General features: G+C 45.6%; 1 protein-coding gene, 1 long non-coding RNA gene, 6 other non-coding genes and 1 pseudogene across 8 annotated transcripts; 3 read left to right on the forward strand and 6 right to left on the reverse strand.

Annotated features, from left to right (window-relative positions):
- Positions 1–2,211: 2,211 nt before the first annotated feature.
- LOC144484729 (uncharacterized) lies at positions 2,212–9,484 on the reverse strand. Its single transcript, XR_013496115.1, has 3 exons — positions 9,385–9,484; positions 8,366–8,554; positions 2,212–2,318 (listed from the first exon to the last, which is right to left on the reverse strand). It is a non-coding gene; the product is annotated as an uncharacterized LOC144484729 (long non-coding RNA).
- A 2,431-nt stretch (positions 9,485–11,915) lies between these two features.
- On the forward strand, positions 11,916–11,987 carry trnam-cau (transfer RNA methionine (anticodon CAU)). Its single transcript has one exon. It is a non-coding gene; the product is annotated as a tRNA-Met (tRNA).
- Positions 11,988–18,324: 6,337 nt separating this feature from the next.
- On the reverse strand, positions 18,325–18,407 carry trnal-uaa (transfer RNA leucine (anticodon UAA)). Its single transcript has one exon. It is a non-coding gene; the product is annotated as a tRNA-Leu (tRNA).
- Positions 18,408–19,989: 1,582 nt separating this feature from the next.
- LOC144484706 (histone H2A-like) lies at positions 19,990–20,400 on the reverse strand. Its single transcript, XM_078203148.1, has one exon. It carries the CDS (start codon positions 20,398–20,400, stop codon positions 19,990–19,992), a length of 411 nt encoding a protein of 136 aa, XP_078059274.1.
- Positions 20,401–25,868: 5,468 nt separating this feature from the next.
- LOC144484707 (uncharacterized) lies at positions 25,869–44,354 on the reverse strand (annotated as a pseudogene).
- Positions 37,029–37,100, reverse strand: trnam-cau (transfer RNA methionine (anticodon CAU)). The gene has a single exon. It is a non-coding gene; the product is annotated as a tRNA-Met (tRNA).
- On the reverse strand, positions 38,453–38,524 carry trnaw-cca (transfer RNA tryptophan (anticodon CCA)). Its single transcript has one exon. It is a non-coding gene; the product is annotated as a tRNA-Trp (tRNA).
- Positions 38,871–38,952, forward strand: trnas-gcu (transfer RNA serine (anticodon GCU)). Its single transcript has one exon. It is a non-coding gene; the product is annotated as a tRNA-Ser (tRNA).
- A 5,779-nt stretch (positions 44,355–50,133) lies between the features above and the next one.
- trnas-uga (transfer RNA serine (anticodon UGA)) lies at positions 50,134–50,215 on the forward strand. The gene has a single exon. It is a non-coding gene; the product is annotated as a tRNA-Ser (tRNA).
- Positions 50,216–60,948: the final 10,733 nt, after the last annotated feature.

The following is a 60,948-nucleotide window of genomic DNA, read 5'->3' on the forward strand; positions in this document are numbered from 1 at the left end:
ACTTGAAAATAGATTTGAAGCGGAATTTGGCCACACAGTCATAAGGGGAGAAGGAGCATCGTAAGGGGTTGAGGATACAGCCTTGTGGGGCACTGGTGTTGAGAATAATCGTGGAGAAGGTGTCGTTGCTTATCTTTACTAATTGCGGTCTGTGGGTTAGGAAGTCTAGGATCCAGTCACAGAGGGAGGAGCCAAACCCGAGCCATGGAGTTTGAAGATGGGTTTTGTGGGAATAATGGTGTTGAAGGCTGAGCTGTAATCAATAAATGGGAATCTGACATGAGTCTTTATTATCCAGGTGTTCCAGGGTTGAGTGTACGGTCAGGAAGATGGCATCGACAGTGGACCTGTTGTGGCAGTAGGTGAACTGTAGTGGATCCAGGCAATCTGGGAGGCTGGAGTTGATCCGTGCCATGACTAACCTTTCGAAGCACTTCATAATGATGGATGTCAGAGCTACCAGGCAATAGTCATGAAGGCACTATGCCTGGCTTTTCTTTGGTACACGGATGATGTCATCTTCTTGAAGCAGATAGGGACCTCAGATTGGTGGAAGGAGAGGTTAAAGATGTCTGCGAATACCCCTGCCAGCTGGTCCACGCAGGATCCGAGTGCCTGTCCCCGTACCCCATCCAGGCCAGTAGCCTTCCGTGGGTTGACTTTCAAGAAGGCTGATCTGAAGTCTGTGATGGTGACCTCGGATACAGGTTCGGCCAAGGCTTTCAGAGTGGAGGGCATCCTTTCTCTTCCTCAAAACAGACATAGAATGCATTGAGCTCATCAGGGAGAGGGGCATTGTCGCTGGCAATTCTACATTCCTTCATCTGGTAGCCTGTTATTTCTTTCAGACCTTACCATAAACGGTGGGAGTACATGTGGCGAGCCAAGGACTCTAGCTTGGTCCGGTACTGGCACTTGGCATCTTTGATGGTTCCCTGTAAATCATATCTGGATTTCTTTACAGTTCAGGGTCCCCTGACTGGAACCCCTCGGACCTGGACTTCAGGAAGCAGTGGATATCCCTGTTCATCCATGCTTTCCGGTTGGGAAAAACATGGATTTGCTTCTTTGGCTCAGTCTTCTATGCAATTACTAATGAAGTCAGTTACTGTAGTGACGTACTCATTCAGGGTGCTTGCAGAGTTTTTAAATATTGACCAGTGCATTGACTCGAAGCAGTCACGTAGGAGATCATCCGATTCCTCAGACCAACAATGCGTGACTTTCTTTAATCGGATTCTCCTGCTTCAGTTTTTTGCTTGTAAGCTGGGAGCAGGAGCACAGCCTTGTGATCTGATTTGCCAAAGTTTGGGCGGGTGATAGAACGATAGGCATGTTTGACTTTTGTGTAACAGTGGTCGAGGATGTTTGGGCCTCTGGTGGGACAGGTGACATGTTGGTAGTACCTTGGTAAGACACTCTTGAGATTGGCCTGGTTGAAGTCCCCGGCCTCGATGAACAAGGCCTCGGGATATTTTGTCTCAAGGCTGTTTGTGGTGGTAGATATTTCATCCAGCGCGACCTTCATGTCTGCCTGGGGTGGAATGTAAACTGCTGTCAGGATAACAGAGGTGAACTCCCGTGGAAGGTTGTCGGGGCAGCATTTCAGCGTCAGGTATTCTAGGTCCGAGGAGCAGAAACTCGCCAGTGTTGTGACACCGGAGCACCAAGAGGTGTTGATTAGAAGGCAGACGCCACCTGCGCAAGCCTTATCTGAGGCCGCTGTACGGTCCATTCGGTGGATGGAGAAGCCCTGAGGTTGTAGGGCACTGTCCGGTGAAGCAGGTGTGGTCTGTGTCTCCGTGAAACAGAGCACACAGCAGTCTCTCAGTTCCCTTTGAAAAGTGAGTCTGGTTTTAAGTTCATCGAGATTGTGTTCCAGAGATTGAACATTTGCCAGGAGTAAGCTGGGGAGGGGGGCCTTGGAACCACATTGTTTCAGTCTCACCTGCAAGCCTGCGCGTTTCCCACGCTTCCTGGGGTGGCTGCTTCCTGTCGTGCCTGTGAGACGGTGTTTAGTCTGTGGGATCAAGGGTGTAGCTGTATCCTGTTTCCGCTTTGGTTGGTGTGTGGGTGGAGGATTTGTTGCCATGGTCACGGTTCCTGCGTCGGCAGTCGGGTCTGAGCGGTCGGGAGTTCCGGGTCGCTGTCGGGCTGCGGTTTGAGTTTGGACGGTGTTCACACCACACTCCGGCATGGACGGGCTGAAGGCCGGTTAGTGGATGGGGTCTCTGGAGTCACAGCTGGGTCCACGTGTTCGGGTTCTCCGGGTCACCGCCAGGTCAGGGTCTTCCTTCCGAGGTCAGAGGATCTCTGGCCTTGCAAATAAATTTAAAAGAGCAGTTTTAGTAATTTATAAATCTCACTACATAATCATAATGAACAGCCACAAAGGAACCCCAGTGATACAAACATTGTCAATGTGTGACTGCAGTCCTTAGTGTCTGCGTACGAGATGCATGATCAGTGGCGGTAGGCGCTACAACAATTCAATGACATTCAGATAGAACTGAAACCCTGCACTGCTCCATGAATGGGATAACCGGATGGAGCAGGGACATTTGTAATGTTCATGTTTCCATTCATTGCTCCGGTGTGATTAACCAGATCGTAATCAAAACCAAACAGTCTCTGTTTAAAATGTGTCCATCCTCGTTCTCACCTGGTGCCTGCAAGAGCTGCTCTTTGTCTAACTCCCCACATCCTGACTGTCTGCCTCTGCTTCCAATCTTCACTGTCCAATAACAACAAACCAGGGGAGACTGGAATTAGAGTCATTACCGTATGGAAGGAGGCCATTCGCCACATCCAGTCCATGCTGGTTCTCCGTGGAGCAATCCAGTCAGTCCCATTCTCCTGCTCTATCCCCATCGCCCGACAAGTTTATTTCCCTCAAATGTCCCTCCAAATTCCTCTTTGAAATAATTCATCATCTCGGCTTCCAACCTCAGAGACAGCAACTTCCAGGTTGTCACTCGCTGCATGAGAAGTTCTTCCACACATCCCCCCAGTGTGTCTTCCAAAACCTTCAACTTGTGCCCCCTAGTCCTTATACTATCAGTGAATGGAATCAGCTTTTCTTTGTCTACCTGAACCACACCAGCCATAATCCTGTCCACCTCTATCAGATCTCTCTCTCAATCTGCCTTGCTCCAAAAAGATCAACCCCAGCTTCTATAACCTAACTTTGTGGCTAAAATCCCTCATTGCTGAAACCATTCTGGTCAATCTCCTCTGCACCCGCTGAACCACCGTCACATGTTTCCTCAAGTGTGCTGAGCAGAACTGGACTCAATGCTTCAGCTGTGATCCAATCAGAGTTTTCTAAAGGCTCAGCATAACTTGCATGATTCTGTACTCAATGCCTGTGTCCTCATGGAGAGGGTCACTCATGTGGACGAGGAGGGTTTGAACTAAACTGGCACGGGATGGGCACCATTATATAGAAGTGGAAAAGAGGAATATCTGGAGAAAGAAAAAGAAAATCACCGGCTCCAACGCACGCCTCCCTGATGAGCTCAATGCATTCTGTGCCCGCTCTGAGCAAGAGGTCAGCGAGAGCACGCCCTCCACCCTGGAAGCCTGAGATGAATCTGTATCCGAGGTCACCATTGCAAATGTCAGAGCAGCTTTCTCAAAGGTCAACCCAAGGAAAGTGACTGCCTTGGATGGGGTACCCAGACGAGCACTCAGATCCTGCATGGATCAGCTGGCGGGGGGATTCGCAGACATCTTCAACCTCTTTTTACAACAATCTCAGGTCCCTACCTGCTTCAAGACGACGACCATCATCCCAGTACCAAAGAAAAGCTAAGCAGCGTGCCTCAATGACCATTATCCAGTGGCTCAGACATCCATCATTAGGAAGTGCATCGAAAGATTAGACATGGCACAAATCAATTCCAGCCTCCCAGACTATCTGGATCCACTACAGTTCGCCTACCAGCGCAACAGTACACAGCAAACACCATCTCCCTGCCCCTGCACTCAGCCCTGGAACACCTAGATAACAAAGAGACTTACAGCAGACTTCTATTTATTGACTACAGCTCAGCCTTCAACACCAATATTCATCTCCAAACTCCGTGGCCTGGACCTCGGCTCCTCTCTCTGCGACTGGATACTGAACTTCATAACCCACAGACCACAATCAGAAACGATAAGAACAACACCTCCTTCACGATCATCCCCAACACTGGTGCCCCACAAGGCTGTGTTCTCAGCCCCCTACTATACTCCTGAGACACCTGTGACTGTGTGGCCAAATTCCCCTCCAATTCGATTTTCAAGTTTGCTGACGACACCACCGCAGTGGGCCAGATCGCAAACAATGATGAGAGAGTTCAGGAACGAGATAGAGAATCTGGTGAACTGATGCGGTGACAATAATCTGTCCCCCAATGTCAACAAAATGAAGTAGATTGTCATCTACTTCAGGAAGCATAAGAGAGAACATGCCCCTGTCTACATTAACGGGGACGAAGTAGAAATGGTGGAGAGCTTCATGTTTTTAGGTGTCCAGGTCACCAACAACCTGTCCTGGTTCCCCCCCCCCCATGCCGACACTATAGTTAAGAAAGCCCCACCAACACCTCTACTTTCTCAGAAGACTAAAGAAATTTAGCATATCAGCTACGACTCTCACCAACTGTTAGAGATGCACCATAGAAAGCATTATTTCTGGTTGTATCACAACTTGGTTTGGCTCCTGCTCTGCCCAAGACTGCAAGAAACTACAAAATGTTGTGAATGTAGCCCAATCCATCACGCAAACCAGCCTCCCATTCATTGACTCTGGATACACTTCCTGCTGCCAGCCAGCAGAATTCAGGACCCCACTCACCCCGAACATTATCTCTTCCACCTTCTTCCATTGAGAAAAAGATAGAAAAGTCTGAGGTTACGTACCCACTGACTCAAGAACAGTTTCTTCCCTGCTGCTGCCAGACTTTTGAATGGACCTACCTTGCATTAAGTTGATCTTTCTCTACACCCTAGCTATGACTACATTCTGCACTCTCTCCTTTCCTTCTCTATGAAAGGTATGCTTTGTCGATATAGCGCGCAAGAAACAGTAATTTTCACTGTATACTCATACACGTGAAAATAATAAATCAAATCATATAAGGTAGGAGTATATGAAGAAGGAATCTCAGTGGAATACAAGGATAGGTTTGGAAAGCATGTGTGTAATCACACAAAGTGTCATAGAGTCAGAGGTTTACAGCAGGGAAACAGGCCCTTTGGCCCAACTGGTCCATGCCACCCCGTTTTTTAACCCCTAATCTCGTCCCAATTGCCTGCATTTGGTCCATATCCCTCTATACCCATCTTACCCATCTAACTGTCTAAACACTTCTTAACAGACAAAATTGTACCCACCTCTACTACTACTTCTGGCAGCTTGTTCCAGACACATACCACCCTCTGGGTGAAAGAATTGCCCCTCTGGACACTTTTATATCTCTCCCCTCTCACCTTAAACCTATGCCCTCTCGTTTTAGACTCCCCTACATTTGGGAAAAGATATCGACTATCTAGCTGCTCTTTGCCCCGCATTATTTTATAACACTCTATAACATCACCCCTCAGCCTCGTACGCTTCAGAGAAAAAAGTCCCAGTCGATCCAGCCTCTCCTTATAACTCAAACCATCAAGTCCCGGTAGCATCCTATAAATTTTTTCTGCACTCTTTCTTATTTAATAATATCCTTTCTATAATGTGACCAGAACTATACACAGTATTCCAAGTGTGGCCTGATCAATGTCTTGTACAACTTCAACAAGACATCCCAACTCCTGTATTCAATATTCTGACCAATGAAACGAAGCATGCTGAATGTCTTCTTCACCATTCTGTCCACCTGTGTCTTCACTTTCAAGGAGCTATGAATCTGTACCCCGAGATCTCTTTGTTCTATAACTCTCCCCAACGACCTACTATTAACAGAGTAAATCCTGCCCTGGTTCGATCGACCAAAATGCATCACCTTGCATTTGTCCAAATTAAACTCCATCTGCCATTCGTCAGCCCACTGGCCCAATTGATCACAATACTGTTGCAATCCTAGATAACCTTCTTCACTGTCCACTATGCCAGCAATCTTGGTAGCATAGTGGACAGTGTAGTGAATACATAGGAACACAAGAGAGTGTCAATGTTGTAAATGCGGTCTGGAAATGGAGAACACCGGGCAATTATTATTCAATACAATGTGAACAGAATAGAGAGAAGGGTAAAAGGTAGGTGTGGTGAGAAGGAAATAGAGCAGCAAATCTATGGGCAGATCATTCATTGTAGATACAGAATTAATTCCATTCTCACACAGACTGACAGGGAGCTTGACCACATGATCCAAGTGTCTGGAGGTGGTCACTTGAGTAACAGTGATCATTGTATCACAAGCTTGATATTAGCAAGGAACAATCTAAAGTAGCACTTCTGAATGGGAAGAGGACTAACCTCAATGGGAGGAGCTGGGATTGAGCCAGAGTAAACTGGAGCCAAAATCTGACAGGAAAAACTGTAACAGAACAATGGGTGATCTTTCAGGAGATGTTTCAGGTACAGACTCGGTACATTCTAATCAGGGTGAAAGGGAGGGGAACCAAAGCCAGGGCTCCTTGGAGGATGAGGAAGATAGAAAGTATAATGAAACAATGAAGAGGCCATTTGATTTAGTTTTTTGAAGGGGTAACCAAGAAGGTAGATGAGGGCAGTGCAGTTGATGTTGTCTACATGGACTTTAGCAAGGCCTTTGACAAGGTACCACATGGTAGGTTGTTGCATAAGGTTAAATCTCACGGGATCTACGGTGGTTGCAGAGAGTTGTTTTTCAAACTGGAGGCCTGTGACCAGCGGTGTGCCTCAGGGATCTGTGCTGGGTCCACTGTTATTTGTCATTTCTCTTAATGATTTGATGAGAATATATGAGGAATGGTTAGTAAGTTTGCAGATGACACTATGATTGGTGGCAGAGTGGACAGTGAAGAAAGTTATCTCCAATTGCACGGGGATCTTGATCATTGGACCAGTGGGCTGACGAATGGCAGATGGAGTTTAATTTACACAAATGTGAGGTGATGCATTTTGGTAGATTGAACCAGGGCAGGACTGACTCAGTTAATAGTAGGGCGTTGGGGAAAGTTACAGAACAAAGAGATTTAGGGGTACATGTTCATAGCTCCTTGAAAGTGGAGTCACAGGTGGACAGAGTGGTGAAGAAGGCATTCGGCATGCTTGGTTTCATTGGTCAGAACACTGAATACAGGACTTGGAATGTCTTGTTGAAGTTGTACAAAACATTGGTAAAGCCACACTTGGAATACTGTGTACGATTCTGGTCACCCTGTTATAGAAAGGATATTATTAAACTCGAAAGAGAGCAGAAAATATTTACTGGGATGCTACAGGGACTTGATGGATTGAGTTATAAGGGGAGGCTGGATAGACTGGGACTTTTTCCTCTGGAGCGTAGGAGGTGATCTTATAGAGGTCTATAAAATAATGAGGGGCCCAGATCAGCTAGATAGTCTATATCTTTTCCCAAAGGTAGGGGAGTCGAAAACTAGAGGGCATAGGTTTAAGGTGAGAGGGGAGAGATACAAAAGTGTGCAGAGGGGCAATTTTTTCACACAGAGGATGGTGAGTGTCTGGAACAAGCTGCCACTGGTAGTAGTAGAGGCGGGTACAATTTTGTCTTTTAAAAAGCATTTAGACAGTTACATGGGTACAATGGGTATAGAGGGATATGGGCCAAATGCGGGCAATTGGGATTACCTTGAGTTTTTTTTTAAAAAGGGCGGCATGGACAAGTTTGGCTGAAGGGCCTGTTTCCATGTTGTAAACGTCTCCAATTTAAGATGGAGATTAGGAGGAATTACTTATTTTAAGGGAACCTTAATTTTTGTCATTGAATAGATTCAATCTTGAGTTAGACAGATTTTTGAGCTACAAGAGAATCAAGGGTTATGGGGACAGGCACTGAAGTGGAGTGGAGGCCACAATCAGATCAGCCATGATCTTACTGAATGGCAGAACAGGCCTGATGGGCTGAATGGCCTTCTCCTGCTCCTTTTTCTTATGTTCTGATAGTGTGTGTGTGGGACTAACTCCTTTTCTCAGTCTCTGTTACAGTTTTCAGTGTGGAATTAACTCAGTCTGATCCTGCATTTCAATGTGGAATTGATTCTCTGTCCAACACTTATTGTATGTGAGTGTGCAATGTTTCTTTAACTGTACAAGACACAGTTAATGATCTTTGATCAGAAGTGTTTTGACCCTACTGCTCTCAAATTTACTCAGAATTAAACCCATCACTTTCTCCTGCTACTACACACCAAAGTCACCCAAACAAAAACATACCTTCACAGAAACTGAGGGGCCGAATTCCAAAACCAACATCCAGCTTGATTCAAAATCGCTCTTAATTTGTCTATTTCAGGCCTCAGTTTTCTGAGCAACAGCTGCAATAATTCACAGGTGAAATCATGTGGACGCTGGACATCTGAAACAAGGTGTAAATTCTGGAATACACAACAGGTCAGGCAGCATCTGTGGAGAGAGAAACAGAGTTCATGTTTCAGCTCACTGACAATCAGCCTACAATAAACTACTTGCTGATATCTGCTCGTGGCAGCCACAGTTCCCACATGAGGAGGTAATGGTGTAGTGGTATTGTCACTGGATGAGTGACCCAGAGGTCCAGTGCAATTCAATGGGAACTGATTATCACCTCAGCACAGTGTGCAATTTGAGCTCAATTAAAATCTGGAATTAAAGGTCTAATGATGGCCATGTTGTAAAAACCCATTTGGTTCACTGATACCCCTTTAGGAAACGAAATCCACCCACATTACCTGTTCTGGCCTACCTGTGACTCCAGACCCACAGTATGTTTTTGACTCTTTAATGCCGCCTGAACTGGCCTAACAAGCCACTCAGTTCAAGGGAAATTAGTGCAATAAATGCTGGCCAAGCCAGTGATGAACACATCACATGAATGAAAACAATTCTCTGCGCCCCAGAAAGCGCTCTATCCAACACACTGACTTGCCCAGGCACTGAGAGTGGGCACGCTCCCCAGGGGCACCCGCGGGGCAATCGGTGCTGGAACTTTCCCCACTGCCATTTCTCTCCCATTCCACCAAGCTGCCTGTGTCCTTTTGAAGTTTCCCACTTTCCTCCTCACAGTTGCCAATGCCTCCAAGTTTGCTGGCGTGTGGAAATGTTGAGCTTGTGGCCTGTACACCAAGGTGTGTGTCATTAATATATATCAGGAAGAGCAGGGCTCCGAACACCGAGCCCTGGGGAACTCCACTGGAAACCTTCCTCCAGTCTGAGAAACAACCATTAAGCACTGCTCTCTGTTTCCTCTCACTCACACTGTTCCATATGGGGCGGTGAGGATGGCCTCGCTGCACCATCCGCTTCATGGTGCCGTGCTCTCGCCGCCGGGCGCCTCTGCTCCGGCCTCTGACTCGGAATTACTGCGTCCACGCGCGACGCCGCTGAACTTCCGGGAAGCGCACCGCGCATGCTCCGCGCAGACTTTCGGTATCCGAGGACGCGGCCGAACGGCAGCTGCGCCGTGCGGACCATTCTGAATGAGATAGACCGTATTCACCCGCGCGCTGTATCCTGGGTTAATTATGATGTTGAAATGCCGGCGTTGGACTGGGGTAAACACAGTAAGAGTTTTAACAACACCGGGTTAAAGTCCAACAGGTTTATTTGGTCACAAATGCCATTAGCTTTCGGAGCGCTGAAAGCTAATGGTATTTGCTGCCAAATAAACCTGTTGGACTCTAACCTGGTGTTATTAAAACTCTTCCTGGGTTAGTTACACAGGTTAGTTGCACTGATAGCCAAGTTCCGCACACATGAGGATGGCCTAAACCGGGATGTTGGATTTATGTCACATTATCAGTAACCCCCACAGCTTGCCCCTGGTCTTACATAATCTCACCAGCTGTTCTGTCTGGAGACAATACACATCTCATTAACCTGTGTTAAATGTTCCCTCCAACCACATTATCTGTACCTTTTAAGACCTGGCTGGCTGTAGAGATTTGCATTCTAATTAGTATTCTGGAACTTGATTTCTGTGTCTGTGCACTGTTGGAGAGCAGAGACCACACCATCTGACGAAGGAGCAGCAAGCTCCGAAAGCTTATGGTATTTGCTACCAAATAAACCTGTTGGACTTTAACCTGGTGTTGTGAGACTTCTTACTTAGTTACACAGGCCACCATTACATTGAATAAAACAGCACAAGGAATTAAATTTAAACCCATCAGCATTCCGAAAGAGATTTCCTCTCCCTTTCGTGCAATACTTCCTCTTATCTAAAATACAGCCTCAAAATGTATTCCTATCCTTATTTGTCCAATGACATTTTGAATTTACTTTTCATTCTAGGCATTACAGGCACCATATTCAAGATCACAGCAATTTGCTGCCCAATGTAACGACAACTGTGTTCCCTGACGGTTTTCTTTGTTCTTTTATATCATTCACAATGAACCCGTGCCAGTGGTTCACAGAAACATTTTCTTTCAATTTACTCCATTGAAACTGATCACGATTTTACTCACCTCTCTGAAAACTCATCTCAACCTTAGTACTGACTTCAAACGGTATGAATGCAGGAAGTATGAATTTAGTTTCGAAGTTCTGTAATTACATAACAAGTGAGCTGCTGCAGAGACAAACAGTTAATAGCAAATATTTCAGATCAACATCTGCCCATCAGAACTGTCTGAAGTTAGAAATGTAATACATTACAGGCAAATGGAGAGGAGAGGGGCTCATGTGAAAAAGAACGAAATGGAATATCTGTGACATGCACAGATGCATTAAATAATAAGAATTAGTTACACAGTGAAAGGGATAATCACCAGATACATAAAGTAAGAAAAATCTGAATGGAGGAGAGGTGCTCTGAACACCAGGAAAGACCCAGGACAGAATGATCCATGTGAGAGTGAGATGCAGAATGAAAATGGCAGGTGACTAGAAACTTTTAGCAGAAATTCAATCATCATTGTGAACTGATTGGAAATGTTCAAAGTGTGGGACATGGGAGCGACACACTTGAGAACCCTGCCAACCACACAGCGGTGAGAGGATTGGTTGAGGAAAGGGAAGAACTATCAGAAGTTCCTGAATGGAAGGCCGCATTATCTTTCCTCACAGTTCAGTGTCTACATGCAGGAGAATTAGCTTTTGCAACATTATATTTTTTCTAAAATTTCACTGCTAATGATGTGCTCTGCATTGGTAGATTGAATGACTGCTTTGTGGAACATCTCCCATCAGTCCAGAAGCATGATTCAGATCCAATCCTGAACGAGAATCCCAAACCTAAATAAAGTAAACTAGGAAGTTATGAGAGGTGAGTTTGCTAAAATAGATTACGGATCAATAGATTCATAAAATGGCATAACGGTCGATAGGAAATGGCTAATATTTAATGTTTAATATTTAAGGCATAGTTGTATGTAATGAAAGAGTTATACATTCCTTTCTGGCACGTAAACATAACTGGAAAGTGGCCCAATCATGGCTTACAAAATAATTAAATAGTATTGGATCCAAAGAAGAATATGAGATTATAAAAGCGTGGAGCATCAGTCGGCCATTTGTCACCTCGAGCCTGCACCGCCATTCAACAAGATCATGGCTGATCTCTTCATGAACACTTTGCACAAATGATCAGTCGGTCCATTCTCCTTTGTCTGTGCCTCCTGTCAGTCTCTTGCTGCTTTTATGTGTGTTCCATTCTTGGTGTGTTAAGCATGGAATTGTGCCGCCAGGCGGAGCTGCCTCATTTTCTGACATTAAACAGCAATGCAACAGTGACATTTTGTCCTACTACAGCTCAACAATAATAAGCAGGAAGCTGTTAGCTTATAGCAGAGTGGCGCAGCGGAAGCGTGCTGGGCCCATAACCCAGAGGTCGATGGATCGAAACCATTCTCTGCTATTCACTTTTTCAGGAGCAATTTGAAAAAAAACATATTTTGCAGTTCCCCACAAGTGTCTCTTCTATTTCTTTGCAGGAAACAGTTATTTTCATCAACTCTCGCTTGCAATAAACAATTTGATCTGCAACAAGCTCACTGCTGTAAATGCTACATGATGTGGAGGTGCCGGCGTTGGACTGGAGTAAACACAGTAAGAAGTTTAACAACACCAGGTTAAAGTCCAACAGGTTTATTTGGTAGCAAAAGCCACACAAGCTATGAGCAGAAACTGATAGCCAAGTTCCGCACACACGAGGACGGCCTCAACCGGGATATTGGGTTCATGGCACACTATTTGTAACCCCCACAGAGTTTCACTGGCTGTCTTGTCTGGAGACTATACACATCTTTTTAGCCTGTCTTGATGCTCTCTCCACTCATGCTGTTTTGTTTCTTAAAGACTTGATTCGTTGTAAGTATTCGCATTCCAACCATTATTCATGTAAATTGAGTTTGTGTCTTTATATGCTCTGTTTGTGAACAGAATTCCCACTCACCTGAAGAAGGGGCTTGCAGCTCCGAAAGCTTGTGTGGCATTTGCTACCAAATAAACCTGTTGGACTTTAACCTGATGTTGTTAAACTTCTTACTGTAAATGCTACAAACAGCTTTCCCACTTTCCTCAGGGCCGTTCTGACAGTCAAATGACCTTTAAATCAGAGAATCCCTACAGTGCTGAAGGAGACCATTTGGCCCATTGAAACTGCACTGACTCTCCGACAGAGCATCCCATCCATGTCCTATAGCCAGAGCCCCACGCACCCACCCCGCTAATCTACCTAACCTTCACTTTTTAACCACACAAAGGGCAATCTAGAATGACCAATCCACCCAACCTGCACATCTTTGGACTGTGGAAGGAAGCCGGAGTACCCGGTTTCCAGATGTAACTTGCCTGGGTGAATGTCGCTCCAACAACACTAGACGTTTGACACTATCCAGTACAAAGCATCTGACTTAATTCATTTCCCATCCACAAAGAGTCACTCCCTGCACCATAAGTTGAAGTTAAAGAGTATTTATTAGTCACAATAAGGCTTACGTTACCATTGACAGACAGGGTCAGCAGTGCACACCATCTACAAGATGCATTGCCAGAATTCACAAAGGTATATTTGACAGAACTTTCCAAACCCACCATGACTACAGCCGAGAAGGAAAAGGAAAAGCAGATGCATCAGAACAACATCACCTGGAAATCTTCCTCCAAGCCACTCATCATCAGGGCTTGGAAATATATCGCCATTCCTTCAGTGTCAGTAGGTCAGAGTCCAGGAACTTCCCACTCTCCAACATCCCCCCCCAAAAAAAGAAAACGCACTGTGGGTGTACCTATATGGCATTGGCAGCAGCAGTTGAAGATTGCAGTTCAGCACCGCCTCCCCCAGGCGAATTATGGGTGGCAATAAATCCTGGCCGAGCCACTGATGCCCTCATCCCATGAATGGATAAAGTAAAAAAAAACAACTGATCAAAAAGGTTCCTCCTCACCTCTGCCTTAAAGGAGAGGTCACATCTTTCAAAAAAAAACTCTGCTCTTCTGGTCACATTTTCAGTGTAATTCTGAGCACAATCAGGATTATTTCAAAGAACAAAGAACAAAGAACAGTACAGCACAGGAAACAGGCCCTTCGGCCCTCCAAGCCTGTGCCGCTCCTTGGTCCAACTGGACCAATCATTTGTATCCCTCCATTCCCAGGCTGCTCATGTGACTATCCAGGTAAGTCTTAAACGATGTCAGCGTGCCTGCCTCCACCACCCTACTTGGCAGCGCATTCCAGGCCCCCACCACTCTCTGTGTAAAAAACGTCCCTCTGATATCTGAGTTATACTTCGCCCCTCTCACCTTGAGCCCGTGATCTCTCGTGATCGTCACCTCCGACCTGGGAAAAAGCTTCCCACTGTTCACCCTATCTATACCCTTCATAATGTTGTACACCTCTATCAGATCTCCCCTCATTCTCCGTCTTTCCAAGGAGAACAACCCCAGTCTACTCAATCTCTCCTCATAGCTAAGACCCTCCATACCAGGCAACATCCTGGTAAACCTTCTCTGCACTCTCTCTAACGCCTCCACCTCCTTCTGGCAGTGCGGCGACCAGAACTGGACGCAGTACTCCAAATGTAGCCTAACCAGCGTTCTATACAGCTACATCATCAGACTCCAGCTTTTATACTCTATACCCCGTCCGATAAAGGCAAGCATACCATATGCCTTCTTCACCGCCTTCTCCACCTGTGTTGCCACCTTCAAGGACTTGTGGACTTGCACACCTAGGTCCCTCTGTGTTTCTATACTCCTGATGACTCTGCCATTTATTGTATAACTCCTCCCTACATTATTTCTTCCAAAATGCATCACTTCGCATTTATCCGGATTAAACTCCATCTGCCACCTCTCCGCCCAATTTTCCAGCCTATCTATATCCTGCTGTATTGCCCGACATGCTCTTCGCTATCCGCAAGTCCAGCCATCTTCGTGTCATCCGCAAACTTGCTGATTACACCAGTTACACCTTCTTCCAAATCATTTATATATATCACAAATAGCAGAGGTCCCAGTACAGAGCCCTGCGGAACACCACTGGTCACAGACCTCCAGCCGGAAAAAGACCCTTCGACCACTACCCTCTGTCTCCTATGGCCAAGCCAGTTCTCCACCCATCTCGCCACTTCTCCTTGTATCCCATGAGCCATAACCTTCTTAACCAACCTGCCATGTGGGACTTTGTCAAATGCCTTACTGAAATCCATATAGACGACATCCATGGCCCTTCCTTCATCAACCGTTTTTGTCACTTCCTCAAAAAACTCCACCAAATTTGTAAGGCACGACCTCCCTCTTACAAAACCATGCTGTCTGTCACTAATGAGATTGTTCCGTTCTAAATGCACATACATCCTGTCTCTAAGAATCCTCTCCAACAACGTCCCTCCCATGGACGTCAAGCTCACCGGCCTATAATTTCCTGGGTTATCCCTGCTACCCTTCTTAAACAACGGGACCACATTCGCTATCCTCCAATCCTCAGGGACCTCACCCGTGTCCAAAGAAGCGACAAAGATTTCCGTCAGAGGCCCAGCAATTTCATCTCTCATCTCCCTGAGAAGTCGAGGATAGATGCCATCAGGCCCTGGGGCTTTGTCAGTTTTAATGTTCCCTAAAAAACCTAACACTTCCTCTCTTTTAATGGAGATTTTCTCTAACGGGTCAACACCTCCCTCCGAGACACTCCCGGTTAACACGCCCCTCTCCTTCGTGAATACCGATGCAAAGTATTCATTTAGGATCTCCCCTATTCCCTTGGGTTCTAAGCATAATTCCCCTCCTTTGTTCCTGAGAGGTCCGATTTTCACCCTGACAACTCTTTTGTTCCTAACGTATGAATAGAATGCCTTAGGATTCTCCTTAATCCTGCCTGCCAAGAACATCTCGTGACCTCTTTTTGCCCTTCTAACTCCCCGTTTGAGTTCTTTCCTACTCTCTCTGTATTCCTCCAGAGCTCCATCTGTTTTCAATTGCCTGTACTTAACGTACGCCTCCCTTTTCATTTTAATCAGATCCTCAATTTCCCTGGTTATCCACGGCTCTCGAATCCTACCTTTCCTATCTTTCCTTTTTACAGGCACATGCCTATCCTGCAGCCTTATCAATAGTTCCTTAAAAGACTCCCACATGCCAGATGCGGACTTACCCTCGAACATCCTCTCCCAATCAACATCCACCAATTCCTGCCTAATCCGGCTATAGTCAGCCTTCCCCCAATTTAGCACCCTGCCCGTAGGACAGCACTCATCCTTGTCCATTACTATCCTAAAGTTAACAGAGTTGTGGTCACTATTTGCCACATGTTCCCCGACCGAAACTTTGACGACCTGACCGGGCTCATTTCCCAGAACTAGGTCCAGTATAGCCCCCTCTCTAGTCGGGCTATCTACATACTGTTCCAAAGAACCTTCCAGTACGCATTTTACAAATTCCTCGCCGTCCGGACCCCCTGCTCTAAGCACTTTCCAGTCTGTGCCAGGGAAATTAAAGTCCCCCACTACAACAACCCTATTTTTTCCGCACCTATCCAGAATCTCCTGACATATCCTTTCCTCCACTTCCCGTGGGCTGTTGGGTGGTCTGTAGTACAACCCCAGCATAGTGACTGCACCCTTCCTGTTTCTGAGTTCCACCCACAGCGACTCAGTACATGACCCCTCTAAGTTGTCTACCCTCTGCACCACGGTAATATGCTCCTTAACTAATATCGCTACTCCCCCACCTTTTTTAGCCCCTCCTCTGTCTCGCCTAAAAACACTTATACCCCGGAATATTCAGCTGCCAGTCCTGTCCTTCTTTTAACCAAGTTTCCGTCACCGCAACCACATCCAAATTCCGCATAAGCATTAAGGCCCTAAGTTCGTCTGTTTTACCCGTTATGCTCCTCGGATTGAAGCAGATGCACTCCACTTTCGTATGTGTTGCCCCATTGCAGAATCACATTGTGCAGCAGCGATCAAAAGAGAAAATGCTGGAGAATCTCAGCAGGTCTGGCAGCATCTGTATGGAGAGAAAAGAGCTGACGTTTCAATTCCAGACGACCCTTTGTCGAAGACCTTTGTCATCTTACAGATGCTGCCAGACCTGCTGAGATTTTCCAGAATTTTCTCTTTTGATTTCAGATTCCAGCATCCACAGTCATTTGCTTTTATTTGTGCAGTAGCAACCTGCCTGGTGATGTGTATGGTAGGATTTGTCGTCATGATCCACCATATCCCCGTAGGTATGGGCTGCCCAAGACACACAATCAGTGTTGGAATCAATTCACATGTTTCAGTCTCTGGTTCCATTCTGTATCTGAATTTGTCTGGTGTTATTTCTGAAGGTGCCAGTTATATATATCTGGCAGACACTTATAAAGTGTGTGAGTGTCGGATCATTCTAGACCTGTCAATGGCCTCTATATCTGTGAGCATTTTATATAAGTGTGGCAAATATCAGTAATTTTAAATCCCCTGCTGCTGTTTATGGAACATATGCTTTAATTCCCCTGGTACTGTTTGCAGAACATCAGCTTCATGCTGTTCCTGTCAGTGGAATTAATCATGTATGTAAATCTATGGTGCTGTTTAAAATTGTGTGTCTCATTTGGGATTTTTCCCTCACGTCTCTCTCTATCTAATCTTCCATTTGTTTCCGTTACTCTGTGTGAGCCTTTGGTTGTTTCCAAATCACTCAGTGATACAATTGGTGTGTGTGTGATTGATTTCATATCACTCAGACTCAGCTCCTGTGAGTGAGTGCAGTAAACAGCCTGTACTTTTCAGCTGTTGATGCTGAACATGTGATTCAGAACTATTCTCTTATTTATCAGTCTTTGGTATTCAGTGTGAACATGGGACTAATTAAATAACCTTCAATCTTTGGGACAAGTTATCTATTTGGATTAATTCCAAATAACTTTCCAACACAGAAATAGGCCACTGATGCAGTCGGTTTGAAGCAAATAATGTGAGTGAGTTTCGGCCCAGCAATAAATCTCTGATACTGTGAACACAATTGTGAAAGATAATGTATCCTTCAATCTGATACTGGATTGCTATGCAAGTTTCACTCAGATTGTTCACATTGATTTGATCTGTGACAGTCTGATTCTGAGTAAGAATTTTGACATGAGTGTAAAATGGAGCTCAGTCTGGAATTGGTACAGTGTCTTCCATCCGGCTCAGTGTGAGTGAGGATTAGTTTATAATTTATGGTTCAGTTCATAGTCATCAAACTGATATTGTAACTTTTAGTTTCATAATCTGGGTGAGTTTTCAACTGGAACCTGAGTTTGTATCTCAGGTCATACTCGCTTTCAGAATATCTCAATCTGAGATTGTCCTTCAGATTTGTATCTAATGTATTTGTGAGAACTCACCATGGCGATTAGTACTGCCAGTTCCAAACCCCTGATGTGGGTGATATGACTGGTATTTAACTGGAATCTCAAAGTACATTATTAAGGTTAATTGTGTAACATTTACCCAAAAAACCATTTTACGGTTTTATCAGATACTTAATTTGGAGCTCAGGCTGCTCTATTGTGGGATTGACACAGTGATGATCTGATAATGGTTTGGACTGGGATTTATGGATCACCCTTTCAGCGGTATTGAGATTTATTTGATTTCTTATTGTGACAAGAAATAATTACTATGCTGTGAAAACTCTGGTTTCTTGCGCACTCTACAGACCGAGCATACCGTTCGCAGAGTATATAGGGGAGAAGGAAAGGGTGCAGAACGTAGTGTTAAAAATCCTTCTACCAGGAGTGGGGTTCGAACCCACGCGGACATATGTCCATTGGATCTTAAGTCCAACGCCTTAACCACTCGGCCATCCTGGTACGAAAACTAGATGTGATTGGGACACATTCCTGCTGTTTGATTGCTGGATTGAAAATGTGCCTTTGGAATCATTTCTGTTCTCGGAGACTGTGGAATTGTGAGAAGGAGCTGGGACATTCTTCCCTGTAACTCCTGTGGAGGAAATATCTGGTTTCTTCAAATATTTATCTGTGGAAACAAAGTACATTTAATATCTCAAATACAGATTCCGTCAGTTTAATCTCTATTAATAACCAGTGTGAGCGGTTTGTGAGGCTGCAGCCAGACTCCAGCTCTGATTGGTCACTCTCATGTCAATCCAATTCTTCACCAATCGGAGAGCAAGGGAGAAGAAATGGGAGGTTTTGATTGGTTCACATTTTCAAACTGGAAAAACCCGCCAATTTCAGTGCAGGAAAAATACAAAATAACGGAACGCCTGAATGTTCAGGAAACTATTTCAATCTCACACTTTATAATCTGTTTATTGTATTTTCCCTCACAGAATCCTGGCGCTATTTTAGGAACAGTTTGAATTTCTCAATCTCTTATCTGTAACCCGCGGTAATCAGACCCCGTTCAGCAATTTAAAACGGAGCAAATCTCACCTCAGTGGAAAAGCAGAAACATAGAGATCACCAACCAGCCCCTTCACACAGACTTCACAGGGACAGAGGGAAACGGCTGATTTCTGATCCTATCCCCTGAAAGCGGCCGGGAATGTTACAATGGAAGGTGTGGAGAGAATTCCTGACTCAATCCCCCCGGTGGAACAGGCAGCTTTGTGTCCTGAGAGTAGCGAGGGCAGGGGGGAGGCAGATCTTAAAGCGCTGCAATGGACTCAGGCGCTGCTTGTGCGCAGATCTCGCTGATTCCGTCCTCTGGGAAAACTGCGGAATAAACAGATCAGCCCGCGAATAACCTCTTCATTCCCGCCTTTACTCTGCTCCGGGAGCAGTGCCCAGATAACTCGAGTGAAAAAAAAAACCTTATTCTGAAACTGAATATAGTTATCATTAAATGTAAATAATTACGTCCTGATATTATGCTGGGCCTCATTGTCCGTCACAAATCCCAGACTGGGTTTAAAATCTGCTCTCAGTTCAGTTTGATTGTTCCTTCAATCTGAGTGTGTGTGTGAGGGGCGGGTATGAAGTCCCATTCACAGCATTCCGGAACGGGACAAATCTCTATCCTCCAGAAAGAGATTTCTCATTCACTCAATAAGGGAAAAGATGGCGCAGATTTTTCAGATTGTGGGTGGCTCTTAAAAGAGCCGTTGAGTTCGGGGTGCTTTTCAGCCATCAATCTTTGATGCTGTTTCTCACTCTGGGGCAATTGTGTACCTGTATTTAAATAATTACCTCAGACATGGTGCTGGAAATGATATTTCCTACATATGTAAAATGTTCTCCAATAAATAGCATAAATTTACATGCATTAAAACACGTATGTCAATAATGTGCACAGGGCGAACTACGGATTGATAAAGCAAAGCGAGAAACAGCTCTACTGTGAATAGCAGTCCAGTGTCTGACGGTTAGACAACAGATCACCCTTTTACAGATAAAGTGAGTGGCTCTGAAAAGAGCCTTTGGGTTATCAGATTAAAGAATGGCCGCTTCGCTTGCTCTTGGACGAGGCCGCAGACGTTTTCTTGGGCAGCAGCACGGCCTGGATATTAGGCAGCACCCCGCCCTGTGCGATGGTCACTCCTCCCAGCAACTTGTTGAGCTCCTCGTCGTTGCTGACGGCCAGCTGCAGCTGTCTGGGGATGATGCGGGTCTTCTTGTTGTCCCGGGCCGCGTTCCCGGCCAGCTCCAGGATTTCAGCGGTCAGATACTCGAGCACAGCAGCCAGATAGACCGGGGCTCCGGCACCCACACGCTCAGCATAGTTGCCCTTTCTCAGGTGCCTGTGAACACGGCCCACCGGGAACTGCAGTCCAGCCAGGGAGGAGCGAGACTTGGCCTTGGCCCGAGCTTTCCCGCCGCCCTTTCCTCTTCCAGACATCTGCACAATCTCACAAACACTTTCACAAAGAATGCTGAAACCCACTCCCTTTCGCTTCTCTTATAGCTCCGGGAGGAATGGAGGTGCGGACATTGCTGATTGGTCACTTTGTTGCTACCTCTCAGCATCTTGTTCATATGGCCAATCAGAAATCTGCTTAACTCACCAATCCGGAGAGCCCACGGAGTGAGGGCGGAAAATAACGGCGCCAAAATCTCAGATTCCAACCGATTTCATTTCAAACTGTAAAAGCCGCCAAAGCGGAAAAGAACAAGAGTTTCGGAAATTATTCTAATCGGTAATGGTGAATTCATTTTGAGGAATGTAAGAATCTCCCTTTCTCTCTTCCCCAGTCTATAGTTAACCTGTATCTGGCAGTCTCTGATTTTCAGTCTGGGTTTATCTGAAAACAAGCCGAAAATAAATTGTTCAACTTTGGAAAGTTCGCAGATATATTTCTCAAACAAGAAATACGGTTAATACCAAATCCCATCAATAATTAACTATCTATCAACAACGTTTTTAAAACATCAGTCTGTGTTTGCACAATTTCACATTTTATCCCAAGTTGCAGATTTGCTTTTCGAATGCGGGATACATCCGGGGCTAATCTCTTTTTCAAACTCTCGAACCAGCCGCCCGAAAGTTTCATTGACATCGTTCTGCAAACGGACGGGCTGTTCTCCATATTCGTCGAGACTGAGGGTTCCTGCACAACCGGGGCTTATAGGGAATAAACTGATCGATCATTGAGACCAAACTGGAACAGAACTGGAAACTGAGGAGTTTGCACTCCTCCCCCCCCCCCCCCCCCCCCCCCCCCCCCCCCCCCCCCCCGCCCCCTGCCCCGAGTCCGCGTGGTTTTCCTGCGGGCACTCCGCTTTCTTCACACAGCCCAAAGATATGCGGGTTGGGTGGATTGGCTATGCTAAATTGCCCCAGTATGAGAGGGATATCAGGGTAAATATGTAGGGTTAGGGGGATGGGTGAGGGATTGTTGTAGGTGCAGACTCGATGGGCCAAATGGCCCCCTGTACTGCAGGGATTCTGAGACATTTGCTCCATTCGCTCTCTCTCTCTCAAGCCTGGGAAAGGGGCCGAATATCAACGCGTCTGAGATCTAAACCCAGAGGGTCAGGAACCAGTTAATTAATTTTAAACATTAATAAGACCCAATGATCCACCGGGCGATTGACTTACATTACTCCGTGTCTATCATTGATAACCTGAAAAACAACAATTATCATTGTTCCAGACGCTGCGTCGTAAAATATTAATTGAAACTAAATGGATGAGACAGCCTCTCCCGCACCAGCGCATTCTCTCTGCTGCTAATCCCACATCACTCTATCAGACTGCTGATACTGTTCATACATTTCCCCTTCCTCACCAGCACCAACTGCTCTGGTTTACTTCCGCCCATCACCGGGAGCTGGCAGTGCAGAATATCTGGGCTCAGACAGGGGATAATGCGAGCTCTGCTGTGCGTGTTAAAGGGGAATATGTTTGATAAGCAGCAGCCACAAATTGTGCAAATGGTATGCAATTTATAGCTCTGTGAATGGTAACATTTGGATACATAACCTGGTAATTAATTACTGCAGTTTGTAGGAACAGATTTGTCATTGCATCTTTCAGTTTGACTCATTGAGATTTTTGGATTGGTTTACAAAATGTGTCAATGCCTATATTCTGAGGTAATTGATTGCAATTTTTTTCAGAACAAAGAACAATACAGCACAGGAACAGGCCCTTCGGCCCTCCAAGCCTGCGCCGCTCCCTGGTCCAAACTAGACCATTCTTTTGCATCCCTCCATTACCACTCCGTTCATGTGGCTATCTAGATAAGTCTTAAACGTTCCCACTGTGTCCGCCTCCACCACCTTGCCCGGCAGCACATTCCAGGCCCCCACCACCCTCTGTGTAAAATACGTCCTTCTGATATCCATGTTAAAACTACCCCCCCTCACCTTGAACCTATGACCCCTCGTGAACGTCACCACTGACCTGGGAAAAAGCTTCCCACCGTTCACCCTATCTTTGCCTTTCATAATTTTATACGCCTCTATTAGGTCACCCCTCATCTTCCGTCTTTCCAGTGAGAACAACCCCAGTTTACCCAATCTCTCCTCATAACTAAGCCCTTCCATACCAGGCAACATCCTGGTAAACCTCCACTGCACTCTCTCTAAAGCCTCCACGTCCTTCTGGTAATGTGGCGACCAGAACTGGGTGCAGTATTCCAAATGTGGCCGAACCAACGTTCTATACAACTGCAACATCAGACCCCAACTTTTATACTCTATGCCCCGTCCTATAAAGGCAAGCATGCCATATGCCTTATTCACTACCTTCTCCACCTGTGCCATCACCTTCAAGGATCTGTGGACTTGCACACCCAGGTCCCTCTGCGTATCTACACCCTTTATGGTTCTGCCATTTATCGTATAGCTCCCCCCTACGTTAGTTCTACCAAAATGCATCACTTCGCATTTATCTGGATTGAACTCCATCTGCCATTTCTTTGCCCAAATTTCCAGCCTATCTATATTCTTCTGTAGCCTCTGACAATGTTCCTCACTATCTGCAAGTCCAACCATTTTCGTGTCGTCCGCAAACTTACTGATCACCCCAGTTACACCTTCTTCCAGATCATTTATATAAATCACGAACAGCAGAGGTCCCAACACAGAGCCCTGCGGAACACCACTAGTCATGATGTGGAGATGCCGGCGTTGGACTGGGGTAAGCACAGTAAGAAGTCTCACAACACCAGGTTAAAGTCCAACAGGTTTATTTGGTGGCAAATACCATAAGCTTTCGGAGCAGAGCTCCTTCGTCAGATGGAGTGGATATCTGTTCTCAAACAGGGCACAGACACAGAAATCAAATTACAGAATACTGATTAGAATGCAAATCTCTACAGCCAGCCAGGTCTTAAATGTACAGACAATGTGGGTGGACAGAACAGAACAACATAAGAACAGGATATGGTGCTCGACTCATCGATCAACAGTTCCGACGCGCCACAGTGAAAAACCGCACCGACCTCCTCAGAAGACGGGACACGGTGGACAGAGTACCCTTCGTCGTCCAGTACTTCCCCGGAGCGGAGAAGCTACGGCATCTACTCCAGAGCCTTCAACATGTCATTGATGAAGACGAACATCTCACCAAGGCCATCCCCACACCCCCACTTCTTGCCTTCAAACAACCACGCAACCTCAAACAGACCATTGTCCGCAGCAAACTACCCAGCCTTCAGGAGAACAGTGACCACGACACCACACAACCCTGCCACAGCAACCTCTGCAAGACGTGCCGGATCATCGACACGGATGCCATCATCTCACATGAGAACACCATCTACCAGGTACACGGTACCTACTCTTGCAACTCGGCCAACGTTGTCTACCTGATACGCTGCAAGAAAGGATGTCCCGAGGCATGGTACATTGGGGAAACCATGCAGACGCTACGACAACGGATGGATGAACACCGCTCGACAATCACCAGGCGAGACTGTTCTCTTCCTGTGGGGGAGCACTTCAGCAGTCACGGGCATTCAGCTTTGGATCTTCAGGTAAGCGTTCTCCAAGGCGGCCGTTACGACACACGACAGCGCAGAGTTGCTGAGCAGAAACTGATAGCCAAGTTCCGCACACATGAGGACGGCCTAAACCGGGATGTTGGATTTATGTCACATTATCAGTAACCCCCACAGCTTGCCTCCTGGACTTGCAGAATTCCACAAGCTGTTCTGTCTGGAGACAATACACATCTCTTTAACCTGTGTTGAATGCTCCCTCCACCCACATTGTCTGTACACTTAAGACCTGGCTGGCTGTAGAGATTTGCATTCTAATCAGTATTCTGTAATTTGATTTCTGTGTCTGTGCCCTGTTTGAGAACAGATATCCACTCCATCTGACGAAGGAGTTCTGCTCCGAAAGCTTATGGTATTTGCTACCAAATAAACCTGTTGGACTTTAACCTGGTGTTGTGAGACTTCTTACTGTGAACACCACTAGTTACAGGCATCCAGCCGGAAAAAGACCCTTCCACTTCCCCCCTCTGTCTTCTGTGACCAAGCCAGTTCTTCACCCATCTAGCCACCTCCCCCTTTATCCCATGAGATCCAACCTTTTGCACAAACCTACCATGAGGGACTTTGTCAAACGCTTTACGAAAGTCCATATAGACTGTTTTAGTCTCACAACATCATTTTTTTGTCTATTCTGGCTATGAATTCTTATTCAATTTGTGACCAACATGACACAATGTTTTATATCTGTGAGTGGGTGTGTTTTGTTAAAATCCTGTGATTGATGTATCTACCTGTCAGCCAAATGTAATATTGAGAAGTTTGCATTTGACACAAAGCTCAACACAAATGTGTGTTGGGAGAAAGATACAAAGTAGCTTCAGGAGGATTTGGGCAGAAGTAATGAGATGTTCCGAACATTGCAGATGGAATATCATGTGGAATGTGTGAGATTTTCCATTTTCGCAGAAGGAACAGATGTTCAGAGTATTTCTTCAATGCTAAGAGATTAGAAAGTGCCGATGTACAAACGGACATGTGTATCCTCATTAATAAGTCACTGCAGGCAAACAAGGAAATGAAGCAGATAATTTGGAAGGTTAATGGTGCGTTGGTCTTTATTGCAAGAGGATCTGAGTACAGGAGTAGTGAAGCCTTGGTTTAGTTGTATAGCAGTGTTATTAGATTGCATCTGGAATACTGTGTGCAGTTTCGGTCCCCTCACCTTACGAAGAATATTATTGCCTCAGAGGGAGTGCAATGACCGTTCAGCAGATTTGTTCCAGGAATGGTGGGACTGTCTTATGAAGAAATCCTGGGGAAACAGGGCCTGTAGTTCACTGAAAACAACAAAGTATTTAAAAGGGTATACATGGTAGATGCAGGCGAGATGTTTCCCCTGGTTGGGAGTCTAGACACAATTTTAAAATAAGGGCAAATCCTCTTTGAACCGAGATCTGCATTTTTCTTTACTCAGCGTTGTGAACCTTTGGAATTCTGTAGCTCAGAGGGCTGTGGAAGTTCACACACAGAGTAAACATTCATGTAGACATTGACAGATTTCTAAATCTCAATGTCAAAAAGGGAAATTGGGGATAGAGAGTGGGAAGGGCTTTCATGCGGATGGTCAGCCATAATCAGATTGAATTGTGGTGCAGGCTCAATGGGCTGAATGGTCAACTCCTGATCCTATGTCCTACATTGGTGGGGAAGGAAATAAATAAAAGCCTCTTTTCCTGTTCAACTCTTGGATTGAAAAGTTGTCTCTTACCTTGCAAACAGTGTGGGGCTGAATACTTCTCTTTGTGACAGTGAACCCAATGAGTTGGCAGTATCTCTGTGCTATGTGAATGATACTGAAACTGCTTTGTGCTGGAACTGGCTTGATGAAATTGTGCTTGTGCCGAGGAATCATCTGAGACCTTCAAATATCTGCCTGTAAAAAGAAAAATAACTAACTGAACTGAGGAACAGATGAAATAAAAGGTACAAAAGTTGTCGATATAACTTCACAAATAACAATTATTTAGGAACCTGGGTAAAAGGAAAACCATCAGCACAAACAATATTTGAGAGCACTTCAGTAATACACCAAACTGCTTTTGCTCACTGGGTGTTTGGGGCGAGTTTAAAACAATTTTGTGACATTCAGAAACAGCCCAATCCATGCACTGCTGATTGAGTTGAGCTGTGCGAAGCAGCAGTAGCTTTTGCACGGGTCAGATATCTATTTCCTGCTCCCACTTGAAACAAATATTGAAAAATAAACAAGTAGCCACTTTTTAAACCCTCTCCTTCCCACTCCAAACCTGCTGCCTACAGTAGATCTTGTTTGTACAGTTACTGTATTGTGCAGTTACATTTCCGCTGTTCATTGTACAATAATAATAACAAACATTGGGAGATGGGAACTAAATGAGGCACCTTCTCGGCGGTTTGGGAGTGAAAACAGCAACGATGTTGAATAATGAGTTCGTGCCATTGTGTTCCCCGGCCTTGTGGTGGCGGCTCCTGGGGCTCAGGCGTGCTGCGTACGGGAGTTGGGGGTGTGGGGTTGTGGGTCGCCGTGGTCCCAGGGGCACCTGTGGGTGCCAGGTCTCGAATAGAGACAGTGTCCTCTCGCCCGTCGGGGTACACCACATAGGCGTATTGGGGGTTGGCGTGGAGGAGCCGGACCTTTCGACCAGGGGGTCCGACTTATGGGTCCTCACGTGCTTCAGGAGCAGGAGAGGGCCTGGGGACATCAGCCACGATGGTAGTGAGGTCCCCAAGGAGGACTTCCTGTGGAAAACAAACATTCTTTCGTGAGGGCTAGCATTGGTAGCTGTGCAAAGGAGTGATCTAATCGAGTGTAGTGCATCAGGGAGGACCTCTTGCCAGCGGTTGACTGGAAGACCTTTAGACCTCAGAGCTAGTAAAACGGGCTTCCAGACTGTCGCGTTCTCCCTCTCTGGGGTTGTAGCTGGTGGTCCTACTCGAGGCTATGCCTTTGGAGAGCAGGTCCTGTCGCAGCTCATCACTCATAAAGGAAGATCCCCGGTCGCTATGGATATAGCTAGGGAAACTGAACAGGGTGGAGAGGCTGTGCAGGGCCCTGACGACCGTGGTCGAGGTCATATCCGGGCAGGGAATAGCGAACGGGAAACGTGAATATTCGTCAATGACGTTGAGGAAGTATATGTTGCGGTCAGAAGAGGGGAGGGGGCCTTTGAAGTCAACACTTACTTCCCCGGGACAGGGCATCTGGGGGTTCATTGAGCTTCCCGGGCCGGTATAAGATGTCATAATTGTAGGTGGAAAGCTCGATTCTCCACCTCAATATTTTATCATTTTTGATCTTGCCCCACTGCGTGTTGTTAAACATGAATGCAACTGACCGTTGGTCCATGAGTAGGGTGAATCGTTTACCAGCTAAGTAGTGGCGCCAGTGCCGTACAGCTTCCACTATGGCTTGGGCCTCCTCCACGACAGAGGAGTGTCAAATTTCAGGGCCTTCGAGGGTTCGTGAGAAGAAAGCCACGGTTCTGCCCGCCTGGTTAAGGTTGGCGGCTAGGGCGAAGCCAGATGCATCGCTGTCCGCCTGGAACGGGATGGATTCATCTACAGCGTGCATCGTGGCCTACGCGATGTCTGCTTTGATGCGGTCGAAGGCCAGGCGGGCCTCTGCTGTCAGGGGCAAAGAGGTGGATTTGATGATCGGACGGGCTTTATCCGCATAATTGGGGACCCACTGGGCGTAATACGAGAAGAAGTCCAGGCATCTCCTCAGTGCTTTGAGGCTGGTGGGGAGGGGAAGTTCCAGGAGGGGATGCATGCGGTCGGGATCGGGACTGATGACCCCGTTTTCCACAACACAACCAAGGATGGCGAGGCGTCGTGTGCGGAATACGCACTTCTCCTTATTATAGGTCAGATTTAGGAGTGTGGCGGTGTGGAGGAATTTGTGGAGGTTGGCGTCGTGGTCCTACTAATCATGGCTGCAGATGGTGATGTTATCCAGGTACGGGAAGGTGCCTGCAACTCGTTCTGGTCTACCATTCGGTCCATCTCATGCTGGAAAACTGAGACCCCATTGGTGATGCAGAAGGGGACCCTAAGAAAGTGATAGAGGTGGCCATCCGCCTCGAAGGCAGTATATTGGCGGTCTTCCTGGCGGATAGGGAGCTGGTGGTATGCAGATTTTAAGTCGATGGTGGAGAACACCCGATACTGCACAATCTGATTAAGCATGTCAGATATGCGGGGAAGAGGGTACGCATCCAGCTGCATGTAGCGGTTAGTGGTCTGACTGTAGTCAATGACCATGCAATGTTTCTCCCCAGTCTTAACAAGTACTACTTGGGCTCTCCAGGGGCTGGGACTGGCCTCGATGATCCCCTCACCTAGGAGCCGTTGTACTTTGGACCTGATAAAAGCTCTGTCTCCAGCACTGTACCATGTGGTCTTGGTGGTGATGGGCTTGCAGTCAGGGGTGAGATTTTCAAACAGTGAGGGAGGGGCGACTTTAAGTGTGGAGAGGCTGCAGGTGGTGCACGGTGGGCGATCTAAGAACTGGTGATTGCAAACAGAGAGCGGGCGAAAAGGCCCATTATACTCCATGATGACACTCTTAAGGTGGCACAGGAAATCTAGCCCCAGGAGTACGGCAGCGCAGAGTTGTGGCAGCACGAGGAGCCTGAAGTTTTTGTACACTGTGCCCCGTACAGTCAGGGACGCCACGCAGTACCCGAGGACATCCACCGAGTGGGACTTTGAAGCCATGGAAATCGTTTGCTTCACTGGCAGTACTGAAAGGGCATAGCAATTCACTGTGTTAGGGTGAATAAAGCTCTCCGTACTCCCACAATCAAATAAACAGTTTGTAGTGCGACCGTTTACCTCGATGCCTATCATGGACCTGGTGAGTTGGTGAGGCCTGGATTGGTCCAGCGTAACCGAAGCCACCGTTGGATTTTGCGACGTGGCTGACAACCTCCAAGATGGTGGCCCGCACGACTCACACACGGCTGAAGGCATCCAAGATGGCGGCCCGCACGGCTCACACGCGGCTACCGGCGCCCAGGTTGGCGGCCCCCACGGGTCCCACGCGGTGCTACTGGGCTTGGAGGTCGACATCACCCTGCATGCCTTCACGTAATGGCCCTTCTTTCCACACCTGGAGCAGATCGCATCCTTCGCCGGGCAGCGTTGTAGGGGGTGCTTCCCCAGGCCGCAGAAGTAGCACTTCGGGCCTCCAGAGACTGCCACAACGGTCGGGTCATTGGTGGGACGTGGCGTGGCGTAGGCCTGCGGCCCTCCCGAGTACAGAGGTGGCGGCAACTGCGGCGTCCACGATGCGCCTTCGTGGTCGGGGGTGTAGGCCTCGAGATTACGGAAGGCCACCTCTAACGAGTCAGCAAGTGCTACAGTTTTTTGTAGATCCAGCCCACCCTGTTCCAGCAGTCGTTGTCGGATATAGGTTGACCTGATACCCGTGACATAGGCATCTCTGATTAAGTCCTCAGTGTTTTGGGCGGCTGTTACGGCCTTGCAGTTGCAGGCCCTGCCAAGTGCCCGCAACGCACGCAGGAATTGGTCAGCCGATTCTCCTGGCTGTTGCCTGCGAGTAGCCAGAAGATGGCTGGCGTAGATTACATTAGTCTGTTTGTTGCACTGGCCTTTTAAAAGTTCGATCGCATCCTCGTAAATTTCAGCGTCTCTAATCATCAAGAATACTTGATCGCTTACCCGGGCGTGGAGCACGTGTAGCTTGTCGGTTTCGGTCCGGACGACGGAGGCGGAGAGGAAAGTTTTCAAACATCGCAGCCAGTGATCGAAGCTGTTAGAGGCTCCTACGGCTTGAGGATCCAATTCTAATCTATCGGGTTTTAGTATCTGCTCCATCCCAAAACTTTTTGTGAATAAAATTGATGCACTATCAATCAAGCAAAGACTAGTTTGTATGCAAGAACAAATAGGCTTTTATCAAAAGACTTGGAGCACACCTATGCTGATGAACTGGTCCAGAGACTGAGGCAGGGGGTTGGGAGCAGTCACCTTTATACCTGGACCAGGGGGGGGGGGGGGGGGAGTCTCAGGCAGGGCCGGCAGGGGCATGCCCAAGCATGTCACACACACACACAGGCAATAAGCTTAACAGTGGTTTACCACAGGTACCAAAGACTGACAGAAACAGAATGAATTCCACACACCCATTCAGCACCAGAGACTGACGGATACAGATTGAGATCCGTGCACCCTTACAGTAGCAGATGTTAACAGGTACACAGTTAAACTCACATTCCCACACAGTACCAGGCACTGACAGTGGATGAGAAGTTCACACTCAGACAAAGAAGCCCAGACTTAAAGAAACCACACAATCAATTTCACACTGACATACAGTGTTGGAGAATGACAGTGACAGGGTGAATCTCTTTTACATACAGTTCCAGAAAGTGACAAGTACAGAATAAGTCCAGCATGGTGTATGTGACACATGCACAGTTAATTCAGCACTGCCTTATATTCCCAGGGAGAGAATCAATACACTCACTCACACGCCTCTCTATCGAACAGATATACAATGAATCCCCAGAAACAGAATGAGTCCAGTATTCAAATATAGAATGAGTCCAACACTCAAATATGGTCACAGCAAGTCAGATACATGATTTCCAAACTCACATAATGTACTCCATACTGACAAACAGTGAATTAATCCCACACAGACACACACTGTATTAGAGAGTGAGTAAATCCCACACTCACACACTGTGTCAGAGAGTGAGTAAATCCCACACTCACACACTGTATCAGAGAGTGAGTAAATCCCACACTCACACTGTATCAGAGAGTGAGTGAATCCCACACTCACACACTGTGTCAGAGAGTGAGTAAATCCCACACTCACACACTGTATCAGAGGGTGAATAAATCCCACACTCACCCACTGTATCAGAGAGTGAGTAAATCTCACACTCACACACTGTATCAGAGAGTGAGTAAATCCCACACTCACACACTGTATCAGAGAGAGTGAGTAAATCCCACACTCACACACTGTATCAGAGAGTGAGTAAATCCCACACTCACACTGTATCAGAGAGTGAGTAAATCCCACACTCACACACATTACCAGAGATTCACAGTTCCGGAAGGAATCCCACACTCCCGCACTGTCCCTCTGTGGAGAAGGGTCCCTCACACCGACAGCCAGGCGACATTTCCGGGTGGATCATTACACACTGAGAAACTGGGGCTGGAGATTCTTTGTAAAATGTATTTCCTGATTGTGGTAAGGAGGCTTGTGATTGGCGGAAACCCCTCAATCTGATTGGTCTGTTTTCATATCCACTCAAATGAATCCCTGATAAGTGACTGTAATAACTTTCAAAATGTCCAATCACAATCATTGCTTTCCCAATTCCTCATTAGCATAGTTCTGTGGGACTGTCTATTTAATCAGCGCTCGGAAGGGGTTTGCTTTATTTCTGTGTGAATTTGAAGATGGTTGATGAGAAGAAACCAACGTCGAAACCAGCTCCCAAGAAGGGAGCGAAGAAAGTGATTAAGAAACCGGGAACAAAGGGCGGCAAGAAGAGGCGAAAGTCGAGGAAGGAGAGTTACTCCATTTACATCTACAAAGTGATGAAGCAGGTTCACCCCGACACCGGCATCTCCTCCAAGGCTATGAGCATCATGAACTCGTTCGTGAACGATATTTTCGAGCGCATCGCGGGTGAGGCTTCCCGCCTGGCCCATTACAACAAGCGCAGGACCATCAGCTCCCGGGAGATCCAGACCGCCGTGCGCCTGCTGCTGCCCGGGGAACTGGCCAATCACGCCGTGTCGGAAGGGACAAAGGCGGTGACCAAGTACACCAACTCCAAGTAAAACTCCCCATGGACTGAAAAACACTCCAAACACAACGGCTCTTTTAAGAGTCACCCACAATCTCTGTGAAAAAGCTGCGCCATCTTTTCCCTTATTGAGTGAATGAGAAATGTCTTTCTGGAGGATAGAGATTTGTCCCGGTGCTGAATGCTGTGAATGGGACTTCATACCCGCCCCTTACACACACTTTCACATTGAAGGGACAATCAAACTGAACTGAGAGCGGATGTTAAATTCTAGTCTGGGATTTATGATGGACAATGAGGAGAAACACCACAGCGGAAGGTAGTTCTTTAGATTTAATGATAACTATATTCACAGTTTCGCAGCAGCAGAATTAAATTCATAATACGATTATTTATTCGTTATTTCGGGTCATCTGGGAGCCGCTCCCGCAACAGAGTAAAGACGGAAATGAAGAGGTTATTTTCGGGCTGATCTGTTTATTCCGCAGTTTTCCCAGAGGACGGAATCAGCCAGATCTGTGCACACACAGGACCCGAGTCCATTGCAGCGCTTTAAGATCTGCCTCCCCCCGGCGCTCCCTATTCTCCGGACACAAACCTGCCTGTTCCACCGGCGGGATCGGGCCGGGGATTCTCTCCGCACTTCCCATTGTAACATTCCCGGCCGCTTTCAGGGGAGAGGATCAGAAATCAGCCGTTTCCCTCTGTCCCTGTGAAGCCTGTGTGAAGGGGTTGGTTGGTGATCTCTATGTTTCTGCTTTTCCACTGAGCTGAGATTTGCTCCGTTTTAAATTGCTGAACGGGGTCTGATTAGCGCTGGTTACAGATAAGAGATTGAGAAATTCAAACTTTTCCTAAAATTGCGCCAGGATTCTGAGGGAAAATACAATAAACAGATTATAAAGTGTGAGATTGAAATAGTTTCCTGAACATTCAGGCGTTCCGTTATTTTGTATTTTTCCTGCAGTGAAATTGGCGGGTTTTTCCAGTTTGAAAATGTGAACCAATCAAAACCTCCCATTTCTTCTCCCTGGATCCCCGATTGGTTAAGAATGTGATTGAAATGAGAGTGACCAATCAGAGCTCGTGTCTGGCTGCAGCCTCACAAACCGCTCACAATGATTATTAATAGAGATTAAACTGACGGAATCTGTATTTGAGATATTGAATGTACTTTGTTTCCACAGACAAATATTTGAATGAACCATAATAAATGTGATATTTCCTCCGCACAAGTTACAGAGAAGACAGTCGCCAGCACCTTCTCACACACAGTCCGTACATTGTCACTGACGGAGCTCATCAGTTCCACAGTCTCAGACAGCAGAAATAATTCCAGAGACGCCTTTTCAAGCCACTGCTCAAACAGCAGCAGAGACAGGTGTTGTGTCCATATCATGCCCAGCTCTCGGACCAGGATGGCCGAGTGGTTGAGGCGTTGGAATAATAGATCCAATGGGTTTGAATCCCACTCCTGCCAAATGGATTTTTAACACTACATTCTGCACCCTCTCCTTTCGTTCTCCCCTATCTACTCCATGAACGGTATGCTTTGTCTGTATAGCGCGCAAGAAACAAGATTTTCACTGCATACCAATACATGTAACAAGAAATAATCAAATCAAACTCAGTACCATCGAGTCATAGAGGTTTACAGCATGGAAATAGGCCCTTCGGCCCAACTTGTCCATGTCACCCTGTTTTAACGGCTAAACTAGTCCCAATTGCCCGCAATTGGCTCAAGTCCCTCGATAGCCACTTACTCATGTAACTGTCTAAACGCTTTTTAAAAGACAAAATTTTATACTCCTCCATGACTACCTCTGGCAGCTTGTTCCAGACACTCACCACCCTCTGTGTGAAAAAAATGCCCCTCGCTTCCCTTTTGTACCGCTGCCCTCTCACCTTAAACCTATGTCCTCTAGTTTTAGACTCCCCTACTTTTGGAAAAATATATTGACTGTCTAACTGACCTGTGCCCCTCATTATTTCCTGGACCTCTAGAAGATCATCCCTCAGCCGACTATGCTCCAGAGAAAGAAATCCCAGTCGATCCAGCCTCTCCTTATAACTCAAACCATCAAGTTCTGGTAGCATCCTAGTAAATCTTTTCTGTGCTTTCTATATTAGGGTGACCAGAACTGTACACAGTATTCCAAATGTGGCCTTACCAATGTCTGATACAACTTCAAAAGACGTCGCAACTCCTGTATTCAATGTTCTGACCAATGAAACCAAGCATGCCGAATGCCTTCTTCACCTCTCTGTCCACCTGTGACTCCACTTTCAATGAGCTGTGAACATGTACCCCTAGATCTTTTTGTTCTATACTCTCCCCAACGCCCTACCATTAACTAAGTAGGTCCTGCCCTGATTCAATCTGTGAAAATGCATCACCTTGCATTTATCTAAATTAAACTCCACTGATAGGGGGATCCATAAAGCCCAATCCAAATTGTCATCCACAATCAGTCCAAAGATGTGCGGGTTAGGTTGATTGGCCAGGTTAAAAATTGCCCCTTAGATCCTGAGATGCGTAGGTTAGAGGGATTAGCGGGTATAATATGTGGGGGTAGGGCCTGGGTGGGATTGTGGTCGGTGCAGACTCGATGGGCCGAATGGCCTCCTTCTGCACTGTAGGGTTTCTGTGATCACTGTGTCAATCCCACAATAGTGCAGCCTTACCTCCAAATTAAATATCAGATAAAACTGACAGATGGTTTTCGGTTAAAAATTAGACAATTAACCTTAATAATGCACTCTGAGATTCGAGTTCAATACCAGTCATATCACCCACATCAGGGGTTTAGAAGTTACTTGAGATTTTTCAGTCACGTCTCTCTCTCTCTCTCTCTCTGATAGTCCATTTGTATTCATTACTCAATGTGAGACTGGGATTCTTTCCAAATCTCTCAGTGATACAATTGGTGTGTGTAATGTTTTTCGTGAGGACTCATAGTGAGTCCTCACAAATATATTCACTACAAATCCAAATCTGAAGTACAGATTCTCAGATTGGGATATTCTGAAAGCTCGTCTAACCTGGGATACAACTCAGATTCCATTGAAAACTCACCCAGATTATGAAACTAAAAGTTGCAATATCAATCTGATGACTATGAACTGAAATATAAATTATTAACTCATCCTAAATCCTCACTCACATTGGGCCAGATGGAAGACACTGTCCAATTCCAGGTTGGACTCCATTTTGTATTCATGTCAAAATTCTTATTTGGAATCCGACTGAGTGTCACAGATCAAATCAAGGTGAACAACCTGAGTGAAACTTGCATAGCAATCCAGTATCAGATTGAAGGATACATTATCTTTCACAATTGTGTTCACACTGACAGAGATTTAATGCTGGACCGAAACTCACTCACATTGTCTGTATAAAACCTACTGCATCAGTGGCCTGTTTCTGTGCTGGAAAGTTATTTGGAATTAATCCAAACTTATAAATAGTCCCAGGGACTGAATGTGATTTAATTCATTCCCAAACTAACACGAAATAGCAAAGACTGATAGATAAGAGAATCGTTCTCAATCACGTGTTCAGTGTCAGGAGCTGAAAAATACAGGCTGTTCACTGCATTCACTCACTGGAGCTGTCATGAGTGATACGAAAAACATTACACACACCAATTGTATCACTGAGAGATTTGGAAAGAATCCCAGTCTCACATTGAGTAATGAATACAAATGGACTATCAGAGAGAGAGAGAGACGTGACTGAAAAATCTCAACTGAAACCATCAGTTTAAACAGCAGTATAGACTTGCAAACATAATTAGTTCCGCTGATAGGTACAGCATTAAGCTGATGTTCTACAAACAGTACCAGGGAACATAAAGCATATGTTTCACAAACAGCACCAGGGGACTTAAAGGTATTGATGATTCCAACATTTATATAAAATTATCACAGACATAGAGAGGCATTGGCAGATCTAGAATGATCCCACACTCACACACTTCATGAGTGTGAGACACCCTCAGAAACAACGCCAGACAAATTCAGATACAGAATGGTACCAGATACTGAAACATGTGAATTAATTCTAACACTGATTATGTGACTTGGGCAGCCCATATCTACGGGGATGCAGTGAATCATAGGGACAAATCGTACCGTATACACCACCAGGCAGGTCACTACTGCACAATATGATTCTGCAATGGGACAACGTTGACTAAACAATCCCGATTGTGCTCAGAATTACACTGACAATGGGACCAGAAAAGCAGAGTTTGTTTTTTAAATGATCTCCCAGTTAAGACGGAGATGAGGAGGAACCTTTTTGATCAGTTGTTTTTATTTCATTTTGTGCATTCTTCGGATTCGGGCATTGCTGGTTTGGTCAGGATTTATTGCTCATCTGAACTGCATGCTTCGACTGCTGGCATCAATGTCATGCAGGTACACCCACAATGCTGTTTGGGGGGAGGGGGTGGGGTGGGTGGAATGCAAACTCCCTGGATTCTTATCTGCTGATGCTGAAGGAATGACAATATATTTCAAAGTCCGGATAGTGAGTTGTATGGAGGGAGAATTCCAGGTGGTGTTGTTCTGATATGTCTGCTGCCCTTTTCCTTTCAGGCCATAGTCAAGGTGGGTTTGGAAGGTGCTGTCAAATGAGCCTTTGTGAATTCCTGCAGCGCATCTTTTGGATAGTGCACACTTCTGTCCCTTTTTGTCGGTGTTGGAGGGATTGAATGTTTGTGGATGGAAGCAAATTAAGTCAGATATTTTGTACTGGATGGTGTCAAACGGCCAGTGTTGTTGAAGCTGCATTTACCCAGGCAAGCTATGTCTGGAAACCAGATATTCTAGTTTCCTTCCACAGTCCAAAGATGTGCAGGCTGGGTGGACTGGCCATGCTAGATTGTGCCTGGTGTCGTAAGAAGTGCAGGTTAAGTAGATTAGCGGGGTAGATGTGTGGGGCTGTGGGTAAAGAGCCTGGGTGGGATGCTCTGTCGGAGAGTTGGTGCAGTCTCGATGGGCCCCATGGCCTTCTTCAGCGCCATAGGGATTCTATTTTTGAGTCATTTCTCTGTCATAAATGCCCTGAGATAAAAAGAGAAAACCTGTGTTTGTGGTATTTACAACAGTGAGCATGTTGCAAACTAAATTGCTGATTGCAAGCGAGAGCTGATGAAAATAACTGTAGCCTGTAAAGAAATAGCAGTGATACTTGCGGGGAGCAGCAATTTTGTTTTTACTGATCCTGAAAAGGTAAATAGCAGAGAATGGTTTCGATCCATCGACCTCTGGGTTATGGGCCCAGCACGCTTCCGCTGCGCCACTCTGCTATCTACCAACAAGTTTCTGTTTATTATTGTTGTGCTATAGCAAAGCAAAAAAAATCACTTTCGTATTGCTGTTCAATGACAGCAAATGTGCCCAGCAGCTCCGCCTAGCGGCACAATTCCACTGTCTGAACACCAAGAATGGAACAATAACAGAAATACACACAAAAACAGCGAGAGACTGTCAGGATACACAAGATCACACACAGGCAAAGGAGAATGCACCGACTGATCATTTGTGTGAAGTTTTCCTGAAAAGATCAGCCATGATCTTATTGAATGGCGGAGCAGGCTCGAGGGGACAAATGGACCACTCCTGCTCCAAGTTCTTAAGTTACACAGCAGAGAGTGCAGTTACACTTACATGAAATTAATTTTAAAACAAGGTCTATCTTTGTGTAACAGAAGATCCCTTTTCAAACATAATCAGTTGTTCCATCTCAGTATCTTGTTCGTTTGTTCGGTACCTTCTCTGTCTATCGCTCTGTGTGTGTCCTGATCATCTCTTACTGCTTCTCTGTGTGTCTTTCTCAGTCTGTTTGATTCGGGCTGATGTTAAGTGTTATTGTCCAGCCAGGGTGCGCTTCCCAACACGTGGGTCTTGTTTGAAATACAAATACAATGAATAGTTTCCTCTCACCCACGCAACAGGAATAGACAGGAAGCGGCAATGTTTCGAGGCAGAGTGGCTGGACCCATAACCCAGAGGTCGATGGATCGAAATCATCATCTGCTATCATGTTCTCACTAACATCAAATAGTAACATTCGGCTGCTGCCCAAAGGTAAATCTGGGTTTTCTCGACAGTAAATTTGTTTCATCATCTTGATTTTCATTAACTGGGAACACAGCGCATATGTCCCAGGTTCACAGGAAGTAGTCTCACAACACCAGGTGAAAGTCCAACAGGTTTATTTGGTAGCATGAGCTTTCGGAGAGTTGTCCTTTCATCAAATAACTGTTTAGCTCAGTTGGTTGGATAGCTTATTCAGCCAAAAACAGGGGATCAATTCCTGTGTCGGTTGAGATTCTTCTTAGCCTTGCTCCTCTCCTGAGGTGTGAATCATCCTGTTAAATCACCACCCGTCAGCTCTCTCCTTTGATGACCCATAGAAACATCTAAGTCTGTGGACCTTGCTTTAATTTTACAAGCAATGAACGCCTCACAACTCTGACACATTGGTTCAGATATAAAACTGTGCAAAAACAAAACTGAGCATGCGAACCGGAAGCATCCTAAAATATCATTTCTACCATCGTTTTGAAATTTGTCATTTCGGGAACAATTGCAAACAATCAACTTTACCAAGATACCAATTTTACCCAGATACAAAATCCGACGCAGAAAAGCTTCATGAGCCTGACGTGATTTGAACACGCAACCTTCTGATCTGGAATCAGACGCGCTACCGTTGCGCCACAAGCTCAGACTGCTTGCTGCATTTTACATCCGGGTTATGTTCGGTGAATTCAAAATCAAACTGGGACCAGGAAATGGAACTGTCTCCCTCTTTACTTTCTGTGGTTACACATCGAATGGAAGAGTAGCAGCGAACCGGATTAACAAGAAAGCAGCAACATAGCGTTATCCTGCGGGGGAAATATGTTCTTTGTTACGGGTGTTAAAACACCCTGGTTTGGTGAGAAGTCAAAAGAGAAAACGCTGGAAAATCTCAGCAGGTCTGGCAGCATCCGCAAGGAGAGAAAAGAGCTGACATTTCAAGCCCAGAAATTTCGAGCCCTTTGTCAAAGCTTGGTGAACAGTCATTGCGTGACGAGGTGGCCGAGTGGTTAAGGCGATGGACTGCTAATCCATTGTGCTCTGCACGCGTGGGTTCGAATCCCATCCTCGTTGGTGATGGTTCGTTCAGTGTTTTGAGGTTCACGGAACCAAGATGAAGTTTGAACACACAAGCTTGAGAGAATAGTCCAGAACAATTCTATATTCCCATAATTCTCATCCTCTGAGAAACTCGATCTGACAGTCAATTCAAATCAGGGCACCCGCTTTGGACACGAGTTTGCCACCATGTCAACATGTGGTTTCAGAAGCTCCAAAGCAGACGCCAGTGGCAGATTTTGTCTTTCCAGAATCGGCAGGTCAGCCATGAAAAGTAGTGCTATATTCGCTGGTTTGGCCATGCTAAATAGCCCCTTCGTGTCAGGGGGATTAGCATGGTAAACATATGGGGTCACGGGGATTCATTCTGGGTGGGATTGTTGTCGGTGTCGGCTTGATGGGCCGAATGTCCTCCAAGTTCGAGGCGGCAGTTTCGCTTCTCTGAGAAGATTGACACACCAGTTCCTAATTTCTTCAAATTTTACCCAGAAAGCTGACTCCGATGAGATTCGGACCCACAACCTTTGAACATTTCACAAGACAATGACTAGCAGTCTAACATGCTGGTACCCACTGCCGCAACAGGTCCACAGCAGACGCCATTTCCCTGGTCCTGCACTCAACCCTGGAACACCTAGATAACAAGGACACCTATGTCAGACTCCTATTTATTGACTACAGCTCAGCCTTCAACACCATTATTCCCACGAAACTCATCTCCAAACTCTGTGGCCTGGGCCTCAGCACCTCCCTCTGCGACTGGATCCTGAACTTCCGAACTCACAGACTTACCTCGAATGGACTTACTTTGCATGAAGTTGATCTTTCTCTCCACCCTCGCTATGACTGTAACACTACATTCTGCACTCTCTTGTTTCCTTCTCTATGAATGGTATGCCTTGTCTATATAGTGCACAAGAAACAATACTTTAACAATACTTTTTCACTGTATGTTAACACATATGACAATAATAAATCAAATGAAATCAAATCAAAAATGCCATTCTTTGTGCCACAGAGACATTGCTGCAGCAACTATTCCCCGTTCCCATCTGGCAATTTCTGATGTCGTCGAACAGACAGTTGAAAAGTTCAGCAAATGGGCAGCGATTACATTTCAAAAATACTTTATCATCATTAAAATATTTTGGGACGTCCTATGGTTGTGAAATTCCAGTCGAATTCCGAAAGGACACAGACAGGTTGGTGGAATGGGAGGACATGTGGCAGATGATGAATGAAGTGATTCATTTTGTTGGGAATAACACAAAGCGACAATATAAAATAAAGGATTTAATTCCAAAAGGGGGTGCAAGAACAGCAGGACATATTTGGACATGTGTATATGTCATTGAAGGTGGCAGGTCAGTTTTTAAGTGCCGTTAATAAAACATACTGTATCCTCCAGTTTATAACTGAAAACAAGAAGTTTATACAAATTTACGGCAAAGAAAATGCAGATGTGCTGTTAGATATTTTCAGCCTTGCCCCTCGCCTGAGGTGTAGTAATCCTGAGGCTAAATCAACACCATTAAGCTCTCCCTGTTGAGATGGGGAACAGCGGATGGTCATTTGGGATTATGGTGACTTTACCTTTATATCTGTGCCATATTCAGAATATGTTTTGCATTATCTGCTGATTTTCGAGGATTGGGATCTTTCTGATTCTGTTGGTAGAACTGTGCGTGTGGAAGCAATTTGTTCTGGTGGTCAGCTCCCGGAACAGTAAACTAGTTTGGAATCCATTCTGTATTTGCAAACTCTGGGATTGTAAACGAGTTGATGGATCTCCTCATTCTGAATCTTCAATGCATTTTTTCAGCGTCGCTGACTGGGCTTGCATTTTTTTTTAAATTAATTCATGGGACATGGGTGCCACTGGCTGACCAGTATTTATTGCCCATCTCTAGTTGCCTGCGGGCAATTGAGAGTCAACCACATTGCTGTGGCTCTGGAATCACATGTCGGCCAGGCTGTGTAAAGACGGCAGATTTTGGTCCCGAGAGGACCAGATAGATTAATACAACAATCGACAAAGGTTTCATAGTCATCAGGAGATCCTTAATTCCACATATTTTTTATTGAATTCAAATTCCACTGCCTTGTCAGGATTTGAACCCGGGTCCCCAGAATACGAGCTAAGTTTCAAATTTCAGCGATGATTCCACAAGGCCAAGGTCTCCAAATTTCCTTTGAACTGAGTGGCTTGGTAGGCCACCTCCGAGGGCCTACAACATTGTTGTGGGTCGGGAGTTGATTGTAAGCCAGTCCAGGTAAGAATTCCTTCCCTGAAGAGCATTAGTGCTTCAGTTGTCTTTTTTTACCAAAGTTGATTCAAGGCCATTAATTCCAGATATTTTTATTGATTTTGAATTTCGCCATCTGTCGTGGTGGGAGATGTGTGAGTGTTGGTCTGTGAGAGGTTGTGTGGGTGTGTGTGTGTGTGAGAGAGAGAGAGAGTGATGGAGATTCACTCATTTTCAGTGAATGTGAATTAACCCCTTATATTCATACACGGACACTGTGATCCCCTTGCTGTTGCGAATTCCTAAGAAGTAATTATACCACTGATATCCGTTGTCGTAGCTTCTGCATGGTTTCCCCAATGTGCCATGCCTCGGGACATCCTTTCCTGCAGCGTATCAGGTACCTGCAGATGCTACGACAACGGATGAATGAACACCGCTCGACAATCACCAGGCAAGACTGTTCTCTTCCTGTCGGGGAGCACTTCAGCAGTTACGGGCATTCAGCCTTGGATCTTCAGGTAAGCGTTCTTCACGACACACGACAGCGCAGGGTCGCTGAGCAGAAACTGATAGCCAAGTTCCGCACACATGAGGACGGCCTAAACCGGGATGTTCGATTTATGTCACATTATCAGTAACCCCCACAGCTTTCCCCCTGATCTTGCAGAAGCTTACCAGCTGTTCTGTCTGGAGACAATACACATCTCTTTAACCTGTGTTTAATGTTCCCTCCACCCACATTATCTGTACCTTTAAGACCTGGCTGGCTGTAGAGATTTGCATTCTAATTAGTATTCTGTAACTTGATTTCTGTGTCTCTGTGCACTGTTGGAGAACAGATTTTCACTCCATCTGACGAAGGAGCAGCAAGCTCCGAAAGCTTATGGTATTTGCTACCAAATAAACCTGTTGGACTTTAACCTGGTGTTGTGAGACTTCTTACTGTCCTTTCCCTCTGCCAGACATGATGATTCTTCTCTCAGATCTCTGCACAATATGAGAGGAATTTTTTCAGGCTCCTTTTATACAGCCCGCCCCGACCTGACTGAGAAAGGCGGAGTGAGAGCAGAGAGGGGAGGAGACAGAGTGAAGATTAAACACAGAGCGGGAGGGAGGAGAGAGCCGGACTGACACACACACACAGAACGGCCCCTGATCTTTCAGCTCCACCTCCAGTTTCTCCAACCGCCAATTTCAACCCGTTTATTAACAATGGAAGCGAAACACAGCTCCCCAAACAAACCCGTCACAAACAAGTGTTTCCACAAACCCGCAGCTTTGAAATATGGAATCAAACAGAAAATGCTGCAAATAATCAGCAGCTCCGGCAGCTTTTGTGAAGAGAGAGAGAGAGACAGAGTTAACGTTTCGGGTCGTGACTTTGTTCTTTTGTGTTTTTAAACCTGGTCCCGTAATAATTCCCAGTCAGTAATATTCCGACCTAAACACAGTCGATTCTATAGCAAGAATCTTCCTCCGGAACATCCTCACACACATCTGCTTCTCGCTGTTTGCAAACACTTTATTGAAGCTGTTTGGGGCAATCTCCTGTGTTAAAATTAAGGGAGTCAGGATGGCCGAGCGGTCGAAGGCCGCAGTCTCCTTTGGAGGCGTGGGTTCAAATCCCAGTCCTGACATTGATGTTTGGCTAAGAATTGTCGTCTCACAGCGCCAGGCACCTGGGTTCGATTCCCGGCTGAAGTCACTGTCTGTGTGGAGTTTGAACATTCTCCCTCGGCTTTCTCCGGTTTCCTCCCGCACACCAAAGTGCGTGTTAGGTTGATTGGCCATGCTAAATTGCACCGGAGTGTCGGGGAGTAAGTCCGGTCAATAAATAGGGTCATGGGGATCCGGACTGGGTGGGATTGTGGTCGGTTCAGACTCGATGGGACGATTGGCCTCCTTCTGCACTGCAGGGATTCAGTTAAAAATGAGGCGCGAATGCGGTGTTTAGCCGCCAGTGTTACTGTCTCACACTGAATCTACCAGACATCTTTATTATGAGAGAAAGTGGCGATTGAACAAATGTCAAATTCAAATGAAATTCAGCCTCTGCTGTGTTTTGCTTTAGTGTGAATTTGAAATGATCTCTATTGAGAATGAGCCGGGCCGCGGGACAGGAATCATTTTCTTGCGGGATCAGCTTTTTCCTGAGAGATGTGGGTGGCTCTGAGAAGAGCCTTTGGGTTCAGAGGTTTACAATTTGCTCGGGTTCTTTCACTTCTTTCCTGACGCTTTCTTCGCTTTTGCTGCTTTCACTTTGGGTTTGGTCTTCGATTTAGTCACTTTTTTGACAGACTTTCCGCCCGTCACCTTCTTCACAGGAGACTTTTTCTTCAGGGCTGCTTTCTTCACCGCCTTTTTTGGTGTTGCCGCCTTCTTGCTGCTTGTTTTCTTCACTGTTGATTTCTTCACTGGAGTTTTCTTTGCTGCGGGTTTCTTTGCTGCGAGTTTCTTTGCTGCGGGTTTCTTTGTTGCGAGTTTCTTTGCTGCGGGTTTCTTTGCTGCGAGTTTCTTTGCTGCGAGTTTCTTTGCTGCGGGTTTCTTTGCTGCGGGTTTCTTTGCTGCGAGTTTCTTTGCTGCGGGTTTCTTTGCTGCGGGTTTCTTTGCTGCGAGTTTCTTTGCTGCGAGTTTCTTGGCTGCGGGTTTCTTTGCTGCGGGTTTCTTGGCTGCGGGTTTCTTTGCTGCGAGTTTCTTGACTGCGAGTTTCTTTGCTGCGGGTTTCTTGTCTGCGGGTTTCTTGGCTGCTGCTTTCTTTGTTGTCACCTTCTTGGCCGCTGTTTTCTTTACTAAAGGTTTCTCGGCTGTTGGTTTCTTCATCTTCTTTCCCATTTTCCCCGGGCATTCCTTCTTAGCGAGTTTGAAGGAGCCGGAGGCGCCCTGTCCCTTTGTCTGCACCAGAGACCCTGTCTCCACCTTCCTCTAGATAGTTAACCTGATCTGGGAGCCGCGCTTCCCCACATCCACTCCGCTGCCAGCCAAAGCTTTCTTTATCGCGGCCAGGGACATCCCCTTGCGATCGCTGCAACCCGCCACAACATTGAGGATCTGCTCGCCTAACTTGGGACCGGCTGCCGCAGGTCGGGGAGCCGCCTTCTTCTTCCTGGGAGACTTCACTTGAGCGGGAGCGGCTGGAGGAGCCGTTTCGGCGGCTGCAGTTTCAGTCATATCCGAGAGTGTGTGGAAAATCTGTGTGAGAGTCAGAACTGGATCCGAAATGAACCCAGTGGTGGCGGCACAGAGCAACTTAAAGGCAGAGAGCGGACGGAGCAGAGACAAGCTGCTGTCAGCTCCCGGCTCCTCCAACCTCTCTGTGTTTCTCTCTCCTCACAAACTCTCCCATTGCAATGAAATTCCGCCTCTCCAGAGATCCAGCTCACATCCTTCGTGTCTCTGACACACGAATGTTTGCTGTTGAAAAGGTTTCACTCGAACTGAGGACTCCATTTTCCACTGGAACCCGTTTTACTGCTGCACTGATCGCGATAGCTGACATGTTCTCTACTTTTCCACTGAAATCTTGAATTTAGCGAAACATTTGCCTTGAAATCTCACTTTGGGGCTCAGCAGGGGGATTAAGGGAATCTTTGATTGGAAAATTGTTTTATTTTACACAAGAGAGACTCGGTGATCTCATGATCAGAACAGACACACAAACACAGCTGGATTAGTCTGACTCCCCCGTCCCTTTCATACACTCTCTCTTACACAATATTCACATCTACACATTCACAGGACAAAACTTTCACCAACTGTAAGGTCCCAGGACGGAATTTCTGCTCCTTTTAGACTTTCCTCTGTGTCCCGGGGGCGTCGTTATAGTTTTTCGCCTCAGTAACTGTTAAACACTCTGAAGCTCTCTCCCCGCAGATTGTCTTTGAATTCATTCATGGAATGTGAGTGTCGCTGTCTGGGTCAGCATTAGTTGCCCATCCCTAATTGCCCTTGGGAAGGTGGTAATGAGCTGCCTTCTGGAACCGCTGCAGTCCATGGGGTGTACGGCCACATCTGTAAACCAGATTCCGCGGCAACAGCCAGTTATATCTGTTTTTTTCAGTTATTATAGCGGTTGCAGACATCATTGTGTTTTTTTAGGGTGAAGATACAAATTAACTGCTCTCGGAGTCTCTCAATTTTCCTGTTTTATTTGTTTTTCCTGCACTGACAGGTAACAGTAAATCACAACCTCAACAACCAGTGACAGCCAGTTAAATAATCATCCCCCACTCGCTGATAATGGAGTTTCTGACAGTGGCAGACATGTTCTGACCATCCTCCGATTGGGCCCGAAGGTGACCAGATTCACTGTCAGAGCTGGACTTTCAGACTGAGGGGGTGGCAGAGCCAGGTGAGTGATGGTGGTGACTGTGCGAACATTTGACCAAGGGTCAGTTCCTGGCCATCACAGTGGTAATTCATTTAATTATCTATCGCAGGTCAGAACAGTAGGTGGGCACTCCTAAAATAAAATTGACTAAAAATTCTCATCATCGCTGTGTTTCTCATGGAAAATCCACATTCAATTTGCTTTCAGCTGAAATGTTGTTTTAATGAAATTAAAGCCCTCAAAACTAATCAATGAGTTCTCAGTCAGAAACAATAGTAAAAAGAAAGGTGGCCTAAACTGTCCAGAACTACGAGACAAGCCAAGTTCAGTTTACAAACTGTGCTATGGACACATCTGGTATCTGATGAAATCAGCAACTCAGGAAGTTCAGTAATTATAACTAATGAAAATAACGGTTGTTTAAGCAGAGTGAGCGATGGTGGTATAGGGGTGAGCATAATTGCCTTCCAAGCAGATGACCCAGGTTTGATTCCTGGCCAATGCATTGGTCATTTATTTTGAACCTTATCCACGGCCTCTTGTGTTTTAAACTGAGTGGACAAAAACAGGGCGAACGCAACATTTGACAGGAATGAAATAAAATGCAGATACCTTTTTCATTTTTGTTCGGACATGATTCTTTTTTAATGAAAAATATTGGAATAGAAAATCAAGTCATTGACCGAATAAATGAATTTTCAGCCAGACACAAAGACTCAAAGTAAAAGTAGAGGAACAAATTTCAGCTCCCGCACTGTGCATTGCGCAATCCTGGTGCCTGATGAAGTTAATATGAACTTTACTGAGGTGGTTACATTATTCTGACAAATAAGATCTGCCAAAAGATAAAACACTGGAAAATCTCAGCAGGTCTGACGGCATCTGTAAAGAAAGAAAAGAGCTGACGTTTCGAGTCCAGATGACTCTTTGTCAAAGCTTTGACAACGGGTCGTCTGGACTCGAAACGTCAGCTCTTTTCTCTCCTTACAGATGCTGCCAAACTTGCTGAGATTTTCCAGCATTTTCTCTTTTGGTTTCAGATTCCAACATCCGCAGTGATTTGCTTTCATTTGTTAAATAAGCAGCTGCTGTGGCCGCGTGGTTAAGGCGTTGGATTTGAAACCCGATGGGGTTTCTCCGTGCAGACTCGAACCCCGCTGCCAGCGAGTGTGATTGGAAATGTTTGCTTTAGACAGCCACATCGTGGCAAATTCTATTTTTTTGGAAAGAATTATTTGGATCTCCAGCATGCTTTCAGCTACATAACAAGAAGGTGAGCTTGGAAAGGACACCTGAGTGTCCTCAGTCTGGCAAGGACAAGATAGGCCGAATGGGTTCCTTCGGTGCTGTTACATTTCTCTGGTTCTTTCTAAGGTGCCATGAGGAAAATCAAAGCATGAGCAGAATGACAAAGGCATCAACAGGGGCACAAGGACAAAACAAGGTCTCACGTCAGAGGAAGATTTTTATTAATGACACACAGAACATAAGAAATACATTTATTTAATTGAGCTGGATCCTGGAAAATGAAACAAACTTCGAACCAATCAGTGCCTGTCTGAGAACTGGCAAGGAATATGGCTGACATTGATACGGTTCATAGTGAATTTGTTTATAGAATAATAGAATCATGCAGTACAGAAGAGGCTCTTCGGCCCATCGAGTCTGCTCTGACATCGAAGAAACATCTGACCTCCAATCAAATCGCATCCACCACCACTTGACCCATAGGCCTGAATGTTATGATATGCCAATTGCTGACCACATACTTTTAAAGGATGTGAGGCAACTTGCCTCCATCACCTTCCAAGGCAGCGCATTCCCGACCGTCACTACCCTTGGGTAAAAATGTTTTTCAGCACATCCACCCTAAACATCCTGCCCCTCACATTGAACCAATGTCCTCTTTTTACTGACCCTTCAACCAAGGGGAACAGCTGCTTCCTATCCACTCTGTCGATGCTCTCATAATTTTGTACACCTCGATCAGGTCCCCCCTCAGTATTCTCTGCTCTAAAGAAAACAATCCAAGCCTACCCAATCTCCCTTCAGAACTTACATGTTCCATCCCAGACAGCATCATGGTGAATTTCCTCTGCATCCCCTCCAGTGCAATCACATCCTTCCTATCTTGAGGCGACCAAAACTGCACACAGTACTCTAGCTGTGGCCCCACCAAAGTTCTATGCAACGCCAACATGACATTTTATTGCAGTCGATGCCCCGAATGTTAAAGACAAGTGCCCCATATGTTTTTTTTCACCATCCTACTAACATACCCTTCTACCTTCAGAGATTATGGACAAACACGCCAATGTCCCTATATTCCACAGAACTTCCAAGTGCCATGCCCTTCATTGGATACTTCCTTGCCAAATTATTCCTTCCAAAGTGTGTTACCTCACATCTTTCGGGGTTAAATTCCATCTGCCACTTATCCGCCCGTTTGACTATCCTGTCTATATCTTCTTGCAGACTAAGAAACTCAGCCTCCCTTTCACCACCCAGCCAATCTTTATGCCATCTGCAAAGACACTCATCCTACCCCATCATTTATATTAAAGATTTGGATGAGAATTTAGGAGGCATGGTTAGTACGTTGGCAAATGACACCAAGATTGGTGGCAGAGTGGACAATGAAGAAGGTTACCTCGGATTGCAGTGGGATCTTGATCAATTGAGTCAATGGGCCAATGAATGGCAGATGGAATTTGATTTAGATAAATGTAAGGTGATGTATTTAGGTGGATTAAACCACGACATGACCTATTCAGTTCATGGTAAGACGTTGGGGTGAGTTATAAAACAAAGAGATCTCGGGGTACAGGTTCATAGCTCCTTGAAAGTGGAGTCACATGTGGACAGGGTGGTGAAGAAGGCATTCGACATGCTTGGTTTCAGTGGTCAGAACATTGAACATGGGAGTTGGGACATCTTGTTGAAATTGTACAAGACATTCGTAAGGCCACGTTTGGAGTACTGTGTACAGTTCTGGTCACCCTATTATGGGAAGGAAGGATATTAAACTAGAAAGAGTGCAGAAAAGATTTATTAGGATGCTACCAGGATTTGATGGTTTGAGTTATAAGGAGGGGCTGGATAGACTGGAACTTTTTTTTTCCCTGGAGCACAGGAGACCTAGAGGTGATATAACGAGGCCTATATCATAATGAGGAAATAGATAAGGTAGATAGTCAACAGCTTTTCCCCACAATAAGGGAGTCTAAAACTAGAGAACATAGGTTTACGATGAGAGGGGAGGGATACAAAAGGGTCCAGAAGAGCAATTTATTTCACACAGAGTGGTGTGTGGAACGAGTTGCCAGAGGTAGTAGAGGCGGGTACAATTTTGTCTTTTAAAAATAATTTAGACATTTACATGGGTGAGCTGGATATAGAGGGATATGGACCAAACACGGGCAATAGGGACGAACTTAATGGCAAAAATTGGGCGGCATGGACATGTTGTGCCGAAGAGCCTTTTTCCATGCTGTGAACCTCCATGACTCGATTTATTGACACAAACAGCAAATCCAAATTATTGTTCCCTGCTGCCATCTCCTGGCTGAACGCAAGTTGTGCAACAAGGTCACGATTCAATCAAACCTTCATAGATTGGAGTGAAATAACATCAACATGGTTCTGACCGATTAACATGATTGCAAAACATGATATTAATCAAATTCCATGTCCCAAGGATCTGCTTTCTGATTGGGCGACCCTGCTCACCCCGATCTATCGGAAAGTGTAAAACTCCTCGAACGGGAATGTCGGTTATATAATTCTCTCAGCTGTGATTTCTCTGCCACTTGATTGCTTGTGTATTCGTTCTATAAATACAGAGGGGGAGACAGAGCCAGGTGGTGTTGTGGTGACTGTGCGAGCATTTGACCAAGGGTCAGTTCCTGACCCAGAGTTTTGACTTATTTAATTAGCTATCTCTGGTCAGAACAGAAGGGGGACACTCCTAAAAAAAAAATCACCAAATATTTTCATCATCCATGTGTTTCTAACATAAAATCCAGCTTCAATTTCCGTTCAGTGGAAACTTTGTTCAAATGAACTGCAAATCTAATCAGAGTTATCAGTCAGAAACAACAGCAAAAAGGTGGCTCAAACTGTCTAGAGAAACGAGACAAGCCAAGTTCAGGTTAAAAAAATGGGCCAAGGACGCACCTGGTGTCTGCTGAAATCAGCAACTAAGGTAGTTTTGTAATTATAACTAATGAAAATAACAACTGCTTACGCAGAGTGAGCGATGGTGGTATAGTGGTGAGCATAGCTGCCTTGACCCGGGTTCGATTCCCGGCCATCGCATTGGTAATGTATATTGGACATTATCGGCGCCCTCTTGTGGTTTATACGCACCATTTGACTGAAATGAAGTGGACTTTATTTTTCGGATGCAGAATTCGGGTTCAATTTGATTTTAATGAAAGGTTATTGAAAAAGAATAACAAGTCTCTGAACTACTGAATGAGTTCTGGATCAGAGACAAAGATACAAATTAAAAGGAGACGAACAAATTTCAACTCACACGCTGTGCTCTGCATCATTCCGGTGCCTGATAAAGGTCTGTGAATGTTGCTAAGGCGATTACATCACAATAGCAAATAAGCAGCTGCGATGGCCGAGTGGTTAAGGCGTTGGACTTGAAATCCAATGGGGTTTCCCCGCGCAGGTTCGAACCCTGCTCGCAGCGGGTGTGATTTGAAATATTAACTCTGCTGCTTCAGGGCAGCCACTGGCCCAAAGAAGGTTTGCAAAGATTTAGTATTTGGATCTCCATCGTGCATTCAGCTGCATGGCTCCGGGCTGGGTGCAGGAAGATGGGCTTGGAAAGGACACCTGGGTGTCCTTATTATTTTGTAAATTGAATTTGTGTCTTTATATGCCCTGTTGTGAATAGAACTCCCACTCACCTGATGAAGGAGCAGCAAGCTTTGTTACCAAATAAACCTGTTGGACTTTCACCTGGTGTGAGATTTCTCGCTGTGTCCTTGGACTGGCATGGCAGGATAGGTTCAATGGCTTCCTTCTGTGCTGTTATTTTTCTATAATTCTTCCTGTGGTTCGATGAGAAAATTCATAACATGAACATTTTCTTTTAAAAGCAGCATCAAGGCACAAAGGCAAAACACGGTCTCATGTCAGAGGAAGATTCTTATGCAATGGCATAAGAATGCACACAGAGCATAAAAATACATTTCATCAGAATACATTGAATGAATATTTCAAAATGCTGCTTCGGTGATATCACATCATGTTCATTCAAACACATTGCAACAAGCTGGTCATTACTGGGCGTTCTGTATTCCTCGTTATAACAGTTTGGGAATGGAAGGAGCAGGTTCACATCTGCACATTGACAGGGTCAAACTGTCTCAGATTGACAGCTCCCAGGACAGGTTTTCCTCTCCTCTCGCTCTGTGCTGTGGATTCTCAGGGATTAGTTGGAGTTTCCCAGCTCAGTAACTGTAAAAGCCTCTGAGGCCAGCAATGCTCACAGTATCTGCTCCCCAGATTCAGGGGGCTGCAGCCAATCAGAGCTGTGCCTGATTTAACCCAGAACTGGTTGAAATGATGATATTGTTCACAAGCTGAATTCTATTTGATCAGATGAAGATACAGATTGTGTGCACTCAGTCACTAAACAACAATATCCCGCCTTCATATAGAGTGGATGAGAGTGGGTGGAGGGAGAGACAGAGACAGAGTGAGTTAGGGTGGTGAGAAACAGATGGCCAGACAATGTCTCAGTGACAGAAATCTTTGTAAATTCTGGCTTTAGCCAGAAAGATTCTCTTGGAGAAACAGAAGCTGCAGTATGAGGAAGAGACACGTTATTAATCCCACACTCAGGAACAGTGCTGCGTTTTCATAGAAGAGATGGGGAGAGGCAAAATAAACTGAATGGTCCAGTTCGAAACAGTGTGCAGGCTCAGAGGGAGTAGGTTCAGGAAGATATATGAAAGTGAGACAGTTTAGGACTGTCACTTGCAAAGTGGATAGGATCCTTGGCTTCACAAATGGAAGCACTGAGAGTCCATTGGATCCCGCATAATCCACAGTGTAAAAGGAGGCCATTTGCCCATTGCATCTGCACTGACTCTCTGGAAGAACATCTTTTGCCCATGGCTAACCCTCTTAACCTACACATCTTGGGTCACTAAGGGGCAAAATATCATGTCTAATCCATTTATTCTGCACATCTTTAGTCTATGGGAGGAAACTGAAGCACCTGGGGAAAACCCATGCAGATACAGGGAGAATGTGCAAACTCCACACAGACAGTCAGCCATGGAGGAATTGAGCATGGGTCTCTGGCGCTGTGACGCAGCAGCGCTAACCAGTGCCACTCTGCTGGTGTAACTTTAACAATCTAATTCCTTTCTGAATGCCTCACTTGAAGCTGCATCACCACATTGTCAGACAATGCATCCCAGAGCTGAACTACTCGCTGTGGGAAAGGGTTTTCTCATTATGCTTCAATCACTAATGAAGGGTCAGTAAATTGGTCCACGGGGGTGAAAGGGTTTCATATGATGTGACCCTTCGTAAACTGGGTCTGTATTCTCTGTGATTTAGAAGCATGAGAGGCAAAACATTAAAACATACAAGATTCTGAAGGGGTTTGATTTTGTGGACATTGGGAGGTTGCGGAAGCTGGCTCAGTGTAAGGATCAGATCATTTCCCACTGACATGAGAATACATTTCTGCACTCATTGGGTTCTGATCCTTTGAAATGCTCCATTGTTGAATACACTAGTGGTGGCACAGTGGTTAGCATTGCTGCCTCAAAGCACCAGGGAACCGGGTTCAATTCCACCTTGGGTGATTGCCTGTATGATGTTTGCACATCCTCCCCATGTTTGAGATTCATCCCATTCTCCAAAGTTTAGATGGATTGACCATGCTAAACTGCCTGTTAGTGTCCCAAATATATTGGTTAGGGGGATTAGCAGAATATGTGGGGTTACCGGGATAGGTTCTGGGTGGGATGCTCTGTCAGAGAGTCAGTGCAGATTCAATGGACCAAATGGCCTCCATCTACACTGCAGGTTATGACAGTCTATGACTATTAAGGCTGAGATAAACAAATTTTGGTTTCTCAGGGAATCAAGGCAGTGAGGAGTAAAGTGGAGTTCAATCCCAAGATCTGAAACTCCATAAGCAGCTGGTATGCCCACACCTGGAGTCTGCATCCACAGTTTGGAACCCACACTTTCAAAAAGATATACAGCTGATAGAAAGAGTGGAAAGCTGTGTAACCAGGAAAATGGAAGGCATGAGGGGAATACTTTATGAGGGATTCAGAATTATTGGATTGCAACCTTTCAAGAGGTTGATTTATGGTTTAGTTCAAATTAGTAAATTGATACATGACCTTATTACCCAAGCTTGAAAAGTTCTTTATTCGGAGTTTCCATATTTTTGGTGATCGTCAGTATCAACTACAGAAATTTGATTCACATCTTAATAGTCACAGTTTGTTTTCTCCCCAATAGAACTGCTGATATTTCAAATGATTTTGTTGGGAATACTGAAAATGTAGTGACTTTTAGAAAACTTGTCAGAAATACAGTGTGATTCCTATCTATGTATTGTCTGATGATGTTGCTGTTCTTGTTTTAATACTGTGCCTCTGTGCTTTGCACTGTATGGCAATAAAGACACATAAACCATAATTGTTTTGAATGGTTTAACATTATTGATGAGCCACATAGTAAATGTCTGCCCTTATTTCCTGTGTTCTTGTGACTGGACAAGACACAAGCATGGATACTGAGGGGAAAAAAAGGGTGGAAATTGCAGAGGCAATGGTTAAAAGTTTTCTATCCGAGCTCGTTATATGAGTGGTGCCAGAGGACTGGAGAATTGCAAATGGTAAATACACTTCTTCAGAAAAGGCTGTGAGGATAAGCCAACTAAATCCAATCAGTTTAACCTCTGCAACGTGAAATATTCTCCAAACACTGGAGATTAAATTAACACTCACTTGTGCTAATGTACATTAAGGAAAACACATACATAATGATTAAAGGGGAATCATATTTTACTTGCTTAAGATTTTAATGAGGGTAACAGAAAAGGTTGATGAGGGGAATGTGGTTAATGTGAACATGGACTGCCAAAAAGCATTTTATAAATAAAGGGGCACACAGCAAACTTGTGGTTACATTTGAAGCTGATAGAATAAAAGGGACAGCAGCAACATGGATAGGAATGTATCAGAGTGACAGGAAACACAGCAATGGGAAATGTGCTTATTTGGAATGGAGGTCGGTTAAAGTGGGATTCCAGGAGGGTTGGTGTTAGGAATCCTGCTCTTCCTGATACATATTAGAGACATCGGCAATGCTGCACAGAGCACATATTCAAAATTGTGGTAATTACACAATACGGGACAGCATTGTGAACTGTTTGCGGATGTTTGCAGCAAGTTTGCGGATGACACGAAGATGGCTGGACTTGCGATAGCGAAGAGCATTGTCGGGCAATACAGCAGGATATAGATAGGCTGGAAAATTGGGCGGAGAGGTGGCAGATGGAGTTTAATCCGGATAAATGCAAAGTGATGCATTTTGGAAGAAATAATGTAGGGAGGAGTTATACAATAAATGGCAGAGTCATCAGGAGTATGGAAACACAGAGGGACCAAGGTGTGCAAGTCCACAAATCCTTGAAGGTGGCAACACAGGTGGAGAAGGTGGTGAAGAAGGCATATGGTATGCTTGCCTTTATAGGACGGGGTATAGAGTATAAAAGCTGGAGTCTGATGATGCAGCTGTATAGAACGCTGGTTAGGCTACATTCGGAGTACTGTGTCCAGTTCTGGTCGCCGCACTACCAGAAGGACGTGGAGGCGTTAGAGAGAGCGCAGAGAAGGTTTACCAGGATGTTGCCTGGTATGGAGGGTCTTAGCTATGAGGAGAGATTGGGTAAACTGGGGTTGTTCTCGCTGGAAAGACGGAGAATGAGGGGAGATCTACTAGAGGTGTACAAGATTATGAAGGGGATAGATAGGGTGAACTGTGGGAAGCTTTTTCCCAGATCAGAAGTGACGTTCACGAGGGTGCGAAGTATAACTCAGATATTAGAGGGATGTTTTTTTACACAGAGGGTGGTGGGGGCCTGGAATGCGCTGCCAAGTAGGGTGGTGGAGGCAGGCACGCTGACATCGTTTAAGACTTACCTGGATAGTCACATGAGCAGCCTGGGAATGGAGGGATACAAACGATTGGTCTAGTTGGACCAAGGAGCGGCACAGGCTTGGAGGGCCAAAGGGCCTGTTTCCTGTGCTGTACTGTTCTTTGTTCTTTGTGAGGGGGTAGTGTTGAAGCTCAAAGTTACTTCGACAGCTTGTGGATTAGTGAGACAAGACCAATTTAAAGCAGAGAAGTGTGAAATGATTTATTTCAGAGGGAAGTAAAGGGAGAGACAATATGAAAAAAATGATACAATTGTAAAGGCATGCAGGAACAAGGGACTTGTGATTAAATGTGACACTAATAATTGCTGTTTGGGTGACAGGTTGAGAGTGTGGTTACTAAAGTATTTGGGATTGTGAGCTTTATACATAGGGGCACAGCTTACAAGACCAAGCACGTTATGGGAAAGCTGTATAAAACCCTGGTTTGGCCTCAGTTGGAGTATTGCATTATCTGCAGGACAGCACTGTTTAGAAAAGAGGTGAAGGCATAAAAGAGGTGGCAATAAATCTCTGGGCGAGGGTCCAGGGATGAGGAAGTTCAGTTGCATCGGGAGATTGGAGAATTTGGGTCTTTGGTGAAGAGAAGGTTGAGAGGAGATTTGATAGAGGTGTTCAGGATTGTGGAGGGAAGTGGAAGGAGCTGATAGGGAGAAGCTGTCATGTCCCAATCTTCCTCTGTCAGGAAGTGTTCCCCAAACTGAATGAACAGGGCACTGTTCCTGGTTACACTTCTCTGGCAATGCTAAATATTCCAAGTATTTGTTTTAATGTGTAATATTTAAGATAATTATACAAACACAACAAATTGTTTGGAGTAAAGAAGAGACATTAAAAATGAAAATTCATGTTGACATCTCTCTGCTGGGCTTTGAGTCTTTCCAGTATGAGCCACTAATCTGATTAATCCAATGATGCTTTCCCCAGTCGCCTGCGTATCATGGCTTGAATCCTGGACTTCCAGTTTTTGAACTGCACAGCAGAGCGCTTAAGAAAGTATTGGGGCTGAATGGCCTCGTCTGTGCTCCAGTCCTCCTTCCGTCTGGTGAGCTGATCTGACACCCACCCCAGAGTGGAGTCGCTGCACAGATTGCCTTAAAAATGGTCTCTCAGCTGAGGGAATAACTGTGAATCTCATCACCACTTCCATCCTGACTAATGTCCTCCACTTCAAACCGTCCATCAATGCCAGAAGGAGTCAGAACTGGAGTAGGAGTCTCCACCAATGATTCAGTCCCATCTTTGACCACTTGAGCATCCTGCCTTGCCTCACATCTTCTCTGTTCTCCAGCAGCGATGATGTTCCAGGGTCTTGGCTACTCTGAGTGGCCTGTTCGAGGATCGCCTTGCTCCAAAGCAGCTGCCTTTTGATGTTTGTCAGCAAGTTGTTGAAACTTGGCTCCTCTTCACCTCCAACTTCAGAACAATCGGGGACTTCCATCTTCCAAGCTTCTGGGGCTGGTTGAGCAGAAACAACAATAATTGAGGATTTTGCATTCGAGCAGATTTCCACCTGGGGCATTTCATTAAACACCAGCTTTTTCACTTCATTAACAACTGTCGGAATGGCAATGCAATGTATTGGCCCATTTATCCTCACATAGGATTTCGCACATCATGTTGAAGTTGCACAAGACATTGGGAAGGCCACACTAGGAATACCGTGTGCAGTCTGGTCACCCTATTATAGAAAGAACATTATTAAACTTGAAAGAGTGCAGAAATGATTTACTAGGATGCTACCGGGACTTGATTGTTTGAGTTATAAGGAGAGGCTGAATAGACTGGGACTTTTTCCCTGGAGTGTAGGAGGCGTGGGGTGATGTTATAGAGGTCTATAAAATAATGAGGGCCATAGATCAGCAAGATAGTCAATATCTTTTCCCAAAGATAGGAGAGTCTAAAAGTGGAGAGCATAGGTTTAAAGTGAGAGGGGAGAAACACAGAGGGTGGAGTCTGGAACGAGCTGTCAGAGATAGCAGCAGAGGTGGTTACAATTTTGCCTGGGCGGCATTGCTGAGTTGGGCTGAACGGCCTGTTTCCAGCTGTAAATCTCTGTGACTGTATGACTATGACTCCAGCCCTATCCGGAAACGATGCAGGTTGTCACTATCATTGCTGTAAGTGGAGGTGGACAATGCTCATTCACAACATCTGTATTCCGTATGAACAGCTGGCAGGTAGAACACCAAATCAATGGTAAATATTCTGTCAACATCCAGTGAAGCTGGGGAACTATGTTAACGGGTCAGTATATTGACAACACAGGACCCTGTAACAATAGCTTCATCCCCAACAGGGTGATGTCACCACATCCACAATTTCCCCAGTTTGGAGATTCCACTCAGGAAGCAAGGAGCAAAGTGTAAGACACCAGAGAAAAGACAAGAGATCTTCATTTCTATCGAACAAATCATTATCTCAGGAGTTCCCAAAGGACAGCCAATGAATGACTTCTTTAAGAGGTCATAGTCATAGAATTGTACAGCACAGATAGAGGCCATTCAGCCCCTCGTGTATGTACTGGCCATCAGCATCTATCTGTTCTAATCCCATTTTTCAGCGCGTATTCAAACATGTACGACCTGATGAGGGAACCAAACGTAACATTTCCACATTTGCTGACAACACAAAACTGGCGGAATTGTGAGTTGAAGGAGGATGCATGGAGGCTTCAAGGTGATTTGGACAACTTGAGTGAGTGGCCAAACACATGGCAGATGCAGTACAACGCGGCTAAACGTGAAGTTCTACATTTTGGTGTGAAAAACAGAAAGGACAGGATGAGAGGAGATCTGATTAAAACATATAAAATTCTAACAGGGCTGGACAGATTAGCTGCAGGAAGGATGTTTTCCTTGGTTGGGGAATGTAGAACAAGAGGACACAGTCTTAGGATACGGGGTTCACCATTTAGGAAGAAGAGGAGGAGAGATTTCTTCACCCATAGGGTGGTGAACCTGTGGAATTCTCTACCTCAGAAGCTGTGGAGACCAAGTCACTGCATATATTCAAGAAGGAGAGAGAGGTTTTTTTTAGATTTTAATGGCATCAAGGGGTATTGGGAAAAATGAGAACATGGAATTGAGATAGAGGATCAGCCATGATCACATTGAATGATGGAACAGACTCGAAGGGCTGAATGGCCGACTCCTCTTCCCAGTTTCTATGTTTTCAAGTTCTGATGAAAGGTCACAGACCTGAAACACTAACTCTGTTTCTCTCTCTAAACAGATGCTGCACAAGTTGCTGAGCTTTCTTTTCTGCTTTCATTTCAGATTTCCAGCTTCCGAACAGAACCCAGCCAGAGTCAGCATCTTCAGTCGAGAGGGAGCGAGGGACCAGTGAGTGTAGAACTGAACCCAGCCAGAGTCAGCACCTTCAGGAGAGAGAGAGGAACCAGTGAGTGTAGAACTGAACCCAGCCAGAGTCAGCACCTTCAATAGAGAGAGGAACCAGTGAGTGTAGAACTGAACCCAGCCAGATTCAGCACCTTCAGGAGAGAGAGAGGAATCAGTGAGTGTGGAACTGAACCCAGCCAGAGTCAGCACCTTCAGGAGAGAGAGAGGAACCAGTGAGTGTAGAACTGAACCCAGCCAGAGTCAGCACCTTCAATAGAGAGAGAGAGAGGGACCAGTGAGTGTAGAACTGAACCCAGCCAGAGTCAGCACCTTCAGGAGAGAGAGAGGAACCAGTGAGTGTAGAACTGAACCCAGCCAGAGTCAGCACCTTCAATAGAGAGAGGAACCAGTGAGTGTAGAACTGAACCCAGCCAGATTCAGCACCTTCAGGAGAGAGAGAGGAATCAGTGAGTGTGGAACTGAACCCAGCCAGAGTCAGCACCTTCAGGAGAGAGAGAGGAACCAGTGAGTGTAGAACTGAACCCAGCCAGAGTCAGCACCTTCAATAGAGAGAGAGAGAGGGACCAGTGAGTGTAGAACTGAACCCAGCCAGAGTCAGCACCTTCAGGAGAGAGAGAGGAACCAGTGAGTGTAGAACTGAACCCAGCCAGAGTCAGCACCTTCAATAGAGAGAGGAACCAGTGAGTGTAGAACTGAACCCAGCCAGATTCAGCACCTTCAGGAGAGAGAGAGGAATCAGTGAGTGTGGAACTGAACCCAGCCAGAGTCAGCACCTTCAGGAGAGAGAGAGGAACCAGTGAGTGTAGAACTGAACCCAGCCAGAGTCAGCACCTTCAATAGAGAGAGAGAAACCAGTGAGTGTAGAACTGAACCCAGCCAGAATCAGCACCTTCAGTAGAGAGAGAGAGAGGAACCAGTGAGTGTAGAACTGAACCCAGCCAGAGTCAGCACCTTCAGTAGAGAGAGGAACCAGTGAGTGTAGAACTGAACCCAGCCAGAGTCAGCACCTTCAGGGGAGAGAGAGAGAGAGAGAGAGGAACCAGTGAGTGTAGAACTGAAGCCAGCCAGAGTCAGCACCTTCAGTAGAGAGAGAGAGAGAGAGAGAGAGGAACCAGTGAGTGTAGAACTGAAGCCAGTCAGAGTCAGCACCTTCAGGAGAGAGGGAGGAACCAGTGGATGTGGAATTGAACCCAGCCAGAGTCAGCACCTTCAGTAGAGAGAGAGAGAGGAACCAGTGAGTGTGGAACTGAACCCAGCCAGAGTCAGCACCTTCAGTAGAGAGAGAGAGAGGAACCAGTGAGTGTGGAACTGAACCCAGCCAGAGTCAGCACCTTCAGGAGAGAGAGAGAGGAACCAGTGAGTGTGGAACTGAATGCAGCCAGAGTCAGCACCTTCAGAGGATAGAGAGGTAACTAATCTAAACCCTGTATTCAAGAACAGATGATGTGGAGATGCCGGTGTTGGACTGGGGTAAACACAGTAACAGCTTTAACAACACCAGGTTAAAGTCCAACAGGTTTATTTGGTAGCAAATACCATTAGCTTTCAGAGTGCTGCTCCTTCGTCAGATGGAGTGGAAATCTGCTCTCAAACAGGCCACAGTTTGCTTCTGTGGATGAGAGGGGTGTGGAGGGATATGGTCTGACGAAGGAGCAGCGCTCCGAAAGCAAATGGTATTTGCTACCAAATAAACCTGTTGGACTTCAAGAACAGAGGCAGAAAAGAAAGAGGGAACCAATGAACAGTGAGCTGAACGCCGGTCAGCGGGCAGTTGCTGGAGTCCATCATCAAGCATTTGGAAAGCAGGGTTATAATCAGCATGGATTTAAGGGAGGGACATCACGCTTGACAATACTACTGGAATTCTTTGAGGATGTAACTAGGAGAGTTGACCAGGAAGAACCTGTGGATGTGGTTTATTTAGACTTTCAGAAGGCTTTGGACAAGGTCTCACATGACGTTTTTAAGTTTTAAAGGTTAATTTGTTTTTTAGTGTCAGAAGCAGGTTTACATTAACACTGCAATGAAGTTATTGTGAAAATCCCCCACTCGCCAGACTCTGCTGCCTGTTCAGGGAGAATTTAGCATGACCAATATACCTAACTAGCACATCTTTCAGATTGTGGGAGGAAACTGGAGCACCCAGAGGAAACCCACATAGATGCAGACGTACATAGGTGTACGTGCAGACTTCACAGTGACAGTGACCCAAGCCAGGAGTCGAAGCCGCGTCCCTGGCGCTGTGAGACAGCAGTGCTCACCACTGTGCCACCTCTCTACTATATAAAATTAAAGTACATGGGATTGCGGGTAGTGCTTTGTGATGTATGGAAAGCTGGTGAACAGACAGGAAGCAAAGAGATGGCATAAATGGGTATTTTTCCAATTGGAAGGCAGTGATTAGTGGGGTACCGCAGGGATCTGCGCGAGGACCCCAACTGTTCATATTATATATTAATGATTTGGACACGGGAGCTAAATGTATTATCTCCAAATATGTAGATGATACAATTGTGTGGGAGGGTGAGCTTTGAGGGGCATGCAGAGATCCTCCAGTGTGATTTGGACAGGCTGAGTGTGTGGGCATCTACATGGCAGATGTAGTATTATGTGGATATTATGGCAGATGATGAAATTTGAATTCACTATGAATCTGCAATCAAAAATCTAATTGTCGCTTGTCATTGAACCCTATCTGGTTTACTAATGTCCTCTAAGGAAGGAATTCTGCTGGGCCGGAGTGTGTTTGAATTGTCACGTCTAAAGGTAACAAAAGCATGGATGAGGGTTTTAGGGACGGGTGAGTTGAGGTATTACAAACAATGTGTGATGTTACACAGCTGGAAATAGGTGATCTTGGT

The sequence above is a fragment of the Mustelus asterias genome, unplaced genomic scaffold, assembly GCF_964213995.1.
Source record: "Mustelus asterias unplaced genomic scaffold, sMusAst1.hap1.1 HAP1_SCAFFOLD_124, whole genome shotgun sequence".
NCBI classification, from domain to species: domain Eukaryota; kingdom Metazoa; phylum Chordata; class Chondrichthyes; order Carcharhiniformes; family Triakidae; genus Mustelus; species Mustelus asterias.

Excerpts from the sequence above, each read along its gene's own strand:
- LOC144484706 (XM_078203148.1), bottom strand. The coding sequence starts at position 20,400 with ATGTCTGGAAGAGGAAAGGGCGGCGGGAAAGCTCGGGCCAAGGCCAAG.